At 35.5% G+C, this 56,750-nt stretch overlaps 2 protein-coding genes across 2 annotated transcripts; one reads left to right on the top strand and one right to left on the bottom strand.

Annotated features, from left to right (window-relative positions):
* Window positions 1-1,460: 1,460 nt before the first annotated feature.
* LOC117320947 lies at window positions 1,461-8,663 on the bottom strand. The gene is made up of 2 exons (XM_033875431.1): window positions 8,394-8,663; window positions 1,461-4,716 (listed from the first exon to the last, which is right to left on the bottom strand). Exons 1-2 carry the CDS (start codon window positions 8,584-8,586, stop codon window positions 4,394-4,396), a joined length of 516 nt encoding a protein of 171 aa, XP_033731322.1. The 5' UTR covers window positions 8,587-8,663; the 3' UTR covers window positions 1,461-4,393.
* Window positions 8,664-14,563: 5,900 nt separating this feature from the next.
* On the top strand, window positions 14,564-47,919 carry LOC117320948. The gene is made up of 4 exons (XM_033875432.1): window positions 14,564-14,604; window positions 43,606-44,053; window positions 44,367-44,524; window positions 45,244-47,919. The coding sequence occupies exons 2-4, from the start codon at window positions 43,624-43,626 to the stop codon at window positions 46,486-46,488; spliced, it is 1,833 nt and encodes a 610-aa protein (XP_033731323.1). The 5' UTR covers window positions 14,564-14,604; window positions 43,606-43,623; the 3' UTR covers window positions 46,489-47,919.
* Window positions 47,920-56,750: the final 8,831 nt, after the last annotated feature.

Here is a 56,750-nt window from a genome sequence, read left to right as displayed (position 1 = left end):
CCCCCGGGATCTTCAGACAAAACTCTTTTATCACTTTTAAGGAACATTATGCAAAAATCTATTTATAACAATAAACATAAGCTTTCCAGGCTTCCCTAGCAACAGTCATATTTCCATGGTAACAAACAAACATCAGATTCGGCTTCCCTAGCAACAGTCATATTTCCATGGTAACACAAAACATCTGCTTTCCTGGCTTACCTAGCAAGTCATATTTCCATGGTAACAACAAACATCAGCTATCCTTTCTTACCTAGCAACAGTCACATGTCCATGGTTACAACAAACATCAGCTGTCCTGGCTTACCTAGCAACAATCATAATTCCATGGTTACAACAAACATCAGCTGTCCTGGCTTACCTAGCAACAGCCATGATCATATTTATATGGTTACAAATCCTCTCTGGTAATTCTACAGTATACATGTATAAACAGCAAAACTTAAACAACGAAAATATACAACAGATTGTACCAAAGTAGTTCAGTTACAAACTTAATCTGACCTTAGGGCATAGAACATTTCGTCCAGAGCTACGTAATTGCAGCGAAATCAGGCCCTGCAACATGTATACAGAGACTCAGCATAAAATCTCAACCTCACAAACCAAACCAAATGATTAGAACCTGGTCATCAGGTACCAATGAAAAAAAAGTACATTTTTGACTCTTAAAAATAATTGTGGATGTTATTGATTACAGTACTGTTCAATTTAACATGTGTTTCCCTTCAAATTTCAGGGAAAATTTTACTTTACTTCAATCAAATGTCAAATATAGTTCTTGGGGTTGGAAATTTGTGTGCCAAGTCTTTGTGCTAACAATAATGGCAAATCTAGATCTCTCCAACGAGGTTTGACAAAAGAACAGTAAACCTGTCAGCCTCCTTTCTGATCAGCTGATCATAAATTTCAATGGAAAATGTTAATGTTTTGTCTTTAATACAATAATGCACTAGAAAAATGTATTTCAAGTTACTTTTCAACAGAAAAAAAACAACTTTGAGAAAGATACAAACAACAAACTTAATATGAAAATGATGTGGAATTCAACGTTAACAAGTGAAAATATATCAACATCAATATGAATCAAAGTAAAACAAAATAGCTATTTACAGATGATGAGGTGAGAAATCATGTAAAACAATACGTAAATCATCTTCTAAACACATTATGATCATAATTAAGTATGGCCATTAAAATATTAGTTATTGACAATTTTTCACATTTAAATGAATACTATCATTATTAATCTTTCAGAAAAACAAATTGTTCATTTTCACAAAAACTATGATACACATGATCTGTCTTTTTTTCAACTTATTAAAATTTCTCAATCAAAATTTCTAAAATTTAAATATTTGCAGTGGTTTTTCAAAGCAATGAATTCAATTGATTTGATCAAACTAAAATTATTCGAGTATTAGAGTAGATTTAAAAAAAAAAAAAAACTTTTATCAATGTTCCAAAGCTGATGTCAAAGCTCTAGTTAACAAGAGGCCCAGAGGGCCTGTATCATTCACCTGTCAAAACTATACTAAACAAGGAATATCTGTATGTAAGCAAATCTGCACCTTGAAACATCACTTCTTAATTAGACCAGACATTTAAAGAAAAAGTTAATTTGGATAGGGAAGGGGGGCGAGGATCATAAAAATTATAAGATGTTCATAATATTCATGAATATTTAAACATATAGTTAAACGACATATGATCACAAATTTAAATCAGATTATCTACTTCTTAACATAAAACAACATACAAGTACTCTTTATGATCACGGATTATGACATCTAGTCAGCAAGGTGTCTATGAAAACATTTCATTTATACAAATTTACATTTATAGACGCATACAAAGTCAACGGTTCTGATAATCCGGAAAACTTCATACCAGATCAGATCAACATTTTTTAAACATCAATAACATCAATGATTGAACTGTACATTACAATGCAATTTATCTTCTTTAAGTTTTGATAGTAGTGTTTATTTTACTTTTTTAAAGGACATTCCTTCATTTGAATAAAGTTTAGGCTTCAAAATTATAATTACTGGAAAATATGTATTTCTTCCAAGTAGTAAAATTTATCTTTACATTAATAAGGCAGTTTTACTCTCAAGATAAACCACAGTTCTTCATGTATTAAGTCCTGAAAATCCTTAATTTGACCCGATGTATCACTAATTACTGAAAGACATACAGTATTTGTATATGATACACCTTTTTCTTGTACATTTCGGCATTAATTTCATTACATGTAATATAAGCACAAACACGCCTAAAATCATCGTTCAGACATAGATTTCATTGATAGAAATTCTGCATGTTAATTTCTGATGCTTGAACGAAGGTTCAGACATAGATTTCATTGATAGAAATTCTGCATGTTAATTTCTGATGATTGAACGAAGGAATACCCCCTTAAAGAATTAAAGTAATTTTAAAACATATCACATTTTTGATAATTTTCATAAAAACCTCAATTTTTATAGAATTTCTTTACGATCACATTTGTCAAGTTCTATCACATATACTTCATGTCCTCAGTTTGGCCCTGGCACCAAATTAACCTTTACCGAACACTTCCACTTGATTTTGTATTTGACTTACTAATAACCAATTTCTTTCTCGGCAAAAAGATCAAAGAACTTATAATCAAATAACAGAAAAATGCTGTTTACCTCACTGCTCTGATATATCAGTTAATATTATGCAATCTAATCTTTTAGCCAAAAAATCTCTCAGAGAGAAAGAGAGAGAGAAAATTAAAAGTAAAAAAAAATTCATTGTGAAACTTTTTCTGTGAATGATTTTTCAAGTGTCATCTCTCATGTTTTTACTGCAGTGGATTTGATTGAAGGATGCTTAAAAAAATAAGAAAAATAAAATGAAAATTTCTCAAAACTATTGTGCTTGTTATCAGCTTCATGCCAGAAATTTATCTCCATAGATTACAGGGCGAAATGGACAAAACCATTAACAAAATCAGTATAACACATATATTAGCACCAGTTGAACAAAAATCGCCCTGGAAATTATCCGTAGGAAACAAGGGGCGTCCCTCCAAACACAAATCTGGCAAAAAATCAATATAAATGTTTATATACATAACAAAAAAATTCAAGGTAACTTCCAATATTGCATCCACTGTTTTCACCACTGAATCACTCCTATTACACGGAAACTTACAAACTGTACACATGTTAACACCAGGAATTGTAGAAAAAATAAGATCATCAATGAAATGACAACTTATCAACAACATCATGATAAGTTTAAAACAAAGAAATGATAAAATTTCAGAGTTCAGTCCGTAATTGATTAGAAATTTTGAACAGCACTTCAAGAATACTTAAATGTTTTTCAAGTTAGTAGATAATATTTTGCAGAAAAATGCAAATAATAACAACTTTGTATTGATAATTCTGAGAACATTGAAAATTTAAACTGTCTAAATATTCTGAGACATTTAAAATTGAAACACTTCACTTAGAACTTTCCTGGACTGGCCACCAACCCATTATTTTAACTTTGTCAAGAATTGTCCAGCTGAATTCCTATACTAGATTATCTCCCCCTATTTGAAACTGTATCCAAGGAAACCAAAATTATTAAACAGCTCAGGATCGTCCATTCTATTTCTAGTTTTCATATTCTAGAGAAAAGGGGCCAGTCGACATAGTTCAACCCTCCCACCCCGATGTTGTTATTGTATCGCAAATTCCAACAGTATTTTGAATTATTTTTATTGTAAATTCCAACACCATTTTGAATTTGAATTTTCTTTGATATGTCACTATGTACTGTATCTATCCAGAAATAAGGCTATGTCTAAGAATAAGCACACCACTGCTACTAAAATAACAACCTTATTCTATTTTATTGTGTTCGTTAATAATAAGCCCATCTACGTCATTCTTTAGAATCCGAGGTTAAATGCAAACCATTGTACAATTAACGTTATTGCAAGAAAAAAAAAAAAAATGAAATTATGACGAAGACAGTCATTACTTCCTAACAAAAATCTAATAAAAGAAATTGTAATGGCCAGCATTTCCCAAGTGAAGCACATTTCAGAAAAGTCATATAATTTGTACTGTCCCGCATTAATACACGAACACATTTCAGAAAGTCACATAACTTGTACTGTCCCGCATTAATACACAAACACATCTCAGAAAAGTCATACAACTTGTACTATCCAGCATCTCTCAATACACCAACACATCTCATGCAGGAAAGTCTGCATCAACAGGGCATATAAAAAGAACCCTTCTCAGAGAACTTAGGAAGCCTTTTGAACATTTTTCTTCATTACTGAAAATGTTTGAAGGATTTCTCTGAAGTCATGCAGATAATCTGTTTTTGTCAAAAGTAAATTAATCCCTATAATTCAGAGATCGAAAGATTTTTTTCTCTTAAGTGGTGAAATATTTGATGGATTTTTCTTGGGTGTTCGAGGTCTTCGCTTCTCTGGTGACGATGTTGGCGAGGTGGGTGCGTCCTCTGGACGTTTCTCATTCGGTGCCGTGACGAGCAGGTGAGTGAGAATACTGCTATCCTGCACCGCGTCTCCATGGACTGTGAGAAACAGGATGAGGGCGGCCTGGATGGACAGGACCCGGTCCTGGTTTTTGTCGCCTGGAAACTGATCCCAGTAAATTGTATGCTCCCACAGGTGTTTCACAAAACACACCCTGCTCTTGTATAGTTTACCTGCAGCAGAAAAACTGTGATATTTACACTAGAGTAGAAATTTGGTGTACTTAGTATGACATAAAACTAATAATTTGATTAAGTTTTTTCTATTGTTAAAGAGGCATTCTGTACCAGTGATGAATTTATGAGATGTCCCCCCCCCCCCCCCCCCCCCATATTTATGCAAAAGTTATGCCACATTTTACCATTGTAATAGCATACATACAGTTATGAAAAAACATAGAAATTTTATATAAATTAACTAATCAGATGTTAATATAATTTCAAAACATTCTCACGGCCCCCTGACAGTGTCTCTCCCCAGCCAACTCCCAAAATTTAAAGTTATCATTTTATCAGCTGTGCAGCGTAAAATACTTGTGTATAAATTGACACACAATATATACTTAATTGTATTTATATCTATGATCCAAAGACCCTTGGGATTCCCTGATATGCTATATTTACTTTTGCCAACACTTTAATTTAATATTTGCCAGGGTTATCCCATCAATCTCAGTCTTATAACAAATGCCACTTATAATTACCACAGGGAGGTTTTTACATGCTGCTAATGATGACAACAGTTTAAGTCATGATCACCAGAATGGTGCAGAAATTCCCTGAAAGTTTTTACATCAAAAGCTTTCATTTACTATTTCATAAAAAAAAATATCTAAACAGTTAGCTGCAGAATTGGAACCTTGCACACTCGAGCATAAAATCATACAGCAATTAAAATAAAGTCTTTCCAAAAAAAAAAAAAAAAAAAACATAATCTTTTCTTTTCTACAACTTGTTCGAAACACGAGTCCTCATTCTGTATCCACGTTACAAGTTATAATAAAAAAAAAAAGTTATATTTGATGCTTAGTACAGGAGGTAACGGCCTTTTATATAAGCTGTGCGATTTTGGACCTCTTTGATTTGACTTCTGAAATTGCTTAATCTTAAGGGTCAAGAGGATGCCCTATATCCCACAGGGGGCTAACTCAATGAAAATGGAATTTACCATACATATTTCGTATTTACTGGATGGACTGGTCAATATACTTAACGACCATATGATTTTTTTCAGAAAAATCGAGATTTAAAAAATTATTAAAAAATCGAGGTAATTACTAATAAAACAGAGAAAGGGACGACAGTCGCCATTTTGAAATTTTTACCCCCGCCTCGAATAAAGTTATTTTTTTCGCAATAGTATACCTTTTTTCCTTGAGTCACAGTGACATGTCAGTCCTCTGATAATCCATTATCATGCACATATCACTCAATCGCATATATACGATGTCTATATAGTCCAACGCAACATTTAAGTTCAAAATTACCGCCACTTACTGACTTGTGACAGCGAAAGCAACGTCCCAGTGGAGAGCGATTAGAGTGACGTCCCCTGATTAGAGACGTTCCGAACGTGACAATGCAATTTAATCGGTTTAGTCAAAGGTATTCCGATACGTTTGTTTTCGCGGAAAATTTGAATTTTTTAAAGAACCAGACAAGAAAAATCATGGGTGACGAGAATTCGTTAGTGTCATGGTAAGATGTTTTTTTAAAAAGTGATAGACATCTATCAATGATTGTTATGAATGCATACAGTGCCAAATTAATAAATATTTAAACGTTAGACACGAATGTCACATGGATATTATAGATTGTACCTAGCGAAAATTACTATTTTTTTAATACTTTTGCAAAAAAAAAACAAAAACAAAAAAAAAAACGTTTATAATTAGTTTGTTGTAATATCATGATATGTTAATTCATTTATTATGGTTACCTGGTTCTGCATGTCATTCATTTCAATATGAATGGTTAATTAACATTGTGTACCTTTAACAGACCCATCTATGTTTCAACACCAAGTACCTTGTATATATTTATACTGTATAGTTTGATTACTATCATCATAAATTTGGGGCCGCAGTGGCCGAATGGTTAAGGCGCCTTGCGTCTTGATCGCTATAGCCCTCCACCTCTGGGTCGTGAGTTCGAATCCTATGTGGGGCAATTGCCAGGTACATGTACTGACTGCAGGTCGGTGTTTTTCTGTGGGTACTCCGGCTTTCCTCCTCCTCCCAAACCTGGCATGTCCTCAAATGATCCTGGCTGTTAATAGGATGTTAAGAAACAAAACCCAAACGCACTCATCATAAATTTCTACTATAATATCACTTTTTATTGGCTGATTTTACCTGCATTTTCCAAAAAACAAAGAGAAATACAAATTCTACATCATTTCTTTCAACTTCATCACAGGCATAAATAAATACATGTAGTGTATAGCCAGATTATTTTCACATGTACACAACACTAGAAGTAAGGAAGTAAAGATCATTTACTATGTTAAAAGTGATTTTAAAATAATTTGGTTTTAATTACATTTACATGTATTTTATCAATAAAATTAATTAAATTGTAATTGAATTTAATATAATTTGAGAATGAAAATAGTGATATAAAGAGAAGAGAACTATGAAAACAGTTAATTATTTATTTTTTCAGGCTGCAGTCACATAAATCATCAGATGAAAACGGAAGAGTCGAGCTTCAACAATTATCAACTTTACTACCTGAATACACCTCCCATGAAATTGGCCGCACTGTTAAGAAATTATTTGAAAATGTTAATTTGGCACTGTATGCATTCATAACAATCATTGATAGATGTCTATCACTTTTTAAAAAAACATCTTACCATGACACTAACGAATTCTCGTCACCCATGATTTTTCTTGTCTGGTTCTTTAAAAAATTCAAATTTTCCGCGAAAACAAACGTATCGGAATACCTTTGACTAAACCGATTGAATTGCATTGTCACGTTCGGAACGTCTCTAATCAGGGGACGCCACTCTAATCGCTCTCCACTGGGACGTTGCTTTCGCTGTCACAAGTCAGTAAGTGGCGGTAATTTTGAACTTAAATGTTGCGTTGGACTATATAGACATAGTATATATGCGATTGAGTGATATGTGCATGATAATGGATTATCAGAGGACTGACATGTCACTGTGACTCAAGGAAAAAAGGTATACTATTGCGAAAAAAATAACTTTATTCGAGGCGGGGGTAAAAATTTCAAAATGGCGACTGTCGTCCCTTTCTCTGTTTTATTAGTAATTACCTCGATTTTTTAATAATTTTTTAAATCTCGATTTTTCTGAAAAAAATCATATGGTCGTTAAGTATATTGACCAGTCCATCCAGTAAATACGAAATATGTATGGTAAATTCCATTTTCATTGAGTTAGCCCCCTGTGCTATATCCAATTACTGTTATAATGTACGCGGTGGCCTTATAATACACATCAACGTGCAATTAACTGTTATGTTCACTCATGTGGAACTACATATACGGGGACACTCTAACTGAATAACGGCTAAAAATAGAATAGTAAAATCAATGCTGCAACAACCTCAACAACTTACGAAACAGGACTAGATATCTTATCTTATTTATATATTAACTAAACAATCACAAGCAAACAAATACTTATTGTAATTATGTACCTAGTCCTATTGTGGGGCTAATCAATGGAAACATGCATGTATCTAGACCACACATATGCATCTCATTCATGATTTCGCCGGGAGACTAACTCTGGAACCGATTTTATATTTGTTGTCAACTGATGGAAACATATTATGTGTATAAACAATAACAATTACATACTACTTCCGTCAACTCACCACAGATACTGCAGTTGATCCCTCCATCATAATCTTGATATTTACTCAGAACGGCAATTACGCCACCGATGTCTAGCGAACGGTGTGACACTCCGTTCGCGTCGTAGTGTCGACATCTTGGGTCGAGTCTCATTCGCTTAGGCCTTTCCTCGAATCCTAGATGACCCGAAGTTTCCATTTCCGTCGCGATCATTTTGGAAATAATCCGTGTGTGACACCTTTTCCAAAATTCTAACCGCTGTCAGACGCAAAGCTCTCAACCTCGTGGTTCCAGACCATAACAATATCACGTGACTGTTTATTTACCGTCTAATCCAATCAGATTATCGCAAATCTTACCGCCATTGCATACCACGTGGATTTTTCGCGGGAAATGATGTGATGCCTTTGCGCATGGTTGTCTATGTTTATTATCATTCTGCGGTTAGAGGCACATTTAGGGTTTCACAAATTAAATTTAAAAAACAATAAAATGTATAATTTGTATATGTATTAACACGTTTTATATTTAAAAGAAGATTATTTAGATTAACAAAATGAAAAAAAAATATAATATTTCCTAATTCTTTCATTTCTTAAATTTTTTTTAGTGCGTGTATATGTAGGTATATATGACATTCCTTAAATTGTTAAATATCATTACATGAAGATTAGGTTTACTTACATCAGTTCTATTTATATACTATTGACATAAATTTTCTTTAATAATGGCGGGAAATGCTGAGTCTCGGTGAAAATAGAGCGACCATATCACATAATTAAAGACTACAAGTAACGATAAAGAATTTGGAGAAATTTTTAGCTGTCAAACAATTTGTTCTTAACAAGGTAAGGTTTGATTAATGTACTGTCTGAGTCCAATTATGTATATTTTAAATATATTTCATCTATATGTATTACCTTACCAACTCTGGGTCGTGTATGTGTGTGTAATCCCCTAAAACTATTTTTGTTTATATGCACGTTTTCTCATCAATACATCTGTGTACATGTGTGTGTGTTTGTTTTCCCCCAAAAGTCAGTGAGCTTGTAGTATAGCACGTGGAGAAGAATTAATATAAGCTGTCCCCATCAGTGAATATCGTTAAACTAAAGACTACGTACGTCTCCTGTCACGTGCTATTGTTTGCCTTACTTTCTGATCAGAATGCCCATCATTAAATACAAGGACGTACTATTCTAATGAAAGCGCCCAAAGTCAGCGTCTGCATCAGACTTGCCTCTGTCTCTTAGAATATCCAAATTATAAATTCAAATGAACTCTATAATTTTGGTCTCTCGGATTAGTCTAGCGAATCAAATCATTTGGGTGATGCAGAGACGTTTGACATTCGGTACTTCACGCGAACAAAGTGAACCCAAACGAAGAAGATAGGGGGAAAGGTGACTAGTTTACAGATCAAGGGAAATAAGATCTCCGTGAGGGCCAACGATGGGGAAAGCTGGCTAGTTTATAGATCAAGGGAAATAAGATCTCCGTGAGGGCCAACGATGGGGAAAGCTGGCTAGTTTATAGATCAAGGGAAATAAGATCTCCGTGAGGGCCAACGATGGGGAAAGCTGGCTAGTTTATAGATCAAGGGAAATAACTCGTATAGACTTTACTAACAGAAAACTATTCTCGGAAACCCCTTTATACAAAGTCTAACACAGACATTACTCAATATTGAAAAACTAAAACATTTCAGAATTCGAGAGAATATCTTATAATAACGGACATTTACGTACATACTCGTGCCCCGGTCACTCATTCATGACGGACATATAACTGAATGAAAAACGATATTTTTCTTTTGCCTTAGTGTCTTTGCAGGCGATGAGCTTTGTCTCCGGGCTGAGACGGGGAAAAAAGTCTAAAAAAATTAGTACAATTGATTTTTTTATTCAAACATATTATTTTGTTTTCACAAGGATTATGCACAAATTATTATAACATTACTACGGTCCTCTCCACTACACATATTAAACTACAGTTTATATAAATTGAGAATAGCATATTATGATCACAATGAATTAGATATATATTATAAAAAAAAATGAGAAAAAACAACAACAACAAAACATGTTTATCATATTACCGAAAACTTTGGCTGGATTTATATACATTTGTAATATCGAACACTTCTATAAAATGTGTGGTTACATCTACCGTCTATGTATAATATCATGAGGATAGATAAAAAAGAAATGAACGACATTCTCACAGGGATTTCCACAAGAACACCCAGAAGTTTCAGTTAGAGATACTCATAGTTTAATGAACTACATTTGTACCTCAACTTTGTATGCAAAATATAGCATGTTCTTTCTCAGAACAACTGTAGAAGGAAGATGCTGTTGGTGATTTAGTCAATTAATTGATCTTTCTCGCCACATTTTCCTTTAAATAATTACACACAGATTCTGCTATTTATTCAATTTGTGTATCTAGAAATATGGGACACGTGGGTGTGATTGACGTGCACGTGATGACGTTTCACACTGTGGCCTCGCGGCCTGTGAGATGTTTTACGATAATGCACTCCACGACCTCTGACTAAATTTACCCACCAGTCAAAACATCAAGTAGTCCTCGCGGCGCTATATATTTTTTTTTTCATTTTACTGACGCAAGATATTTGAGTTATCGTTCTTTGTACAGTTACTGATCTTAAATGTCTGATTGATCTTAAATGTCTGACTTAATTTATCTTAAACGTCTGATTGATCTTAAATGTCTGACTTAACAGATCTTAAATGCCTGAGTTAATTTATCTTAAATGTCTGCCTTAACCTATTTTAAACGTCTGATTGATCTTAAAAGTCTGACTTAACTGATCTTAAATGCCTGACTTAAATTATCTTAATTGTCTGACTTAACTGATCTTAATTGACTAACTTAACTGATCTTAAATGTCTGACTGATCTTAAATGTCTTACTTAACTTATCTTAAATGACTGACTAAACTTACCTTAATTGTCTGAGTTAACAAAATGTGAGAATTAGGTCAGCTAGGTGGTCAGTGGTCTCCTATAACTTCGATAACTTATATTATTTAGAAACAGCAATGTAATTTTGCTTAAAATATAATTGTATTGGTTTTATGCAAGTTGTAAAACGTATGCCCGATTTCATTTTTACGGAATAATGCAATGAAATATGTTTAATAAACTTATTTAGAATCAATTCCTGACACACATATTGTCTGCGGTTCCGAGTGTGAAAGTTCGATATACTGAACGAACGGCCCTTAGCTGATGCCGTCCCAATAGACTATGCATAGATACGCATGACGCATGTCCGCCACCACCACCGCCGTCTCCACTTCCGGCCAAAGCCAAACCAAACCTTCCCACGTTGTCATCACTTCCTCCTCAAAACAGACCTTTGTACCCTCTACTTCCGCCTATTAAGTCTGCATCTTCTAGAGTCTTCAAACTAACTTGATATATTTCTCATCTTCTTGACATTCGACTGAAAACCTGCAATTCGGTCTGGAAGCTTCCAATCTCATAAAATATTGAGAATATGTTTGCCGAAATATTGGCGTAAACTGAAGGTTTACTTATTACAAATTAAAAAAAAAAATGACATACACTTTCGTGAACAGTGGTTTTAACAGCGGCGGAACGTCAACTGGCAAAAAAAATCCCAAAATGTCGGAACCCGCCGAGGAAATGACGGATGTGAAATAACCTACCTGCCATATAAGGAATGGGTCAAAGACAATGCCGATGGATGGTATTTAAAACGTGAAACAGACAGAAGAGGACTTTATCTACTTATATGTATTGATTATGATTTACTTAATAATTAAAATTTGTTTTAACTTTATTCTGATCTTTGTTATATCGATTTATTTATATCGTGTTTCTTATTACACTCGCCGAGAGAGGTATAACTATGTTTGTATATTACATCAATATCAACCCGTCTCTCTGTCGGCCGACAGCGGCACAGATGTGGAGGAGGTGAGAAATCATGTTGATATTAATAAATATTGTTCCCATAAAGTATCACTCCTCTACGATATCCTGCAATACATTGTATTGAGGTGTACCGTAAAGTATGGCAGAGGAGTGGAAATTACAAGTCTAATTTTAATTAGATTGGTATCACTTTTAATTTATACAACGGAATTCAGGGATGGTTAAGTTATCTCTAGAAGTATGGTCTTCCCTTAGGGCCAATTGAAACTTTCCAATATCGCTCCTTCGACCTAAAACGCGAAGGAGCGAAAATACGATGACAAAGGAGCGAAGTTCCATCGACATCGTGTTTTCGCTTCTTCGCCCTTCGCTCCATCGCCATCATGTTTTCGCTTCTTCGCTCCTTCGCTCCATCGCCATCATGTTTTCGCTTCTTCGCTCCTTCGCTCCATCGCCATCATGTTTTCGATTCTTCGCTCCATCGCCATCATGTTTTCGCTTCTTCGCTCCTTCGCTCCATCGCCATCATGTTTTCGCTTCTTCGCTCCTTCGCTCCTTCGCTTCTTCGCTTCTTTGTTCCTTCGCTCCATCGCCATCATGTTTTCGCTTCTTCGCTTCTTCGCTCCTTCGCTCCTTCGCTCCTTCGCTTCTTCGCTCCTTCGCTCCATCGCCATCATGTTTTCGCTTCTTCGCTCCTTTGCTCCTTCGCTTCTTTGCTCCTTCGCTCATTCGCTTCTTCGCTTCTTCGCTCCTTCGCCATCGTGTTTTCGCTCCTTAAATTCGCGTTTAGGTCGAAGGAGCGATATTCGAAATTTAGCACTAACAGAACACCATACTCTCCACCAATTCGTTGTCATATTTGGATATCAACATTCATGTGATATGAAATGCTCATAAAATGCTTCCTGCCAAGAAAAATATTTCCAATCCAACGTGTGTATACCATACCTATGTTTGGTTCGAGTACAGTTTGTAAGAGTTATGCCCCTTTGAACACTGATCCATGTGCTAATTTACACGAGAAAATGACAGAACATGGTGAGATGTAAAGGTGGGATACCTACTCTTTATTTGAGAGAAAAAAAAGAAGAGAGAGACAATAATGTATTTTATTTTAAATTTCTTTTGGCAAGGTATTGTTTTTATTCTTGCATAATCTATTATTTTTCATAATGACTCACAACAAGAAAGGTTGAATGACAAAATAGTTTTATTGGAAAAAATGTCCGAAATTCTATATTTTGGTGTAATAAAAATGCCTGCAAAAATAAAATTCTTGCAAGTTTCTCAACTGAAATAGGATTCTTCCTTTTCACACCAATTACAGAGAATTGTTATTTTCTTATCCAAACTTTGAAATAATCATTTTTTGAAAAATTGCATGTCAAAAATTCAGAAAAGTAGCATTGAAAGACAGTTTAAAAAAAAATAAAATGACGATAGTGGCGCTAAGATCACTTTTTTTTTTTTTTTGTTTTTTTTTTTTTTGTGACAATCGGTTGATTCATACCTGACCTTGTTCTGTCTCATTAATTTGTCGCGTTTCGAAATTTTTATCATTCAAACATTGAATGGCTGCGTTGCGCGTAAATAATAATTTTTCATACGCATGGAATGATTGTCACTATATCGTGACTGACATCCAATTATAACACACTCACCTTTCCCCCTGGGTGTAATAGGTTATTAAGGTAAACATTTATTTAGATATCGAAGGTGGATGATGTATATTCATCATTCTCGGTCCCGTCGGCTCTCAATTACAGTAAGCTAACGCCGTGTACCGTATAGTAGTAATGAGAGAGTGAAATGAAGGGAAGTAACTCTGATAGATCATAATGATCATTCACCCATAACGAAAGTTATCGAGTGCCATACAGCAATGAGAACTGAACACAGAGAAAGATAAACAAAGGATAATGCAAAAACAGCTACTACCTTCATGTATTAAATAACTAGGGACATCCTTAGCTAGTGTACAAACATTCGATTGATGGTAGACAATGGCGCATCTAGACCTGTTGTGATGTGTACGCAGATGTGGTGCCGAAGTGAGGTGGGAGGGGGTAAGGGGAAAAAATAAAAAAATAAAACAATGACAATCAAATCATCATGATTTTTTAATTATGCGTACGCACTTGCGTACCCGTGTAAGGGAAGCCACGCCCCATGTACCGACACACTGAAGGACCGGTGTATTTTTCCCGGAATTCCCAGAGCCTAGATATTAATAGGCGTGTAACCGGCCGATTCAAGTCATTTCCACGATTGGAGACGTAGAGTGCGGTTGTCGTTAGATCACGTAAGTAAAACTTATTATCAAGTAGACTTTTAAATTGTTTCCGTATGTTAACACGTTGTCTACTTTGTAATGTCTGACTATACATATGAATACAACATGTACTTATGTTAATTCGATCAACTGTTTTTACTTTTTAAAGAGGCTTACCCGCAGACGGACCGGTAAACGGCATATCTCCGATCGCTGAATAAACTTCAGTACATGTTTCTATGTGACAAAATTAGAGGCTTTCCGACTTTATTTCTTGAAAACAATTACAGAATATGTATTTAAAAGACGTTTTAAAACTCAACCTGAGAGGGAAATGTATGGAATATAAGGCAAATCTTCTTTGTAAATCGCCGCTGCCTTTGAAGTTATCACTGTGCGGCACTGTGCACGTGCTTGTTTCTTTGATGTGTAAATCAAATTAGACTCCACTTTATAGCAGGGACTTATTGCGGGTTGCGATTAAATAAATAATATTTAAAAAATGAGGTTTTAATATCACTTTTCAGCGTTTTATAAGGAAATTAAAATGAAAAACTCAACAATTCCAACAATCTGTCATGTGTAAAAAAATCTTTTTCTATTAGCCAATTTTTCTGATCTCTCTGCCGGCAAGCCTCTTTAAGGTTTCTTATAAATATATATTGCAACAAATGTATATATGACATCACGATATCTAGTTATATGCATAAATAAATAAATAAAATTAAAAAAAAACAGAATATTTTTTCGTTAAAGCAATCATTTTTTCACATGTCAGTTTTTTTTTTTTTTTTTTTTTTTTTTGTGGAAAGAGTGCACTGCTATTATGGTTTTATAGGGGTGAATAATTGTCGCGAGCGTTTGAACCAAATATCTTAAGATTGTCAGAAGAAATTACACATTTACCTCTAATGGTCTGCTATGGTCCTTGTCATAGACGTAATACATCGGTCATGTGACTTCTGACGGCTACGTTTATCGACTTCATATTACACTCAAATGCATTCAAGTGTCTAAAAGTGGTTTCTTACTCTTTTGTCCCGTATCGGTAATTTTTTTCATGTACACAAATATTGCTATATGAAGCATTTGGAAAGTACAAAATGTACTCAAAATTATCCCAAACTGCCTGTTTTTTGCATAAAGGATTTGTGTTTATTTTTTTGTGTTGTTTAACGTCCTATCAACAACTAAGATCATTTTAGGACGGCTTCCCCCGTGTACGAAATGTATGTTAGTAGTGTTGTGAGTGTGTGTTTTAGAAGACTAGTATGTTTGTGATAAACTATGATAATGCGGAACTGATGCCGACTTTATAGTGCAACCTCACTAAAACATACTGCCGAAGACACAAGGCAGGACACCACACAAGGTCACATTATACTGCCAAAGACACCTGGCAGGACACCCCACCTGGTCACATTATACTGCCAAAGACACCCGGCAGGACACTCCACCATGTCACATTATACTGCCAAAGACACCCGGCAGGACACTTCATCAGGTCACATTATACTCCCAAAGACACCCGGCAAGACACTCCACCAGGTCACATTATACTGCCAAAGACACCCGCAGGACACCCCACCATGTCACATTATACTGCCAAAGACACCCGGCAGGACACTCCATCATGTCACATTATACTCCCAAAGACACCCGGCAAGACACTCCATTAGGTCACATTATACTGCCAAAGACATCCGGCAGGACACTCCACCAGGTCACATTATACTGCCAAAGACACCCGGCAGGACACCCCACCATGTCACATTATACTGCCAAAGACACCCGGCAGGGCACCCCATCAGGTCACATTATACTACCAAAGACATCCGACAGGACACTCCATCAGGTCACATTATACTGACAAAGACACCCAGCAGGACACTCCACCAGATCACATTATACTGCCAAAGACACCGACAGGACACTCCATCAGGTCACATTTTCCTGCCAAAGACACCCGGCAGGACACTCCATTAGGTCACATTATACTGCCAAAGACACTTGGCAGGACACTCCATCAGGTCACATTTTCCTGCCAAAGACACCCGGCAGGACACTCCATTAGGTCACATTATACTGCCAAAGACACCCGGCAGGACACTCCATCAGGTCACATTTTACTGCCAAAGACACCCGGCAGGACACTCCATTAGGTCACATTATACTGCCAAAGACACTTGGCAGGACATCCTACCGGGTCACATTATACTGCCTAAGACTTTTGGCAGGGCACTCCACCAGATCACATTATACTGCCAAAGACATCCAGCAGGACACTCCATCAGGTCACGTTATACTGCCAAAGACACCCGGCAGGACACTCCAGCAGGTCACATTATACTGCCAAAGACACCCGGCAGGGCACCCCATCAGGTCACATTATACTACCAAAGACACCCGACAGGACACTCCACCAGGTCACATTCTACTGCCAAAGACACCAGCATGTCATCCCACCAGATCACATTATACTACCAAAGATTTATGGCAGGGCTATCCACCTGATTACATTATACTGCCAAAGACATCTGGCAGGACACTCCACCAGGTCACATTATACCGCCAAAGACACCAGCATGTCACCCCACCAGATCACATTATACTACCAAAGATTTATGGCAGGGCTATCCACCTGATTACATTATACTGCCAAAGACATCTGGCAGGACACTCCACCAGGTCACATTATACCGCCAAAGACACCAGCATGTCACCCCACCAGATCACATTATACTACCAAAGATTTATGGCAGGGCTATCCACCAGATTACATTATACTGCCAAAGCTCCTCCCACAAATATTTGTCAATAAATAATCAAAACATATAAATTGATCTTGTTTTGCATTAATCTAATTAAAATCTAGATGTTCATTATCACTACGTTACATGAACATCTAACAACATCTCATAAGGGGTCACGTCAGGGTGACCTTTTGGATTAGCCAATCAAATGGCTACTTCCAGAATCTTGGAAGTGAATTTTATATGTCCGAATTAGCATGACTAGAGTGTATAGTCTGTCAATTTGTTACAAGTCATTTCGTCCCATAAAGCATTAACCTATATATTGTGACGAAATAGTTTGCTTCGGTGCATGCTGTGACGAATTTGTTTTCGCTTCGATGACATCGATAAATTGTCAATTCGCCCTGAAAGTGATATACACACAGCCCAAAGGTCATCAGAACGTGACCCCATATTGGATGTTGTTAGATGTTCATGTAACGTAGTGATAATGACCATCTAGATTTTAATTAGATTGGTTTTGCGTATGTAATATATAATAATTATAGGTTTTGTTACAGATTTCAATATTACATTATTCCTTTTCGAACAACAAAACATTCTAAACTCCACTGGTTACAGTTCAAGGTTAACCACTTCAGTCTAGCAACCATCTCGTATTTTTTTGTAATAGAGAAAGGGAGACAATCGTGCATATGTTCTGGAAAAGAAATAAAGTTATTTGGACTGGAGAATAATACAGGCATTTAAAATCGTGTCGATAATGAAATAGTTCTTCTAATTAAGTCTTAAAATAAAAAAATCCATTGCTTAGAGGAACAAGGACGTATCTCCAACATGGAGTGCTTAGAAGTAAAGGGCCGTATCTCAAATTATCAATTTTTCGATTTTGATAAATTACCATTCCGACTGAGCTTTTCTTATAGAATATATACTTTATATCAATGGAAATTGTCTTATTCTTTTAAATCACACAGTATTTGAACGGATTTAGAGAATTTTAATTGATATAATGTACAAATTCTATTAGAAAATCTCACTCGTATTAATACCCTGATGAAACTTAAAAAAAATGACATCAATGCTTAAATGAACTGAATATGGATCAAACTAAAAGACGTTGCCTAAAACCCGACGCGAATTAGGCTGATTACAAATATTCTTCCTCTATCAAAATTTAAATATTCAGTACATATCCTGTGATTTCCCAAATTAGTATCTAGCTCTGTTTTGATTTCCTTCCATGACATGCTTATTCTGATATCTGTCCGTATCTTTTCTTTCCATATCTGTCCTAATATCATATTGTATTTTTCGTTTCACCCCTTTCTTTTCCCCGTAAGCAATTCAGTATTATATTAAATGAACAATCCGAGAAAACAGGACTACTGTTGAATTCTGAAAGTTCAGACACGAAATTTCTTTGGCAGTCACAGGTAACTTATTTGACGTTATTGGCCGAGTTAGTTTATCGTATTGTACGGTCAACTTATAGGGACAAACATAGTGCAGTCACAACGCTGCATCTGTAATCAATGTGACGGAATGTACGAGTTGCAACAATGTACAACAATGTACAACAATGTATATTTTACATAAATAGAGGATATCTAACAGTGTCTTCAGTAATACCAAATACTTTATGTATATTTCACTCGTGGTGCTAATATTTTGATATTTTTCACGAGTGCGCAGCACAAGTGAAAAATATCAAAATATTAGCCACACGAGTGAAATATATTTGGTTTTACTGAAGACACTGTTAGACATTCTGTTTATTACATTTTTTATCAACGAAAACCCTACCCCGTATACTAACTAGGACTACAGCGATAATTTGTAAACAAAAACAGTAGTTTCCCCTGTCTAGGTGCTGACATATATGTCGGGCTTTCTGATTGGTCAATTATTTTGGTATTTTCTAATCATTAATTTGATTGGTCAAATCAGCAAAAGTGAAATTTGAAAAATATGATATTCTTCACTAGTTTAAGATATCACTTTTATAGAATGAATAATTTTTGATATTTCACTGGTAAAAATGTAATAAAGCGCAATATTAACCCACATGTGCGGCTACTGATAACAGGGACAAACACAGGTATGCACCTACCTGTTGGATATACAGTAGCATGCAATGCCTGAATTATAATTGTAGACGGTGATGTTACTTTTGTTTTTGCCAACATGTATAGATCTACTCGACCTTCACATGATAAAATTAACAACAAATGCTATCTGAGCTGTGCTTTAAGTGAACATCCGCTTTCCATGTCAAGTTTCAAACTCACACGCCTGAGTAAGGCCTTGTCAACTCCCAGCTACTTAAGCAAATCAAAATCAAGGAAAACCTTTGAACTCATCCGTTTCTTGAAAATATTTCATAACCGAGAATGCGCTTAAATTGGTACTGTTGATCATATAATCATCCAATAAAAGTCTGGCTTTTAAAATAACTAGGACACCAAGATGATAAACTGACAAAACTCGTGAATCATCACGGCTCCGCTGATTCACGACAAATACACTTTAAATTGCTTGTAGAAAATCCTTAGCGACATGGCAGTGTAGCCACGACTTATATAATGATAATAATAATATCCTTTATTTAACCAGGGTTACATATCTAGGCAATGTTTGTTTGTTTGTTTGTTTATGTTTTACGGCCCATCGACAACTAGGGTCATTTAGGGCCAAACAATATACTAACATGTTATTTTTGAAGTTAAAATCAGATAAAATTTGTCATTTTTAAAAGTATCCGTATTGTATATTTAGATCATTATGATAAAAAAGTTGGTTAAAAATGGTAAGATATGTAAATGTAGGAATAGATTGTGAACTTTGTGATATGAATAGAACGTCAAAGAGGGTAACGTAAAAGACATCAAAGTCTATAAAATAGATCGATTTCTTTCAAGTAGCTAAATATTGTTTTCGAATCCACGGAACTGAAAAGGGTTTTCATATCCGGGACTCGAAAGTATCTATCATGAATGTGCTTGAATTTATATGACAAAATAATAAATATCAAACCAGCAACGAGGCATTTCCTACCGAGCTAAAGATGTTCTCTTTTCGGGAAATACACGTAACATAACGTTGAACTCATCCGATTCTTGGAAAGATTTTATAACCGAGATTTTGCTCAGATTGGCGCTGCTTATCATATTATCATTCAATGAAAGTTAAGAATTTGAAATAACTAGGACATCAAGAGGACAAACCGACAAAACCACTTGAAGCATCATCACTCTGCTGAAATTGTTCTCGGAAAATAGACTTAAAATTATTTCAGAAAATCATAAGAGAAATAGCAGTGTAGCCAAGACTTATATAATGATAATAATAATATCCTTTATTTAACCAGGGTTACATATCTAGACAATGTCTAGTTTACAATATGGCCCTACAACAAATATGTCAACAAGCATGACACATGTAGTACATTATTATCATCACAGTCAATGTAAGATAGCAGTCCTAAACACTAATTTGACAGTGAACACTTGCATATCACACTAGTGACATGGTTAAAGTTTATGGTTATATTAAGTAGGTCCACCATATCACACTAGTGACATGGTTAAAGTTTATGGTTATATTAAGTAGGTGCACCATATCACACTAGTGACATGGTTAAAGTTGATGGTGATATTAAGTAGGTCCATCATATCACACTAGTGACATGGTTAAAGTTTATGGTTATATTAAGTAGGTCCATCATATCACACTAGTGACATGGTTAAAGTTGATGATGATATTAAGTAGGTCCATCATATCACACTAGTGACATGGTTAAAGTTTATGGTTATATTAAGTAGGTGCACCATATCACACTAGTGACATGGTTAAAATTTATGGTTATATTAAGTAGATGCACCATATCACACTAGTGACATGGTTAAAGTTTATGGTTATTTTAAGTAGGTCCACCATATCACACTAGTGACATGGTTAAAGTTGATGGTGATATTAAGTAGGTCCATCATATCACACTAGTGACATGGTTAAAGTTTATGGTTATATTAAGTAGGTCCACCATATCACACTAGTAACATGGTTAAAGTTTATGGTTATATTAAGTAGGTCCACCATATCACACTAGTGACATGGTTAAAGTTGATGGTGATATTAAGTAGGTCCATCATATCACACTAGTGACATGGTTAAAGTTTATGGTTATATTAAGTAGGTCCATCATATCACACTAGTGACATGGTTAAAGTTGATGATGATATTAAGTAGGTCCATCATATCACACTAGTGACATGGTTAAAGTTTATGGTTATATTAAGTAGGTGCACCATATCACACTAGTGACATGGTTAAAGTTTATGGTTATATTAAGTAGGTCCATCATATCACACTAGTGACATGGTTAAAGTTTATGGTTATATTAAGTAGGTCCATCATATCACACTAGTGACATGGTTAAAGTTTATGGTTATATTAAGTAGATGCACCATATCACACTAGTGACATGGTTAAAGTTTATGGTTATTTTAAGTAGGTCCACCATATCACACTAGTGACATGGTTAAAGTTGATGGTGATATTAAGTAGGTCCATCATATCACACTAGTGGCATGGTTAAAGTTTATGGTTATATTAAGTAGGTCCACCATATCACACTAGTGGCATGGTTAAAGTTTATGGTTATATTAAGTAGGTCCACCATATCACACTAGTGGCATGGTTAAAGTTTATGGTTATATTAAGTAGGTCCACTATATCACACTAGTGACATGGTTAAATTTTATGGTGATATTAGGTAGGTCCACCATATCACACTAGTGACATGGTTAAAGTTGATGGTTATATGAAGTAGGTTCACCATATCACACTAGTGACATGGTTAAAGTTTATGGTTATATTAAGTTGATCCCCAGAGGAATATGTTGTGACTAACAAACTCAGTGACGTACAATCCCAACTCGTACAGTTTTTAATATGTCAGTCCATGTGGTCGTAATCTTGATATTTTGGTTTCCTTAGCGAATATCTGTGACCTTCTACATCTCCGTCCTTGTTCTTCGACCATTGGTCGTTGCTTTTTCGTCTGGAAACAGTTCCAAAATTTCAACATCTCAAAAATACCATGTACCAAATTTGGTTATTTTTGAAAACCTACACTGTGCCCTGGTCAAAGGTCAAACGGAATTATGAACTGTATTGATTTCGACACCAATGCACATAGGGGCGAGGTCAAAGTAGATCGAATTTGTTGAAATTTCACCAAATTGAATATTTTTCCTTATCTGTAAACCAGATATTGCCGTTGTTCGAAGGGATAAAAATGTGTTTTTTAAAGGTTGTGAATCTCAGGACGCTTCCATGAGGAGAGGGTTACATTTATTATAGTTTATACAGGACACCTGCTTTGACCTGATTGGAGGTTTAAACCTGATGTGACAGTTTATTTTGTATGACTTGTTTTAATTTAGCCAACCCCGATGGATCAATGGACGGGAACTATATTGTGAAATTGGCTGAGATTTCAATAGTCTTGTTCTTTTTTCGACGCAGTTATGTTAGGCACAAATACTATGCTGTTTGATAATGTCTGATTTATAAAAAATTTGAATTCCAGTAACATTAGTCTTCATGCTCGCCCCTTGAGAGGGCATGATTTTATTTGATTATAAGTTTGTAGTATATTTTGTGAAAATTTGAAATTAAAAATAATTCCAACATTTTGAGGAATAACTAGTATTGGATGGCGGTTTAATGGTATACACAACCTGATCCTGACTGACATCCAGGGGCTGATGGGCGGGGTCGTAACAGTTTAGATGGATTTATATATCGAGTTACTTCTCAATATAGGTACATTTCATATGGTAGTATCAATTTTTTTAAACTTTTGGAAGGGATTGAGGTGCTTAATGAAAATTTTCGCGTTGGGGTGGAATGCAATTTACTAGTTTATACATGAAAATGACATTTTTGACCATGGTGTCGTTAGATACCTTTTTGAAAAGAATTGTCTGTGATAATATCAGTTGAAGGTTTGATGGTACAGATTAGCACTGACTGATTTGCGAGTTCAAAGAGGCTCAATGGTCCTGTATTGCCCATTTTTATTCAATCCTTCCATTGTTCTCTTATATTTAACGTGTGAGTACACCGGTGATCGCAGCTTGGATCGGCTGCCATGGCAACAACGAGGACCGTGGTTGTACTACAGTGTTGAATCTACAATCTTGTATGTACAACTGAAAACTTCTACAACTTATCTTATGTCTTTGGAAATCATCTGTAAATGACTTGTTTAATTGATAACGATCCATTTCATTCGTCTGTCAACGTTTGTTCGTTTATATAAGCCGAGTTCGATACTTAAAACACTGAAGAGTTCATATACCGAAGCATGGGCATTAACACTTGCTCTATAAATCGCCCTAGAACTCTATAACACAAAATGAAAAAAATATGAAACAGATATGATCATGAAGGTGTATGTACATTAGCAAAGTGATGTACATTTTAACGAAAACAATAAAAATCGTCAAAATTATCGAAAATAAAGTTGAAAATTAATTAGAACTTCATCCATTAATACCTGTTTCTCGCGCCGTTAAATCAATTTACATGAATGAATAGAATAATGTACAGTACTTTTCTTCAGTTTGTAAGTAGAATGAACAAGTGTATGACGTTATTTCAACGGAACAATACGTTAATCATTAAGATTTTGGTTTTGTTAAATCACAAATGCAATATCACTTTAGTTTGAGTAAAATCACCCCAAATGTATGTGTTTGTATGACAAACTAATAAATATCAAAACAGCAACGAGGCATTTCCTACCGAGCTAAAGATGTTCTCTTTTCGGGAAATACACGTAACATAACGCTGAACTCATCCGATTCTTGGAAAGATTTTATAACCGAGATTTTGCTCAGATTGGCGCTGCTTATCATATTATCATTCAATGAAAGTTAGGAATTTGAAATAACTAGGACATCAAGAGGTTAAACGGAAAAAAAACACTTGAATCATCATCACTCAAGGACTGCCGTGTCCGTGCAAAGCACGGGAAAGAGTGACATCAGTATGAATCGAAGGCAAATCTTTTATAATAATCATGATGTGATTCAGCCGGACAGATATATTTCCCCTAACTTAATATGGTATTGGGGTTCGTGACCTGAAGTCTACATGTAAACACCACATCAATTGAAACTACAAGAAGATAATTGGATACAACCAGTATTACATGAACATGGTATAGATAACATCCAAGTTGTTTAGAGAACCGAGGTCCATCTAATTACTGGCAAATTAGCTGATATGTGTACATGTAGATATGATTATTTACAGGTTCTATATACATGTATATATTTATATATAAACTTCTACTGAACATATTACAGTACAACACTTAAGAGTTCCAACACCTCCTCTATAAATCGCCGCAGAGCACCCGAGTACCATGAATCAATACTTATGAAACAGATAAAAGCTTGAAGGTATTATTTTTTAAATTTAGCCAAACCCGATGGATTCATGGACGGGAACTATATTGTGAAATTGGTTGAAATTTCAATAGTCTTTTTTTTTCGACACAGTTATGTTAGACACAAATACTATGCTGTTTGATAACGTCTGAATTATCAAAATTTTGAATTTCAGTAACATTAGTCTTCATGCTCGCCCCTTGAGAGGGCATGAATTTACTTGATTATAAGTTCAGAGTATATTTTGTGAAAATTTGAAATTGAAAATAATTCCAACATTTTGAGGAAAATCTAGTATTGGATGGCGGTTTAATGGTATACACAACCTGATCCTGACTGACATCCAGGGGCTGATGGGCGGGGTCGTAACAGTTTAGATGGATTTATATATCGAGTTACTCCTCAATATAGGTACATTTCATATGGTTGTATAAAATATTTTTTTTAACTTTTGGAAGGGATTGAGGTGCTTAATGAAAATTTTCGCGTTGGGGTGGAATGCAATCTACTAGTTTATACATGAAAATGACATTTTTGACCATGGTGTCGTTCGATACCTTGATGAAAATATTTTTACTCTGATAATATTAATTGACAGTTTGATGGTATAGATTAACACTGACTGATTTGCGAGTTCAAAGAGGCTCAATGGTCCTGTATTGCCCATTTTTATTCAATCCTTCCATTGTTCTTTTATATTTAACGTGTGAGTACACCGGTGATCGCAGCTTGGATCGGCTGCCATGGCAACAGCGAGGACGGTGGTTGTACCAAAGACACGAAATTTCTTTGGCAGTCACAGGTAACTTATTTGACGTTATTGGCCGAGTTAGTTTATCGTATTGTACGGTCAACTTATAGGGACAAACATAGTGCAGTCACAACGTTGCATCTGTAATCAATGTGACGGAATGTACGAGTTGCAACAATGTACAACAATGTACAACAATGTATATTTTACATAAAGCGCAATATCAACCCACATGTGCGGCTACAGATAACTTATAGGGACAAACACAGGTATGTACCTACCTGTTGGATATAGCATGCAATACCTGAATTATAATTGTAGACGGTGATGTAACTTTTGTTTTTGCCAACATGTAGAATTCTACTCGACCTTCACATTATATAGTTAACAACAAATGCTATCTGAGCTGTGCTTTAAGTGAACATCCGGTTTCCATATCAAGGTTCATACTCACATGCCTAAGTAAAGCCTTGTCAACTCCCAGCTATTTAAGCAAATCAAAATCAAGGAAAACCTTTGAACTCATCCGATTCTTGAAAATATTTCATAACCGAGAATTCGCTTAAATTGATGCTGTTGATCATATAATCATCCAATAAAAGTCTGGCTTTTAAAATAACTAGGACACCAAGATGATAAACTGACAAAACTCGTGAATCATCACGGCTCCGCTGATTCACGACAAATACACTTTAAATTGCTTGTAGAAAATCCTTAGAGACATGGCAGTGTAGCCACGACTTATATAATGATAATAATAATATCCTTTATTTAACCAGGGTTACATATCTAGGCAATGTTTGTTTGTTTGTTTATGTTTTACGGCCCATCGACAACTAGGGTCATTTAGGGCCAAACAATATACTAACATGTTATTTAAAAGTATCCGTATTGTATATTTAGATCATTATGATAAAAAAGTTGGTTAAAAATGGTAAGATATGTATATGTAGGAATAGATTGTGAACTTCAAAGAGGGTAACGTAAAAGACATCAAAGTCTATTAAAATAGATCGATTTCTTTCAAGTAGCTAAATATTGTTTCCGAATCAACGGAACTGAAAAGGGTTTTCATATCCGGGACTCGAAAGTATCTATCATGAATGTGCTTGAATTTATATGACAAACTAATAAATATCAAACCAGCAACGAGGCATTTCCTACCGAGCTAAAGATGTTCTCTTTTCGGGAAATACACGTAACATAACGCTGAACTCATCCGATTCTTGGAAAGATTTTATAACCGAGATTTTGCACAGATTGGCGCTGCTTATCATATTATCATTCAATGAAAGTTTGGAATTTGAAATAACTAGGACATCAAGAGGACAAACCGACAAAACCACTTGAATCATCATCACTCTGCTGAAATTGTTCTCGGAAAATACACTTAAAATTATTTCAGAAAATCATAAGAGAAATAGCAGTGTAGCCAAGACTTATATAATGTTAATAATAATATCCTTTATTTAACCAGGGTTACATATCTAGACAATGTCTAGTTTACAATATGGCCCTACAACAAATATGTCAACAAGCATGACACATGTAGTACATTATTATCATCACAGTCAATGTAAGATAGCAGTCCTAAACATTAATTTGACAGTGAACACTTGCATATCACACTAGTGACATGGTTAAAGTTTATGGTTATATTAAGTAGGTCCACCATATCACACTAGTGACATGGTTAAAGTTGATGGTGATATTAAGTAGGTCCATCATATCACACTAGTGACATGGTTAAAGTTTATGGTTATATTAAGTAGGTCCATCATATCACACTAGTGACATGGTTAAAGTTGATGGTGATATTAAGTAGGTCCATCATATCACACTAGTGACATGGTTAAAGTTTATGGTTATATTAAGTAGGTGCACCATATCACACTAGTGACATGGTTAAAGTTTATGGTTATATTAAGTAGGTCCATCATATCACACTAGTGACATGGTTAAAGTTTATGGTTATATTAAGTAGGTCCATCATATCACACTAGTGACATGGTTAAAGTTTATGGTTATATTAAGTAGGTCCATCATATCAGACTAGTGATATGGTTAAAGTTTATGGTTATATTAAGTAGGTCCATCATATCACACTAGTGACATGGTTAAAGTTTATGGTTATATTAAGTAGGTGCACCATATCACACTAGTGACATGGTTAAAGTTTATGGTTATTTTAAGTAGGTCCACCATATCACACTAGTGACATGGTTAAAGTTGATGGTGATATTAAGTAGGTGCACCATATCACACTAGTGACATGGTTAAAGTTTATGGTTATATTAAGTAGGTCCACCATATCACACTAGTGACATGGTTAAAGTTTATGGTTATATTAAGTAGGTCCACCATATCACACTAGTGGCATGGTTTAAGTTTATGGTTATATTAAGTAGGTCCACCATATCACACTAGTGGCATGGTTAAAGTTTATGGTTATATTAAGTAGGTCCACCATATCACACTAGTGGCATGGTTAAAGTTTATGGTTATATTAAGTAGGTCCACTATATCACACTAGTGACATGGTTAAAGTTTATGGTGATATTAAGTAGGTCCACTATATCACACTAGTGACATGGTTAAAGTTTATGGTGATATTAGGTAGGTCCACCATATCACACTAGTGACATGGTTAAAGTTTATGGTTATATTAAGTTGATCCCCAGGGGAATATGTTGTGACTAACAAACTCAGTGACGTACAATCCCAACTCGTACAGTTTTTAATATGTCAGTCCATGTGGTCGTAATCTTGATATTTTGGTTTCCTTAGCGAATATCTGTGACCTTCTACATCTCCGTCCTTGTTCTTCGACCATTGGTCGTTGCTTTTTCGCCTGGAAACAGTTCAAAAATTTCAACATCTCAAAAATACCATGTACCAAATTTGGTTATTTTTGAGAAACCTACACTGTGCCCTGGTCAAAGGTCAAACGGAATTATGAACTGTATTGATTTCGACACCAATGCACATAGGGGCGAGGTCAAAGTAGATCGAATTTGTTGAAATTTCACCAAATTGAATATTTTTCCTTATCTGTAAACCAGATATTGCCGTTGTTCGAAGGGATAAAAATGTGTTTTTTAAAGGTTGTGAATCTCAGGACGCTTCCATGAGGAGAGGGTTACATTTATTATAGTTTATACAGGACACCTGCTTTGACCTGATTGGAGGTTTAAACCTGATGTGACAGTTTATTTTGTATGACTTGTTTTAATTTAGCCAACCCCGATGGATTAATGGACGGGAACTATATTGTGAAATTGGCTGAGATTTCAATAGTCTTGTTCTTTTTTCGACGCAGTTATGTTAGGCACAAATACTATGCTGTTTGATAATGTCTGAATTATAAAAAAATTGAATTCCAGTAACATTAGTCTTCATGCTCGCCCCTTGAGAGGGGATGAGTTTATTTGATTATAAGTTTGTAGTATATTTTGTGAAAATTTGAAATTAAAAATAATACCAACATTTTGAGAAATAACTAGTAATGGATGGCGGTTTAATGGTATACACAACCTGATCCTGACTGACATCCAGGGGCTGATGGGCGGGGTCGTAACAGTTTAGATGGATTTATATATCGAGTTACTTCTCAATATAGGTACATTTCATATGGTAGTATCAATTTTTTTTAAACTTTTGGAAGGGATTGAGGTGCTTAATGAAAATTTTCGCGTTGGGGTGGAATGCAATTTACTAGTTTATACATGAAAATGACATTTTTGACCATGGTGTCGTTAGATACCTCTTTGAAAAGAATTGTCTGTGATAATATCAGTTGAAGGTTTGATGGTACAGATTAGCACTGACTGATTTGCGAGTTCAAAGAGGCTCAATGGTCCTGTATTGCCCATTTTTATTCAATCCTTCCATTGTTCTTTTATATCTAACGTGTGAGTACACCGGTGATCGCAGCTTGGATCGGCTGCCATGGCAACAACGAGAACGGTGGTTGTACTACAGTGTTGAATCTACAATCTTGTATGTACAACTGAAAACTTCTAGAACTTATCTTATGTCTTTGGAAATCATCTGTAAATGACTTGTTTAATTGATAACGATCCATTTCATTCGTCTGTCAACGTTTGTTCGTTTATATAAGCCGAGTTCGATACTTAAAACACTGAAGAGTTCATATACCGAAGCATGGGCATTAACACTTGCTCTATAAATCGCCCTAGAACTCTATAACACAAAATGAAAAATTATGAAACAGATATGATCATGAAGGTGTATGTACATTAGCAACGAAAAGTGCTGTACATTTTAACGAAAACAATAAAAATCGTCAAAATTATCGAAAATAAAGTTGAAAATTAATTAGAACTTCATCCATTAATACCTGTTTCTAGCGCCGTTAAATCAATTTACATGAATGAATAGAATAATGTACAGTACTTTTCTTCAGTTTGTAAGTAGGATGAACAAGTGTATGACGTTATTTCAACGGAACAATACGTTAATCATTAAGATTTTGGTTTTGTAAAATCACAAATGCAATATCACTTTAGTTTGAGTAAAATCACCCCAAATGTATGTGTTTGTATGACAAACTAATAAATATCAAAACAGCAACGAGGCATTTCCTACCGAGCTAAAGATGTTCTCTTTTCGGGAAATACACGTAACATAACGTTGAACTCATCCGATTCTTGGAAAGATTTCATAACCGAGATTTTGCTCAGATTGGCGCTTCTTATCATATTATCATTCAATGAAAGTTAGGAATTTGAAATAACTAGGACATCAAGAGGATAAACAGACAAAACCACTTGAATCATCATCACTCAAGGACTGCCGTGTCCGTGCAAAGCACGGGAAAGAGTGACATCAGTATGAATCGAAGGCAAATCTTTTATAATAATCATGATGTGCTTCGGCCGGACAGATATATTTCCCCTAACTTAATATGGTAATGGGGTTCGTGACCTGAAGTCTACATGTAAACACCACATCAATTGAAACTACAAGAAGATAATTGGATACAACCAGTATTACATGAACATGGTATAGATAACATCCAAGTCGTTTAGAGAACCGAGGTCCATCTAATTATTGGCAAATTAGCTGATATGTGTACATGTAGATATGAGTATTTACAGGTTCTATATATATAATTATATAAACTTCTACTGAACATATTACAGTACAACACTTTAGAGTTCCAGCACCTCCTCTATAAATCGCCCTAGAGCACCCGAGTACCATGAATCAATACTTATGAAACAGATAAAAGCTTGAAGGTATTATTTTTTAAATTTAGCCAAACCCGATGGATTAATGGACGGGAACTATATTGTGAAATTGGTTGAAATTTCAATAGTCTTGTTCTTTTTTCGACGCAGTTATGTTAGACACAAATACTATGCTGTTTGATAACGTCTGAATTATCAAAATTTTGAATTACAGTAGCATTAGTCTTCATGCTCGCCCCTTGAGAGTGCATGAATTTACTTGATTATAAGTTCAGAGTATATTTTGTGAAAATTTAAAATTGAAAATAATTCCAACATTTTAAGGAATAACTAGTATTGGATGGTGGTTTAATGGTATACACAACCTGATCCTGACTGACATCCGGGGGCTGATGGGCGGGGTCGTAACAGTTTAGATGGATTTATATATCGAGTTACTCCTCAATATAGGTACATTTCATATGGTTGTATCAAATATTTTTTTTTAACTTTTGGAAGGGATTGAGGTGCTTAATGAAAATTTTCGCGTTGGGGTGGAATGCAATTTACTAGTTTATACATGAAAATGACATTTTTGACCATGGTATCGTTAGATACCTTTATGAAAAGATTTTTCTCTGATAATATTATTTGACAGTTTGATGGTATAGATTAACACTGACTGATTTGCGAGTTCAAAGAGGCTCAATGGTCCTGTATTGCCCATTTTTATTCAATCCTTCCATTGTCCTCTTATATTTAACGTGTGAGTACACCGGTGATCGCAGCTTGGATCGGCTGCCATGGCAACAACGAGGACGGTGGTTGTACCACAGTGTTGAATCTACAATCTTGTATGTACAACTGAAAACTTCTACAACTTATCTTATGTCTTTGGAAATCATCTGTAAATGACTTGTTTAATTGATAACGATCAATTTCATTCGTCTATCAACGTTTGTTCGTTTATGTAAGCCGAGTTCGATACTTAAAACACTGAAGAGTTCATATACCGAAGCATGGGCATTAACACTTGCTCTATAAATCGCCCTAGAACTCTATAACACAAAATGAAAAATTATGAAACAGACATGATCATGAAGGTGTCTGTACATTAGCAACGAAAAGTGATGTTCATTTTAACGAAACCAAAAAAAATCGCCAAAATTATCGAAAATAAAGTTGAAATTAATTAGAACTTCATCCATTAATACCTGTTTCTAGCGCCGTTAAATCAATTTACATGAATGAATAGAATAATGTACAGTACTTTTCCTCAGTTTGTAAGTAGGATGAACAAGTGTATGACGTTATTTCAACGGAACAATACGTTAATCATTAAGATTTTGGTTTTATTAAATCACAAATGCAATATCACTTTAGTTTGAGTAAAATCACCCCAAATGTATGTGTTTGTATGACAAACTAATAAATATCAAAACAGCAACGAGGCATTTCCTACCGAGCTAAAGATGTTCTCTTTTTGGGAAATACACGTAACATAACGTTGAACTCATCCGATTCTTGGAAAGATTTCATAACCGAGATTTTGCTCAGATTGGCGTTGCTTATCATATTATCATTCAATGAAATTTAGGAATTTGAAATAACTAGGACATCAAGAGGATAAACAGACAAAACCACTTGAATCATCATCACTCAAGGACTGCCGTGTCCGTGCAAAGCACGGGAAAGAGTGACATCAGTATGAATCGAAGGCAAATCTTTTATAATAATCATGATGTGCATCGGCCGGACAGCTAGATTTCCCCTAACTTAATATGGTTATGGGGTTCGTGACCTGAAGTCTACATGTAAACACCATATTAATTATAACTACACAAAGATAATTGGATACAACCAGTATTACATGAACATAGTATAGATAACATCCAAGTTGTTTAGAGAACCGAGGTCCATCTAATTATTGGCAAATTAGCTGATATGTGTACTTGTAGATATGAGTATTTACAGGTTCTATATATATAATTATATAAACTTCTACTGAACATATTACAGTTCAACACTTTAGAGTTCCAGCACCTCCTCTATAAATCGCCCTAGAGCATCCGAGTACCATGAATCAATACTTATGAAACAGATAAAAGCTTGAAGGTATTATTTTTCAAATTTAGCCAAACCCGATGGATTAATGGACGGGAACTATATTGTGAAATTGGTTGAAATTTCAATAGTCTTGTTCTTTTTTCGACGCAGTTATGTTAGACACAAATACTATGCTGTTTGATAACGTCTGAATTATCAAAATTTTGAATTACAGTAGCATTAGTCTTCATGCTCGCCCCTTGAGAGTGCATGAATTTACTTGATTATAAGTTCAGAGTATATTTTGTGAAAATTTAAAATTGAAAACAATTTCAACATTTTGAGGAATAACTAGTATTGGATGGCGGTTTAATGGTATACACAACCTGATCCTGACTGACATCCAGGGGCTGATGGGCGGGGTCGTAACAGTTTAGATGGATTTATATATCGATTACTCCTCAATATAGGTACATTTCATATGGTTGTATAAAATATTTTTTTAAACTTTTGGAAGGGATTGAGGCGCTTAATGAAAATTTTCGCGTTGGGATGGAATGCAATTTACTAGTTTATACATGAAAATGACATTTTTGACCATGGTGTCGTAAGATACCTGTATGAAAATATTTTTCTCTGATAATATTAATTGACAGTTTGATGGTATAGATTAACACTGACTGATTTGCGAGTTCAACGAGGCTCAATTGTCCTGTATTGCCCATTTTTATTCAATCCTTCCATTGTTCTTTTATATCTAACGTGCGAGTACACCGGTAATCGCAGCTTGGATCGGCTGCCATGGCAACAACGAGGACGGTGGTTGTACCACAGTGTTGAATCTACAATCTTGTATGTACAACTGAAAACTTCTACAACTTATCTTATGTCTTTGGAAATCATCTTTAAATGACTTGTTTAATTGATAACGATCCATTTCATTCGTCTATCAACGTTTGTTCGTTTTATATAAGCCGAGTTCGATACTTAAAACACTGAAGAGTTCATATACCGAAGCATGGGCATTAACACTTGCTCTATAAATCGCCCTAGAACTCTATAACACAAAATGAAAATTTATGAAACAGATATGATCATGAAGGTGTATGTACATTAGCAACGAAAAGTGATGTACATTTTAACGAAAACAATAAAAAAAATCGCCAAAATTATCGAAAATAAAGTTGAAATTAATTAAAACTTCATCCATTAATACCTGTTTCTAGCGCCGTTAAATCAATTTACATGAATGAATAGAATAATGTACAGTACTTTTCTTCAGTTTGTAAGTAGGATGAACAAGTGTATGACGTTATTTCAGCGGAACAATACGTTAATCATTAAGATTTTGGTTTTGTTAAATCACAAATGCAATATCACTTTAGTTTGAGTAAAATCACCCCAAATGTATGTGTTTGTATGACAAACTAATAAATATCAAAACAGCAACGAGGCATTTCCTACCGAGCTAAAGATGTTCTCTTTTCGGGAAATACACGTAACATAACGTTGAACTCATCCGATTCTTGGAAAGATTTCATAACCGAGATTTTGCTCAGATTGGCGCTTCTTATCATATTATCATTCAATGAAAGTTAGGAATTTGAAATAACTAGGACATCAAGAGGATAAACAGACAAAACCACTTGAATCATCATCACTCAAGGACTGCCGTGTCCGTGCAAAGCACAGGAAAGAGTGACATCAGTATGAATCGAAGGCAAATCTTTTATAATAATCATGATGTGCTTCGGCCGGACAGATATATTTCCCCTAACTTAATATGGTAATGGGGTTCGTGACCTGAAGTCTACATGTAAACACCACATCAATTGAAACTACAAGAAGATAATTGGATACAACCAGTATTACATGAACATGGTATAGATAACATCCAAGTTGTTTAGAGAACCGAGGTCCATCTAATTATTGGCAAATTAGCTGATATGTGTACATGTAGATATGAGTATTTACAGGTTCTATATATATAATTATATAAACTTCTACTGAACATATTACAGTACAACACTTTAGAGTTCCAGCACCTCCTCTATAAATCGCCCTAGAGCACCCGAGTACCATGAATCAATACTTATGAAACAGATAAAAGCTTGAAGGTATTATTTTTTAAATTTAGCCAAACCCGATGGATTAATGGACGGGAACTATATTGTGAAATTGGTTGAAATTTCAATAGTCTTGTTCTTTTTTCGACGCAGTTATGTTAGACACAAATACTATGCTGTTTGATAACGTTTGAATTATCAAAATTTTAAATTTCAGTAACATTAGTCTTCATGCTCGCCCCTTGAGAGGGCATGAATTGATTTGATTATAAGTTCAGAGTATATTTTGTGAAAATTTAAAATTGAAAAAAATTTCAACATTTTGAGGAATAACTAGTATTGGATGGCGGTTTAATGGTATACACAACCTGATCCTGACTGACATCCAGGGGCTGATGGGCGGGGTCGTAACAGTTTAGATGAATTGATATATCGAGTTACTCCTCAATATAGGTACATTTCATATGGTTGTATAAAATATTTTTTTAAACTTTTGGAAGGGATTGAGGTGCTTAATGAAAATTTTCGCGTTGGGGTGGAATGCAATTTACTAGTTTATACATGAAAATGACATTTTTGACCATGGTGTCGTAAGATACCTGTATGAAAATAGTTTTCTCTGATAATATTAATTGACAGTTTGATGGTATAGATTAACACTGACTGATTTGCGAGTTCAGCGAGGCTCAATTGTCCTGTATTGCCCCTTTTTATTCAATCCTTCCATTGTTCTTTTATATCTAACGTGTGAGTACACCGGTAATCGCAGCTTGGATCGGCTGCCATGGCAACAACGAGGACGGTGGTTGTACCACAGTGTTGAATCTACAATCTTGTATGTACAACTGAAAACTTCTAGAACTTATCCTATGTCTTTGGAAATCATCTTTAAATGACTTGTTTAATTGATAACGATCCATTTCATTCGTCTATCAACGTTTGTTCGTTTTATATAAGCCGAGTTCGATACTTAAAACACTGAAGAGTTCATATACCGAAGCATGGGCATTAACACTTGCTCTATAAATCGCCCTAGAACTCTATAACACAAAATGAAAATTTATGAAACAGATATGATCATGAAGGTGTATGTACATTAGCAACGAAAAGTGATGTACATTTTAACGAAAACAATAAAAAAAATCGCCAAAATTATCGAAAATAAAGTTGAAATTAATTAAAACTTCATCCATTAATACCTGTTTCTAGCGCCGTTAAATCAATTTACATGAATGAATAGAATAATGTACAGTACTTTTCTTCAGTTTGTAAGTAGGATGAACAAGTGTATGACGTTATTTCAACGGAACAATACGTTAATCATTAAGATTTTGGTTTTGTTAAATCACAAATGTAATATCACTTTAGTTTGAGTAAAATCACCCCAAATGTATGTGTTTGTATGACAAACTAATAAATATCAAAACAGCAACGAGGCATTTCCTACCGAGCTAAAGATGTTCTCTTTTCGGGAAATACACGTAACATAACGTTGAACTCATCCGATTCTTGGAAAGATTTCATAACCGAGATTTTGCTCAGATTGGCGCTTCTTATCATATTATCATTCAATGAAAGTTAGGAATTTGAAATAACTAGGACATCAAGAGGATAAACAGACAAAACCACTTGAATCATCATCACTCAAGGACTGCCGTGTCCGTGCAAAGCACGGGAAAGAGTGACATCAGTATGAATCGAAGGCAAATCTTTTATAATAATCATGATGTGCTTCGGCCGGACAGATATATTTCCCCTAACTTAATATGGTAATGGGGTTCGTGACCTGAAGTCTACATGTAAACACCACATCAATTGAAACTACAAGAAGATAATTGGATACAACCAGTATTACATGAACATGGTATAGATAACATCCAAGTTGTTTAGAGAACCGAGGTCCATCTAATTATTGGCAAATTAGCTGATATGTGTACATGTAGATATGAGTATTTACAGGTTCTATATATATAATTATATAAACTTCTACTGAACATATTACAGTACAACACTTTAGAGTTCCAGCACCTCCTCTATAAATCGCCCTAGAGCACCCGAGTACCATGAATCAATACTTATGAAACAGATAAAAGCTTGAAGGTATTATTTTTTAAATTTAGCCAAACCCGATGGATTAATGGACGGGAACTATATTGTGAAATTGGTTGAAATTTCAATAGTCTTGTTCTTTTTTCGACGCAGTTATGTTAGACACAAATACTATGCTGTTTGATAACGTTTGAATTATCAAAATTTTAAATTTCAGTAACATTAGTCTTCATGCTCGCCCCTTGAGAGGGCATGAATTGATTTGATTATAAGTTCAGAGTATATTTTGTGAAAATTTAAAATTGAAAAAAATTTCAACATTTTGAGGAATAACTAGTATTGGATGGCGGTTTAATGGTATACACAACCTGATCCTGACTGACATCCAGGGGCTGATGGGCGGGGTCGTAACAGTTTAGATGAATTGATATATCGAGTTACTCCTCAATATAGGTACATTTCATATGGTTGTATAAAATATTTTTTAAACTTTTGGAAGGGATTGAGGTGCTTAATGAAAATTTTCGCGTTGGGGTGGAATGCAATTTACTAGTTTATACATGAAAATGACATTTTTGACCATGGTGTCGTAAGATACCTGTATGAAAATAGTTTTCTCTGATAATATTAATTGACAGTTTGATGGTATAGATTAACACTGACTGATTTGCGAGTTCAACGAGGCTCAATTGTCCTGTATTGCCCCTTTTTATTCAATCCTTCCATTGTTCTTTTATATCTAACGTGTGAGTACACCGGTAATCGCAGCTTGGATCGGCTGCCATGGCAACAACGAGGACGGTGGTTGTACCACAGTGTTGAATCTACAATCTTGTATGTACAACTGAAAACTTCTAGAACTTATCCTATGTCTTTGGAAATCATCTTTAAATGACTTGTTTAATTGATAACGATCCATTTCATTCGTCTATCAACGTTTGTTCGTTTATATAAGCCGAGTTCGATACTTAAAACACCGAAGAGTTCATATACCGAAGCATGGGCATTAACACTTGCTCTATAAATCGCCCTAGAACTCTATAACACAAAATGAAAAATTATGAAACAGACATGATCATGAAGGTGTATGTACATTAGCAACGAAAAGTGATGTACATTTTAACGAAAACAAAAAAAATCGCCAAAATTATCGAAAATAAAGTTGAAATTAATAAGAACTTCATCCATTAATACCTGTTTCTAGCGCCGTTAAATCAATTTACATGAATGAATAGAATAATGTACAGTACTTTTCTTCAGTTTGTAAGTAGGATGAACAAGTGTATGACGTTATTTCAACGGAACAATACGTTAATCATTAAGATTTTGGTTTTGTTCAATCACAAATGCAATATCTTTTTAGTTTGAGTAAAATCAACCCAAATGTATGTGTTTGTATTACAAACTAATAAATATCAAACCAGCAACGAGGCATTTCCTACCGAGCTGAAGATGTTCTCTTTTAGGGAAATACACGTAACATAACGTTGAACTCATCCGACTCTTGGAAAGATTTTATAACCGAGATTTTGCTCAAATTGGCGCTGCTCATCATATCATAATTCAATGAAAGTTAGGAATTTGAAATAACTAGGACATCAGGAGGATAAACCGACAAAACCACTTGAATCATCATCACTCGGCTGAAATTGTTCTCGGAAAATACACTTAAAATTATTTCAGAAAATCATTAGAGACATGGCAGTGTAGCCACGACTTATATAATGATAATAATAATATCCTTTATTTAACCAGTGTTCCATATCTAGGCAATGTCTAATCAAATATGTCCACAAGCATGACACATGTAGTACATTATTATCATCACAGTCAATGTAGGATAGCACTCCTCAACATTAATTTGATAGTGAACACTTGCATATCACACTAGTGACATGGTTAAAGTTGATGGTGATATTAAGTAGGTCCACCATATCACACTAGTGACATAGTTAAAGTTGATGGTGATATTAAATAGGTCCACTATATCACACTAATGACCTGGTTAAAGTTTATGGTGATATTAAGTAGGTCCACCATATCACACTAGTGACATGGTTAAAGTTGATGGTTATATTAAGTAGGTCCACCATATCACACTAGTGACATGGTAAAAGTTTATGGTTATATCAAGTAGGTCCACCATATCACACTAGTGACATGGTTAACGTTTATGGTGATATTAAGTAGGTCCACCATGTCACACTAGTGACATGGTTAAAGTTTATGGTTATATTAAGTAGGTCCACCATATCACACTAGTGACATGGTTAACGTTTATGGTTATATTAAGTTGATCCCCAGGGGAATATGTTGTGACTAACAAACACAGTGACGTACAATCCCAACTCGTACAGTTGTTAATATGTCAGTACATGTGGTCGTAATCTTGATATTTTGGTTTCCTTAGCGAATATCTGTGACCTTCTACATCTCCGTCCTTGTTCTTCGGACATTGGTCGTTGCTTTTTCGTCTGGAAACAGTTCCAAAATTTCAACATCTCAAAAATACCATGTACCAAATTTGGTTATTTTTGAGAAACCTACACTGTGCCCTGGTCAAAGGTCAAACGGAATTATGAACTGTATTGATTTCGACACCAATGCACATAGGGGCGAGGTCAAAGTAGATCGAATTTGTTGAAATTTCACCAAATTGAATATTTTTCCTTATCTGTAAACCAGATATTGCCGTTGTTCGAAGGGATAAAAAATGTGTTTTTTTAAAGATTGTGAATCTCAGGACGCTTCCATGAGGAGAGGGTTACATTTATTATAGTTTATACAGGACACCTGCTTTGACCTGATTGGAGGTTTAAACCTGATGTGACAGTTTATTTTGTATGACTTGTTTTAATTTAGCCAACCCCGATGGATTAATGGACGGGAACTATATTGTGAAATTTGGCTGAGATTTCAATAGTCTTGTTCTTTTTTCGACCCAGTTATGTTAGACACAAATACTATGCTGTTTGATAATGTCTGAATTATAAAAATTTTGAATTCCAGTAACATTAGTCTTCATGCTCGCCCCTTGAGAGGGAATGAGTTTATTTGATTATAAGTTTGTAGTATATTTTGTGAAAATTTGAAATTAAAAATAATTCCAACATTTTGAGGAATAACAAGTATTGGATGGCGGTTTAATGGTATACACAACCTGATCCTGACTGACATCCAGGGGCTGATGGGCGGGGTCGTAACAGTTTAGATGGATTTATATATCGAGTTACTTCTCTATATAGGTACATTTCATATGGTTGCATAAAATATTCTTGTTAAACTTTTGGAAGGGATTGAGGTGCTTAATGAAAATTTTCGCGTTGGGGTGGAATGCAATTTACTAGTTTATATATGAAAATGACATTTTTGACCATGGTGTCGTTAGATACCTTTATGAAAAGATTTTTCTCTAATAATATTATTTGACAGTTTGATGGTATAGATTAACACTGACTGATTTGCGAGTTCAAAGAGGCTCAATGGTCCAGTATTGCCCATTTTTATTCAATCCTTCCATTGTCCTCTTATATTTAACGTGTGAGTACACCGATGATCGCAGCTTGGATCGGCTGCCATGGTAACAACGAGGACGGTGGTTGTACCACAGTGTTGCATCTACAATCTTGTATGTACAACTGAAAACTTCTAGAACTTATCTTATGTCTTTGGAAATCATCTGTAAATGACTTGTTTAATTGATAACGATCCATTTCATTCGTCTATCAACGTTTGTTCGTTTATATAAGCCGAGTTCGATACTTAAAACACTGAAGAGTTCATATACCGAAGCATGGGCATTAACACTTGCTCTATAAATCGCCCTAGAACTCTATAACACAAAATGAAAAATTATGAAACAGACATGATCATGAAGGTGTATGTACATTAGCAACGAAAAGTGATGTACATGTTTTCAATATAAATAAAGCTTTCACGCCCCCTCATATGTAGTTAGTCTGGATTATTTCACCGACATGCCCACGCTTACAAAGGCGGTGTCAGACATTAAACAAAACCCACGGCTCGTTAAGAATGCCTGGGAGATGGCGGGACTACAATAGGTTGTGAGTAATTAACGTACATTGTAATTAACGTACGTGTGTATACAGTGATACCGATGAACAGTTCTCGGGACAGTCTATTTCGAATAATATATACTCCAGGCGATTATTTGTTCTGAATGTTTGTATTAAATATATAATCTGTTTGATTTCAACTTTGTTATGGTAAATATCTTTTCGAGAATAAAGCGATGTGAAGTGCTATATATACATGTAACCTTACATAACTTACAACAGCGTGGGTAATAAAGTACGACGTATTCCGGATGACCATCCGGGATCCTCGGGACCGTACCTAATTAACTGCATGTAAAACGTCGTCAAGAAGTTAATTAAGACCGAGTTCAACCACAATATTAGTGTTCAGTGGGGTTTTGTGTGTGTGAAATTTTGGTGTTTTGTTAGATAAAATTACACTCTGATCTACATGTAAGTATATAATCTATCATTCTATTATTACTTTAATGGCGATGTCTGTTCACCAACTAAAGATTACGATCAATTCAAAATGGACGCCAATTATTCTTGTCATTTTTATATAAATATTCGCGAGGGATTTGAATTCGCGTTTGACTCTCCTCGCGAATTAACGCGAAAATAAATCCCACGCGAAATATAAGTGATTTACAGTACTTAAAACACTGAAGAGTTCATATACCGAGGCATGGGCATTAACACTTGCTCTATAAATCGCCCTAGAACTCTATAACACAAAATGAAAAATTATGAAACAGACATGATCATGAAGGTGTATGTACATTAGCAACGAAAAGTGCTGTACATTCTAACGAAAACAATAAAAATCGCCAAAATTATCGAAAATAAAGTTGAAAATTAATTAGAACTTCATCCATTAATACCTGTTTCTAGCGCCGTTAAATCAATTTACATGAATGAATAGAAGAATGTACAGTACTTTTCTTCTGTTTCTAAGTAGGATGAACAAGTGTATGACGTTATTTCAACGAAACAATACGTTAATCATTAAGATTTTGGTTTTGTTAAAAATCACAAATGCAATATCACTTCAGTTTGAGTAAAATCACCCCAAATGTATGTATTTGTATGACAAACTAATAAATATCAAACCAGCAACGAGGCATTTCCTACCGAGCTGAAGATGTTCTCTTTTCGGGAAATACACGTAACATAACGTTGAACTCATCCGACTCTTGGAAAGATTTTATAACCGAGATTTTGCTCAGATTGGCGCTGCTTATCATATTATCATTCAATGAAAGTTAGGAATTTGAAATAACTAGGACATCAAGATAAACGGACAAAACCACTTGAATCATCATCACTCTGCACTGAAATTATTCTCGGAAAATACACTTAAAATTATTTCAGAAAATCATTAGAGAAATAGCAGTGTAGCCACGACTTATATAATGATAATAATAATATCCTTTTTTTTAACCAGGGTTACATATCTAGGCAATGTCTAGTTTACAATATGGCCCTACAACACATATGTATACAAGCATGACACATGTAGTAAATATATTATCATCACAGTAAATGTAAGATAACAGTCCTAAAAATATGATGACGAATTTTTTTTTGTTGTTGTTGTTGTTTTTTTTTGGAAATCTACACTGCACCCTGGTTAAATGTCAAACGCAATTATGAACTGTTGTTTTCGACATCAACGAGCATAGGGGCGAGGTAAAAATAGATAGAATTTGTTGAAATTTCACTTTCCGCTGTTGGAAGGGATAAAATGTGCTCTTTTTTTATAAGATTTTCATTTCCAGGACGCCTCCATGAGGAGAGGGTTAAATTTACCCCAGTTTATACAGGAACATGCCCCTTGATGTGACTTGATTGGAGTTTTAACCCTGATATGACAGTTTATTTTGTATGATTTTAGTGTTGTTGTTTTGTGAGGCAGTTATGTTAGACACAAATACTATAATATTTGAAAATGTCCGAATCATCAAAATTTTGAACTCCAGTGATATCAGTCTTCACGCTCGCCCCTTGAAAGTTCTTTTCAATCCTTCCATTGTTCTTTGTCTTAAACGTGTTAGTGCATTCGTGATCGTAGCTTGGACCGGCTGCCATGGCAACGACGAGGATGGTGGTTTTACTAGTGTTGAATCTACAATCTTGTATGTACAACAGGAAACTTCTACACCCAACTGCATGTCTTTGGAAATTATCTGTAAATGATAATTGAATTAATAACGATTTATTTCATTCATCTATCAACGTTTGTTCGTTCATATATTCCAAGTACGATACTTAAAACACTTAAGAGTTCCAACACCTCCTCTATAAATCGCCCTAAAGAACCCGGGTACCCTGAATAAATACTTATGAAACAGATAAAAGCGTGAAGGTATTTGTACATAAGCAACGAAAAATGCTGTACATTCTTACATGAAGGAAAAACGTCGTCAAAAGTATCAAAAAAGCAACCAAACATTGAAATGCGGTTGTGAAACACACAGCTGACGAGGAAATTAGTAGACAATGTATTCGTATTAAAGCATAATGATTTTTGTTCTGTTAAATCACAAATGCAATATCACCATGTTTGAGTAAAGTCCCACTCAAATGTATGTGTGTGATGTATATGCAACTAATTGCTTCATTAATTTCATACTTAATCTTAATAGGGTACTTTTTTTCTTTTCAGGAAATCATTATCAATCCCATGGCATCATTGGATCCTACTAATAGACCTGGTCAGCCGCAGCCAACCGACATCGGCGTTGACTACATCTGCCTGGAATGGGAAAGTGCCGAGAGAGATGACGTCACTCATTATGAGATTCGGATGAAATTAGCCAGTGACGAATCATGGAACAAGACTATTATTCCCACGGAAGATAGGCGACCGTTACATCGTGTCGACGATCTTTTACAGAATACGGGGTATGAATTCATGTTAAGAGCTGTTTATCCAGATGGCAGTAGCAGCGCCTTCAGCCACAAGAGTGTGAAAATCACAACAAAATGTTCAGAGCTCCGTACTCTACTTAAAGTCTGCCAAAAGATAGATGACGGGCCGCCAGGCGTTTACAGACTTCCGCTGATGAGTGTATCAGAGAACAAAGACAAAAAGACACGAAAATGTGTTTTTGGTAAATTTCAATTCATACTCTTCTTTTTCTAAATTACGCTGATCAAAGTAAAATAAAGAAATGTATAAGTCGGAGAAAAGCTTAATACTTATTTTGTTAACCTTAAATAATAAGAAGTAAAATATAAAGAGTAAGAAGACAAGAAGAATAGAATAGGAAAAGTGGGATAAAAACAAAAGTGATCACCACTGTTTTGCAACAGTAATCGTCGATGAAGTTGATTATTTTAAGTATTAGTGTTAAATGGAACATATTCATTTAAGAAGACAATATTCAGCAGATTATACAGTTCTCTGGTTGGTGTTTTGAACAGGGACCTCCACTTGTCTTCGAGAGAGAACTATACTGATGGTTGGCACCAATGAAGCAGGGAAAACCACACTCATAGAAGGACTTGTCAACCATTGTCTAGGAGTTCAGTGGGAAGACGACTTCAGATTCGCAATTACTGATGAAACTTCTACTCACAAGGTATGTAAACGTGTCATAGACAGAGGTAACTGGGATTCTGAGGAGCACACCAAGTCATGTTTAAAAAAAAACACAAAAAAAAAGCAAAAAAAAAAAAAAAACGATCGAAAGGTCATCCTCCTGGTTTAATTTTAATGTCCCGCTATAACCTAGTTGTGACCTTAATTAAGACGGTGGCCAATGATACAGATGGACATTTTCTCCATTTCTACTCTTTTTTTATTTCAATGTTAACGTTGATGTCCACTACCGGTGAAACTAGGGGACTATATGTTTCCTCCCCGTCCGTCTGTCCGTCCGTCCGTCTGTCTGTCCATCCATTCCATTTTCTCAGACATGCTTCAAGGTATATTGGACATATATTGCTTTAGTAATACTCCTAGAATGCTTGCTGAATTAGAATTGCAGTTTGTTTTACAGGGTGGCATAATGTATATTTTGTACAATTCTGATATTGAGTTGATTTCAGGGACATTCGCTACTGTATTGTTAACCTATATTTTTCCTATGTTTTGTCCTTCTATTTTCGATTTCGACTAGAATTGCTATTTCTTTTATATGTAGGTATGTCCTGATTTGGTATCTATAGGTGTATGCTATATATCATACTAATTTTGCGTTGAGTTCAGGGATTTTCCATTTAAAAGTACGCTTTATTTCTGTTTTTTAAAGCCTCAATATAATGTATTTACACTTTTTTAATATGTCTTCGTTATCAGGGGCCACGCACTGAATGGATCACCGGTTACAAACTACACCCAATTATGGAGAAAGGCGACTTCATTTTGAATATCATTGACACCCCAAGCTTCCATGACGGATCAGGATCAATCGAAAGTAACAAAAGGGTACTTCAACGGCTCCACTGGTTCTTATCCACTAAAGATCCCCAGGGTATCAACCGTGGAATCCATGCTGTTTGCTTCGTCACGCCCGCCAATCATGTCCAGTATGACGGTATTGACAACCATTTACGTGACATATTCCGGAGTATAATGTCAATTTGTGGTGTCAACATGCTGGAGAACGTTATCCCAATGTTACCTTTTGCCGACGGAAAAAGTCCATCCGTGCTAGCCAACCTCTCAGCAGCTGGTGTTCCGACACACCATCACTTTGTCTTCAATAATTCGACGCTCTTCCCTCCATACTTAACAGACGCTCAATTGGGAAAAACGTTTTGGCAGTTGGGATCCAGAGGGAATGAAGAATTTCTGAAGTATTTGTCGAACATGAATCCATATCGAGTACTCGAGAATACTCCGGAAACAGTAGAACCCACCGAAAAACCAGTTATTCAAGAAGAGAACATGCAGCTAAATCGTATGAAGATTAATGACAGACTTGAATATCTTTCAACATTGAAGGCTGACAGAGACATCTTGAAAAAAGCAATGCTAAATGCAAATATGCCGTCAACTCCATCGCATATGCGTGTACCAACAGAGGATGGAAAACGTGCTACCAACTGCTCTCATTGTAAAGTAGCTTGTCACTACCCATGTACATGTTCTGTTACATCAGACAGCGATCTTCGTAATTGTATAGTTTTTAAACAAACGGAAAAATGCACGAAATGCATAAATGAATGTTGCTACTCCAATCACGATACCTCCACTAAAGATCGTTACGAATGGTGTTGTATTGCACTACCGGAATTTGGATTTAATTGTGACGAAAAGGTAGCGAATGACGCAATGAAATTTGCCATGAAGCGGGCTTTTTTGTCTTCTCTGGAAGAAGTGACCTCTTTGATTGCAATACAAAAGAAATTTAGCAAGGACTTGCAAGGAATACAAAAAAGCGAACATGACTTTATCGTACATATGATTGACACAGAAAAACAGGAAAAGACACCTGGGTTCAAGAAACGCGTGGAACTACTAAGTAGTATCCAAGAAATTTCTGCGGTTTCTACTTCTGACCCAAGCACTAGTCTACATAAAATGGGATTCGTTGACTGATAAAACCTGAATCTCAAAGGACGTTTGCGAATATCGTGGCGCGGTGTCATCTGGAAAACTGACAGTAAATTGACAGGTACTATCCACTTAGTGGGTAAACAGAACTTTCCTGTAAACAACTCGCTGTTTATCAGCTCTTCTCATCCTTCTCACTCCTCTGGAATAAAGAAACCACTCCCCTATTACTTTCAAATTCATGTCCTATTATTAATCTTAATGCTTGCACCATCATAACATCATAACTTCTTTTCTCCTAACAACTGGAAATATCACTATACTAGATCACCATGTATATTTACTGACTGTCGAATTCCTTTTAAACCTTTTTCATATCCCTCTATCAACATTCATACTATGAACTTTCCTATTAGATAAAATAAAAATTATCACCACAGTCGACAACCGGAAGGAGAAAGTCACAGAGCACTTGTATAAGAATATGGACATTATGAATAGTTAATGTGTATGTGTGTTAATGGTGGCCCATGTCGAAATGTCCCACGAAAAAGACTCCTATGCAGTTATTCGGTAAAGATTGTTAATTGAAAATTATATTGTATGTTTGTAAAAACTTGATTTCTAATTTCTATGATTTTGCTTCTTTACCAATAACTAATTTTAAACAGAACTAATCCTCAATGATCCAACAGCTTATCACTTGTAATATATAAACATTATATATCGTTTAAAATCGTCCGGAGATATGTTCTTGTGTAGTTTTGTGTACTTTTATTATTTAGCGTATTCATAGCAATTCAAAAAGTTTCTTCTAATAACCGTCTCTTATTTTTTATCATTTATTTTTAACTAATTGCCAATGACATCTTCAACAAAGGTCAATGATGTTAATTTCTAGTAAAAGCCTCCATTCAATATACCGACTGGATGTCATCAAGGTCTTAAATGGCAGGGTTTATAGAATTGTAACTAGACTTGTTGCGTGACAGGCTATGTTAATGGTGTATTAGCGGTTTCATAGTCCTAAGGAAAGCACGAAAATAAATACAATATAATTTGTTAAAATTCTAGACAACCAATTTGCCAGTATAGTGAATTCGTACTACGCAGCAACCATCTAGGATGCGTGAAAGAAAATGTGCAAGAAAAGTTCATTAGATATGTCATTGACAAGGGATTTATGTGATTAATGTACCATGTAATAATGTTACATTTATAAGGGATACTGGTAATAACCGTATATGATTTAGACGATGATTGTGTAGTGCTTTATATTGTGTTATCCTTGTCATTCTGAGTTTCCTTTGCTTATACACCTCTGGAGAAATTTTACTTTGAAGTTGTTTACAAAAGTAAGTTTTCTCATCTTAGATTATTAAACATTAATAAAGCTTAATTTAAGTATATTTACATTTACACTGGAGTCCCACTATATAGCCTTACCAAGCTCACTTGAAGGTTACGAGTCCATAACTTCCAAATCTCTATTATGACGTCATTATTATAGTGACGTCATAATTGTCACGTCGGCGATAACAAAAGATGGCTGTTGTAAAGGCTGTTCCGTCTTAGACGATAATGATTTGTTCATTCATCGTAGGAGCAAAATGCTTGGATATAGTCTTTAAAAATCGTTGTCAAATGTAAATATAAGCATTGAACTTGACAAAAGCAAATTCAACATGAAGCGCTAGCGCGCTTCATTCAATTTGCCTTTGTCCAGTTGGCATTCATCAGCCCATAACTTCCAACTGAAAGTAGTTCAATGCTTAAATATCATAGTCTGTACGTTTGACCATTGGGTTAAGTTTCATCAGCGGAAGTGGGAGTGACAAAACGTTGTCATCCCCCAGGATGAAACACGTTCCCTCCCAGGCATTGTAGGGAAGTAGCTGATTCACTGACAGCTGCTCGCAGGCCCTAACGGAGAGGACGCACTCGAAGTTATCTCGGACACGGCCATTGTGAAAACTTGGGACACCGGACTTCATCAGGAGTATTGAACCACAGGAACAAGACTTCTAATTTTAATGTACAAATCTGGCACATAATAAATTTATATTATTGTATGTAATGTATCATGGTTTTCATTTAATTAAGTCACTAGAATCATTTACTTTCAGAGCTCCTTACACATTATCTTTTAACGATAAAGCCAGTAGTAAGTCCTTTTATAAACTTACTGTCAAATCGAACCCTGACCCATTGCGTTAAGTCTCATTTATCACCACATGGGTACATGGGCTGTTCAAGGGTCATATCACATGGCAGGTAAAGTTGAGCTAATCAATCGTCACGCTCACATGGTGGCTGCGGTACTATTATTCTGATTACAGACTTATTAACATTAAATGACCGTCACTTACAACTACAGACGGTTGTGGACATAAGTGGACGTAACGAGGTCTAGACTTCCGACATTACAGACGAGGTCATTAGACAGGATACAGTTCAGTAGTCAGTGGGAAAATTTAAGTTAAAGATCGAATGCATACATGCACACACTCATGTGGATTGACATTTGGAGAAGAACGAGCTACCAATAGTCACAATATGTACAAGTAAACTTTTTGATGCAAAGCACCGTTCAGCTGCAACCAAAGGGAGGTCAATTTTATAATTATAGAAACTGAAAAAGTGTTTATGAATTGTACATTGTTTCTTGAATGAATTCGAACTAAACGCATATTTATTCAGTCTATTATAACAGTTCTATTAGTATAAACACTTATTAATTATATGATACGTATTAGTAAAATCATGGAAAATATCATTTAGGATTAATCTGGATTGCCCAGAGGTATGAACAAAAACAACCACGAAACAATTGATACTCTGCTCTCGCCAGGACTCGAACTAGTGTCCGCTCGCTTTCCACGCGGACATCCTAACTACTAAGTTAAAGCGAAATCCTACCTTTCCTGAGCTAGTTATGTGACCTTATACATTGCACATACCATTTACACTTGCAATAAATATCATTATAGAAAATGAAAAACTCAACTTTTGAGAACAATTTAATAATTCTGTGCACATTTCTGACAATACCATACTTTTCTAAAGTAACTATTTGGACGTTCAAACCTAGCATCAACTTAACTTTATTCAGCGAAAAATATATACTATTGTATGTTTACAGGTCCCGCGTTGTGTCCTCACTTCGTAACGCAAAGGCTTCATTTTGTTTTTTAAAATGTTTTTGTTAGTTTTCTTTGGTTTAAATTGATATGATAAAACAAGATCAATCAATAAGAGGTAAGAATGTAGTTTTACGAAAAATGTCAATGCATCGTGTTCGCATCTCTGATCGGCTGTCATGGCAACGACAAGGACGATGGTTTTACCCAGTGGTGAATCCACAAATTTGTATGTATAATCAAATCGCTCTACACGATACATAATGCCTTTATAAACCATCTATAAACTTTATTTGAATTAATAATGATTCATTTCATTCGTCTATCAACGTTTGTTCGTTTCTTTGCCGACTTCGATACATCAAATACTGAAGAGCTCAATATGAAAACACGGACATTTCTCCAGTTTCTAGGTATGATGAACAAGTGAATCACGTTATTTTTTTAGTGCGCTGGCCATATTTAAAAGACCAAGTGTTAATGTAGTCTTTCATGCTGGTCACCTGACCACGCGTGAATACGAAGGCCAAAGAAAACGTCCAGAAATGGACGCCGGGCACCGAGCATTGAAATTCAGTTTTGAAAACCGACAGAACTGATGTGGAAATTATCAATAATGTATTTATTGAACAAACAAAAAACGAAAAACAAAAGAAACAATTATTTTTGTTGCGTTCAATCATAAACTCAACATTAATTAACCCATATGCGTAACATACAATCGGACATTGGACTGGTGGTTCATTGTAATACTACGTCTTCGAAAGAAAACGATTTAATAAAGTAGATATAGTGACATGAACTTTGATGTGTACGTCCTGTAGATATAAACAATGAAAAGAGGCGTGGTCACTCGATGTTGACAGTCAGAGGTTACAACAGAACGCATGGACTCGTCGTGACCACCCTATATTGTTCTACAGCTTAATATGTTCTTATGTTTAATCATGTATTTCATACCACAGTTTGCTGACAATAAGATCCAGTCACATCATTTTATAGTTAATAGGAAAACATATCTCCGTGCTCATTAATCGTAAGAAACCCTCTACTTTTCCAAAACTTGTCCTTTGTTGGTCCTCTCTTCGGATGCCAAAATATCCCCAAAAGCAAAATTATCATTATCCTTACTCTGCCCTCAATTCATACCCGTTTCCGGAAGTGATTTCCGAGTCTACAGAGGCCCAATCCCCCTACCACTTCATTACATCTAATTTTCCTTTCACTTTTGCCCAGAAAGAGTTTCCCCTACTCCGACCCGATCCAGTCATTATATTTTCTCCATTATTATGCTCCATTCGACAAAGTTCCATTCCGCACTTTTCCCCACCTATTCCTCAATCGTCCCTCTCTTCTCCACTTCATCTTAAATAGTTACCCCGTCCTCAAAAGCCAGCTATTAGATCCAAACATGTCATCTTACATCTGGCTCCATCCTATTCCTTCAGAAGTATCCGACATTTTGTCCTACAATGTTCCATGCCCCATCCAAATTCTTCCAAACAGTGCCCCATTCCTTTCCCATCCATTTTATTTAGATATGACCTTCTCCCGCCCAAACCCCTAACCCTACACTCAGAACTCCACTTCCGCTGCCAGCAACCAATCGTCAAATGTCTACCTTCCTTTCACCATCCAATCTTAACATCAGACGTCCTCACTATTTGTCAACTCGATATGCCATCAATCTTAACACTCCATCCATCACTCTCTAGCTTTCCGTTTCAGTCTTCCGGAAAACTCAGTCATCAGAGGTGCCCCTCTCTTCCTCATCTTGCCACGTCCTCATATTTCCCCACATCATCATTGAAACTCCTATTCTCGACACAATTTAGTTTCAACAGTCCTCATTCATTTTCCTTCTACACGTATTTTCCTACCTCCCAATATTCCCTTCTAGGAATCCGTTCTGAAAAGTTCCCTTCTCTGCGCCCATCCTCTGACTCTGTGTTCAGACGTGCACTATCCCAGCTCAACCAATCGTCAAAAAATGTCCCTTTCTCCCAAATCTGTACTCAGCAATCTCCCCCACTACACCAACCCAAAATTAGAAGTTCCCTCCATCCATAACCGTCCATTACTCCGTCTAATCAGATTTCCCCTTACTCCAGCCTGAATTTTCGAATAACGGCCAGAGTTTCTGCAGGTTTAAATCTTAAATGACAGACGGTGGCCATTTTCATATTTCATACTGAATAAATGTAAAACTAAGAGGACTGTTGAAAGCCAAGAAAAGAGGAATTGTTGAAAGGTCGAATTACGAAAAGTGATTTGAAAATCCCGCCACTGGCGCAGGAGCTATCTTTAACGACAAACTATCTCCTGCTTTGTCCATGTTACTTTTCAACAGCTTGATTCATCACAACGAGGCTGTATAATGATATTAATTGTTCATAGCCTGATCTCAACGAACATGATCATTTGGTCATTTCAAAACATAAGAGCTCTGAATCAGTTCTTATTTCGATAAATAGCAACACTACTCATATCTTCAAACCAATATATGGGTGGATCTACCAGCAGGACATGTATGTCTTATTACCTAATACACAGGTGTATCTACTCATTACATAAATATAGCTGCCCACAGTACAGGTATGTCCTATTACCCAATACACAGGTGTATCTACTCAATACACAGGTGTATCTACCCACAGTACAGGTATGCCTTTATACCCAATACACAGGTATATCTACCTCCAGTACAGGTATATCTTATTACCCAATACACAGGTGTATCTACTCATTATATAAATATATCTACCCACACTACAGATATGTCTGATACCCAATACACAGGTGTATATATTTATTTTATTTACCTTTATAAATACCAAATGTTTCTAACCTCTTAACATACGTTTGCTAATTCCCAATACACAAGGGTATCTAACCAAAGTAGAGGTTTTCGTCATTATCCAAACATTTAAACTCCAGTTACGTTAATCGCTACCTTAACGGTCTACTGCACAGCCTACACATTTGGTATCACTGTTGGCAAGGTTACATGATCGGTAATGAATATTTTCTGTATATGTTCGTCTGCACAATACAACTGTGGCCGAGTAAGTTACCTAAAGTGGCCGTGTAGGTCTAAACGATACCGGCTGGGAGATCTTAACATTTTGACTGGAAGCCGTACAGAATTTAGAAGCATGAATTAACCATTACAATCGGACATTTAACTGGTGTTTCGTTGTAATGTTGAGAGCTAGAAAGGAAGCGATTAAACAATACAAACAGAGTGACATGAACTTTGATATGTACTGAGGATATAAACAATGAAAACAGGTTTGTTTACCCGATGGTGACATTACAACAGAACTCATGGATTCATCGTGACTGACGTATTTTGATCTACAGGTAAATATGTTAGTTTGTACAATTATGTTTGATACCACAGTGTGCTGACAATAGGGTTCAGTAACATAATGTTACCAGATTTTCGCCGTTCTTATGCTCAAACCCAAGAAGTTCCATTCCGCCGCTCCAATCCAACACCGTCTTTAAAAGTTTCCACAACCATCTTAGAAGTTCACCTGCTTTTTACCCTTCAGAGGTCTCCATTTCCGCCCATATCTGATTCTAAGAAGCTCCATTCCCTCTCTTCCGCCTTCCCTCACATATTCCTTCATTGTCCTCTTCTCTACCTCATCCTAATTAATCCATTTTTTTTTGCCCCATCCTTAAAATCCATCTATTTTACCCCATCATGTCATCCAAAATCTTGTTCCAATCTATCCCTTCAGAAGTCTCCGGCACTTTCCCAAACATGTCCCATTACACTCCAAAATCCTTCCCAACAGTATCCCATTTACTTTCCCATCCCTTTCTCAGAAATAGCCTTCTTCCGCCCCAACCCCTACCTTGTACTCAAATCTCTACGTCCGCCGCTGACAATCAATTTTATCCTCAGACATCCCTTCCCAACTCGCCTTGCTATTAGGTCCTCAGACTCCTATACATAGAGAAAACATAATAAAACATTAAAATATAAGCTGTATTTTCGGCTCGGGCCAAGGCTCGCCACTTTTGCCTTTCTTTACCCTCGCCAAAATACAGCTTATATTTCAATACACTGACCATGTATTCTATTTATCCTGCAACATTCATGAAATAACCATCAAAAATAATTATTTTTAAGTGAAACGGTATCAAATATCACAGAAATATGTTCGTCTTTTAAACGTAGTTTCACTTTGAAGTAGGTCAGTCGAACTCACGCACGTGCTAAGATTCCAAAATACAGCTGTTTTCCGTCACTGCCGTATACAGCAAAAATAGATACGGTGGGTGTATTCCGACAATGCCGTGGCAGTCGCAGGATAAAACCCTTTGCCAGTCATCAGAGGTGCCCCTCCATTTCAATTTCCACTGCGTCCTGATAATTCTCCACACCGTCATTGAACCTCTCATTCCTGTCTCCATACATTCCTCATTTCCCCCTTTTTCCTACCTCCCCATATTCAGAAATCCTTTCCTCCCCTCAATCCTCATAAATATCTCTGGTGGATATATGTACAGTTCAAGTATGTCTTATTACAATACACATGCGCATCTGTCAACATTGCAGTTATGCTGTATTTCAAATACACAAGTATATATGTCAACAGTACATGTATGTCTTATAACCGAATACACAATTTTTATTTTTTATAGATAGAATAGAAAGAAAGAAATCCCACACATTAACGACTCGGTTATGGAGCTTTACCTCGGAATAAATAGAATTTTGTCCCTTAGTTATAAATGTGGCCTTCTACACAGTGTTATGAAATCTAGATATTCGTTAAAACATCGCAAATTAAAAAAAAAAAAAAAAAAAACAACACTATCAATATCGTCGAAAATGATATTTTATTACGTGTATACAAAGTAGATTGCATTTTAACATAACATCAGAATTAGAATGTTATTTTCCAAAAAATTGTGTTCACTTAAAAAAGAAATTTGTTTGAAGGGGAAAATTAAATTTACTTGTATATTTCAGCAAGCAAGACTTGTACAATGTCAACGTGAGGTCGTAACATCTAGTATTGTCAACATTCACTCTATTTCAGAGCTCAGTCAATTCTGATACTGACCAAAGCAGTTGTTAACCTTTTCAGTGTTCACAAAGTACAGTTCCTCGAACGTACTCAATGACAGACTTATTTATATTTACTTATGCAAAACTATTTTTAACAAGAGACTTGTTTTTGAACAAAAATGTTTGTGTCTTCTTTATTAGTTTAAAAGTGAGGGACAAAACGCATCACCCTGACATACACCTTTGAATGTTAGAAAGACTGTTTTGCCTCTGAATTTTCAACAATGCCGAAATGAGCTTATTTCATTGCAATGCACAATGGTTGTTGTAGGTATACCACAAGTTAAGTTTTATCACTTTATCAGTTTAAAAGTTCTCGCCCGGAGAAGAATTATTGAAAAAATAGGACTCATTTGACCTTTGACCTTGATGCCAGGGTCACAGTGACTTAATAGTAGTCAATTGGCTTTATATCAATATATCACAATGCTATGATGAATGATTCCAAAAATATTGTTAGGTTTCGTCAAAATTGGGCCATTCCCTCAATACCACACTGGACAAACAAGATTTTTCAAATTATTGGTGTTTGTGTTTTCATGTTAAAGGAGTATCGATAACGCCGTTAAATCTCTATTAGTGATTTACAATTTCCATCGTAATAGCTAGGCCCGTAAACATCATCAGATGAGGGTTAATCAAATCACCTTTTGCCTTTTGCCGTCCGTAAACAGTTTTTGTTGTCGTTATTTCTAGAAAAAAAAACTACTGGAAAGATTTTTCGAAATATAAAATAAAATGACCGACTATATTCTTACAGTTGAAGTTTGTTATTACTACTTTTTGTATTTCTTTGAAAGTACCAGAAGATTATTTGTTCCTGAGAATAGGAACCGCCAAGAGTAAAATAATTGTTATATATATGTAAAATATATATTTTAGGTGACCATGAAATGTCTTAGTTCCGGATATTGTCAGCCAGTTGTTATATGTTGGTTCGAATATTAGTTTGCTTTGTTGTTTTCCGGAATATAAAGAGTTGCCGCCATGAAGCGAGAATGACGGTGTTGTGTTGTCATTTCTCTGGGTAATTCCCCCAACGTATCCCTCGATTGTAACACAATGAAATGGGAATTTTGTAACAACCTCAACCACTCAATCTCAAAATGTAAATCTAAAATTTACAGGATCATCATTCCTTTATATCATCTGCATAAGTAAGAATATACTCCAATATACTCGACATATAACAGATTTTCCAGATTGTTCACCTACATGGCAAATAACAGAATAGACACATACACATTTACATTTCTTTGGTTTTTCTTAGTCGATCATCAGCGCTTATCAATAGAATATTAAAATATATGTCTAATGGTTGTGCCCCTCAAAACCAGAGCATCGGCTTGCAGCCAGTTTGGTCAATGGCTTCTTGACATAAACGGCTTGAATGATTTGTGGAAATTTGATCAGAAGTATCATCGGGAGAAGAGAAACACATTTTTCATGAATGGTGACTTAGAAATATAGTCTTTACTGAATGGATGTTGACCTTGTTTATTCAGAATTGAAAAAAAAATGCGACTCTTCCTAGGTAAAATGGTGGGTGGGGGTCGAGTTGGGGGTACCGTTAACGCCTTTACATTTCTATAAGTGTTTTCTAATTTACACCGCAATAGCTAGGCCCGTGAACCTAACTATGATAAGTCATGGACTTTCTTAAATTAGTGTACAAAATATTGCTTTTAATAGACAGGTTTGAAAGTATTCATATTTAAAATATTATTTTCGTCCTTTTTATACCATACTATGCTGGCTCTGAAGACCCTTTTTGTTTTGATCGGTTTTTACGAATATTTGAAGATGTCTTGTGCCTTCTTCTATTGTCGGTTTCTCTTTGATACATGTATCATATAGCAGTGGCTGTGGTAAGGATTTCAGATTAACAGACAAGATCACACGCATAATTGGGTATGACATCCAAAACTTCATTGTGTATCTAAACTATAAAAACGGTATTAGATGTCTCGGCGCCGATACAGTAAGGTGACTATTATATACAAATACTGGCTCTTGAACCTGTTCATACATCACCAGCTTATGTTTAAAATGCGCACACGCTTCCAGTACAAAAGATC

This window comes from Pecten maximus, unplaced genomic scaffold, assembly GCF_902652985.1.
Source record: "Pecten maximus unplaced genomic scaffold, xPecMax1.1, whole genome shotgun sequence".
Lineage (NCBI taxonomy): Eukaryota > Metazoa > Mollusca > Bivalvia > Pectinida > Pectinidae > Pecten > Pecten maximus.
This window is presented reverse-complemented; position numbering and strand designations above follow the sequence as displayed.

Bases quoted from the DNA above. Each gene is read 5' to 3' on its own strand.
- LOC117320947 (XM_033875431.1), bottom strand. From the start codon at position 8,586: ATGATCGCGACGGAAATGGAAACTTCGGGTCATCTAGGATTCGAGGAA. The intron at 4,717-8,393 runs GTGAGTTGACGG...TTTCTGCTGCAG, and splicing joins GATCAACTGCAGTATCTGTG to GTAAACTATACAAGAGCAGG.
- LOC117320948 (XM_033875432.1), top strand. From the start codon at position 43,624: ATGGCATCATTGGATCCTACTAATAGACCTGGTCAGCCGCAGCCAACC. The intron at 44,054-44,366 runs GTAAATTTCAAT...TGTTTTGAACAG, and splicing joins GACACGAAAATGTGTTTTTG to GGACCTCCACTTGTCTTCGA. The intron at 44,525-45,243 runs GTATGTAAACGT...CTTCGTTATCAG, and splicing joins ATGAAACTTCTACTCACAAG to GGGCCACGCACTGAATGGAT.